Consider the following 72,089-nt stretch of genomic DNA (forward strand, 5'->3'; position numbering starts at 1 on the left):
ATGGCTGGGGCTGAGCCAGGCTGAAGCCCTGAGCCTGGAACTCTGAGTTTCCCACATGGGTAGCAAGGGCCCACTCTGGCCATCTTCAGCTGCTTTCTGAGGCACATTAGCAGGGTGGGTGCTGGATCAGAAGTAGAGCAGCTGGGACAAGAATTAGTGGCCTTATGGGATGCTGGCATGACAGATGGTGGCTTTACCTGATACACCAGAATGCTGCCCCCCCCCCCAAATTTACACTTTTACAAGAAGTCTGCCTGAGGTAAAGGCAAATAATTGAGTTGACTATAATTCAGAATAGTCTTAATTTTAAGAAAACTTATGGTGAAAACAATAATTGGTTGAATCATCAAATTAAGGTGATGCTTCAGAGGCTATAAACATCAGTACTTACTGACTTCAAATATCCCCGGGGATTGGATTCCATCAGTTTAATCCCAGCCTGGGTATTCTTGAGTTTATTTTTCCATGGGCTGATGTTGTAGAGATCAGGTTTTTTATTCATTCATCAAACATGAATTGATCAAATATTTAGAGACTACATTCCATGCACCAAATTCTGGGGCCCAGAGAGGCACGAAAGACATGAAGAGGGAAAATGGCAAGGAAAGGTGTTAGAAGTGTGCAGGCAGGAATCAGCTTCCATAGGATCAGGGAAGTTCACTAAAGGCTTCTTATGTGAGATGACATCTAGCTGTGTGGAGAAAGCAAGGTTTAAAAGCACACAAAATATGGACAAGCTTTTGATACGATGGTTAAGACACTTAGATTTGGGTCTCGGCTCTGCTTCCAATTTCAGCTTCCTGCTAATGTGCACCCTGGGAGGCAGTAAGTGATAACTTGAGTACTTGGGGCCCTGCCACCCATGTAGGAGACCCAGATTGAGTCCCAGGCTTCTGGCTTCAGTCTGATCTGACCAGGGGTGTTGCAGGCATCAGGAGAGTGAACCAGCAGATGGGAGATGTCCGTTGGGTTGTCTATCCCTCCCTGTCTCTGCTTTTCAAAATAAATGAATAACACACAAAGCATCATAGTGTACTGTTTATGGATATATGAGTGCATGAAGGTACTCAGAGTTTGTAGAAGGGACCATAGGTGTCTCAGGGTTATGAGTGCCTTTGTAAGAACTGTCCAAAGCAAGTCTGATAGAATGTTTACATCTGCTAAATCTGGGTGGTGGTGTTTTGCTTTTTATACTTTTTAATATGTCTGAAATATTTTAAAAGAAAGTATAAAAACAAAAGAAAAAGGCTGTTGTATGAGTGAGTTTATTCTTGGCTGCATAAAAAAACGGGAGTCCAAGGGTAGGATTTTTAAATTATCTCATCAGGAGTTAATGAGCTATGGCTTGTTGTGAGCCAGATCTGGCCTGCTGCCTGCTTTGATATGATCCAGGAGCTAGAAAGTTTTTTACATTTTTTAAACAGTTGGGGAAAAAACCCCAAAAGAATATTCTGTGGTATGTAAACATTGTATGAAATTCCAACTTCTGTGTCCACAAATAAAGTTTATTTTTTTCATGTATTTTCATTTTGTTTAAAAGGCAAAGAGACAGAGCTATCCCATTCACTGGTTCACTTCTGAAGGCAGAAGCCCAGATCATAGTCCTGGTATTCCACATGAGTGTCAGTCAGGGGCGCAAGTACTTGGGCCACTAACTGCTGCTTCCCAGGGTGCACATTACCAGGAAGCTGGAATTGGGAACAGAGTCAGGATTCGAGTCCACGCATTCTGATACAGGATGCCAGTGTCCCAACTAGCAACTCAACCAAATAAAGTTTTATTGGCACACAACCATGCCCATTCATGTAAGTATTGTTTGTGGGTGCTTTTGTACTACAAGAGTAGGGATGAACTGAGACAGGAGTGGATTATAAAGTATCTATAATCTGACCCTTTTTTTGAAAAGATTTTTTATTTATTTATTTGACAGGTAGAATTACAGACAGACAGACAGACAGACAGAGGTCTCCCATCCGATGGTTCACCCCCCAAGTGGCTGCAACGGCTGGAGCTATGCCAATCTGAAGCCAGGAGCCAGGTACCTCTTCCTGGTCTCCCATGCGGGTGCAGGAGCCCAAGCACTTGGGCCATCCTCCACTGCCTTCCCGGGCCACAGCAGAGAGCTGGACTGGAAGAGGGGCAACCAGGACTAGAACCCGGTGCCCATATGGGATGCTGGTGCCGCAGGTGGAGGATTAACCAAGTGAGCCACGGCGCCGGCCCAATCTGACCCTTTAAGAAGGAATGTATTGATCCCTGATGTTACCAGAAGAGTCTAGAGGTTCCAGGGTCCCAGTAGCATGATACTGTTGGGGCTCCATGTGAGTTCTCTCTATGCAAGACTGCTGTATCTATGATATAACGCTGGCTGCCATAACTCGAAGCATCATGTGCCACATGACAATGTCCAAAAATTGAAGGCAAGGCTTCAATCAGCTGTCTCTCACTTAACAAGGAGGACACTCTTTCACCGGAACTTTCTTTTTTTTTTTAAACTTTTATTTAATGAATATAAATTTCCAAAGTACAGCTTATGGACTCAATGGCTTCCCCCCCATAACGTCCCTCCCACCCGCAACCCTCCCCTTTCCCACTCCCTCTCCCCTTCCATTCACATCAAGATTCATTTTCTATTCTCTTTATATACAGAAGATCAGTTTAACATACATTAAGTAAAGATTTCAACAGTTTGCTCCCACACAGAAACATAAAGTGAAAAATACTGTTTGAGTACTAGTTATAGCATTAAATCTCAATGTACAGCACACTAAGGACAAAGATCCTACATGAGGAGTAAGTGCACAGTGACTCCTGTTGTTGACTTAACAAATTGACACTCTTGTTTATGGCATCAGTAATCACCCTAGGCTCTTGTCATGAGCTGCCAAGGCTATGGAAGCCCCCTGAGTTCACCAACTCTGATCATATTTAGACAAGGCCATGGTCAAAGTGGAAGTTCTCTCCTCCCTTCAGAGAAAGGTACCTTCTTCTTTGATGACCCGTTCTTTCCACTGGGATCTCACTCGCAGAGATCTTTCATTTAGGGCCCCCCCCCCCCCAGAGTGTCTTGGCTTTCCATGCCTGAAATACTCTCATGGGCTTTTCACAGGAACTTTCTAGCAGATTCCTCCTTAAATCACATGGTTCAGAAGAGGGTCACAGGGCCATCCTGGGGCTGGTGCAAGGACTGTTCTGATTTTCTGACTCTGGGTGAGGCTTCCCTTGGAGGGAAGAAGAAATAGAGGACCAAAAAGATAGGTAACAGGATCTGCCCTTGGTAGAAAATTAACAACTGAAAGATTAGATTGGAAGGGGCAATTGGGGATGTGAGGAACCCACTTCAGAAACCAGTGGCAATGCTGTCAACTGGGAGAGAACTGATGAGGACTGCAACCAAGGGTGTTGTCGGCAGTGGAAGCTGTTGCATTCTGGATTGGATTCTATATTTGGAAGCACCAGCCAATGGACTGAGTATTGGAGGAGAGAATCACACCAAGCAGGGCCCCAAGGCTTCTGGCTCGGACCGCTGGTGTCATGTAACAAGAGCAAACACAAGTTTGCTGCAGCAGTGAGGAACAAGTGCTCACTGTGCTGGAATGTTTTCAATTAACAGAGAAGCAAGGGAATAAATGAGAGGCAATGCTTTCGGTTAAAGGAGGTGTAACTCGCCATGTTATTGTTCTACTCTGGAGCAGTAGAGTTACTCCTGACTAAGTGAAACAATGTCATGCACAGGCCAGTATTTTGCAGTTTACAAAGTGCTTTCATTCACTGTTCCATTTGACTTGCAACTGTGGGTAAGAGACATGACGAGTTCATCTGCATTTTATGCTTGTGGAAACTGGGGTACAGAGTGGAAGTTCAAAGGTCAGACAGGAACACGTGTCTTCTGGGTCAGAATGGGGCTACCCACCCAAGGGAGCATTGTCTCTCAAGGATGACAGGTGTGATTTTGTTATCTTTGCCATCAACCCAGTTCAGACTGCACTTTTCCTCTTTAATATCACATACATGCCAACTTTGCCTTGGTTTACATTTAAAACTTTTTATCTTTTTTACTATTTGCATACCCCACAACCACACAGTAATTTGTGTTGTTCACTTATTTTTAGACAATTGCACGCAACTGTTTTGATTCATCTTTAAAAAGCTTATTTCCATAGCACATAACAACATTAATGAAATTGCTTTTGGAAGTGCGACTGCTTTGTTTCCCACTGCAAGGATGACTCATGAAGTCCGGCGGAGTCTCATTTATATTCCTCCCCAGCAGATAATTGAAATGTGATTTATACAGAAAAGATAAGAAAGAAATAAAAAGAGGATAAATGAAGAATACCTCTTGTTACCTCTTAGATAAGTTAGCCAGAGTGTAGGGTTAGATTAGAGAATACTGATGTGTTTCTTTTTTTTTTTTTTAAGATTTATTTATTTGGAAGACAGAGTTAGAGAGAGAGAGAGAGACAGAGACAAAGACAGAGAGAGAATCTTCCATTTGCTGGTTTACTCCTCAAATGGCCACAATGGCCAGAGCTGGTCCGGTCAAAAGCTGGGCCATTCTCTGTTGCCTTCCCAGGCCACTAGCAGGGAGCTGGATCAGAAGTGGAGCAGCCAGTACTTGAACTGGCACCCATATGAGATGCTGGTGTTGCGGGTGGCAGCTTTACACACTATGCCCCAATGCCAGCCCCCCTGATGTGTTTCTTTTGGCACCAAATGCTCTTGTTTTTTTCTTTAAAGATTTATTTATTTATCTGATAGTCAGAGTTACACAGAGAGAGGAGAGGCAGAGAGAGAGAGAGAGAGAGGGAGAGAAAGAGGTCTTCCATCCCTTGGCTCTCTCCCCAATTGGCCACAATGGCCGGAGTTGTGCTGATCTGAAGCCAGGAGCCAGGAGCTTGCTCCCATGCAGGTGCAGGGGCCCAAGGACTTGGGCCATCTTCTACTGCTTTCCCAGGCCATAGTAGAGAGCTGGATCAGAAGTGGAGCAGCCGGGTCTCGAACCAGTGCCCATATGGGATGCCGGCACCTCAAGCCAGGGCATTAACCCGCTGCGCCACAGTGCCAGCCCCCACATGTTCTTGTTGACAGGAGTGTATATAACTGGCCGCTCTGAGACCCCAGGTATGTAGATGGTGCAGGAAATACAGGTTTTGGCCCAACATGAATAAATTGTTTCTGATGTGCCAAGTTGCCAAACAGAGGTACCAGCAGGCTTGGATGGCATTGAGCTCCTTGATTCATGTCTGTCATCATCTGACAGAGCAGGCAGCTTGGTGGTGCTAGTGGGGGGGGAGGGGTGGCATGTCCCTAAAGGACTTTTTATTTTACACTGCACGGGGCCTGGCATTTTGAAGGAGTAGGGAACATGCTGAACACTGGGAACCAAGGGAGGGGAAGTTGGGAAGCAAGGTGCGGAGCATGAGTAGAAAGAATGTCCTGGATTAAATTGTCCTTTTGACAATCAGATATTATAGTTGAAAACTTTTCAGTGGTTGGGAACATAGTACCCAGCACATAACAGATATGAAATGAGTGTTTGTTGAATACATGCCTGCCAGGTTTGGGGAAAGGAAGAGTGAATGAATGGACGTGTACATGACTCAGTAGGGTGGGAGAGCAATGAACTTGAGTAGATTGGGGACCTTCGAGCCTGTGATCGCAATGTGGCTTTTCTTCAATCCTGTGTTCTTAGGGTTGGGCATGGGGTCAGCAAGTATTTCACTGGGTGCTTCTGGTGGTGGTGGGTGGTGTTTTGCTTTCTCAGAAATCCATCAAAGCAGGTGTATCCAAATGTATTGGCATTCATCTCCTAACTGCCATCCCTCCCCCACGCCACCCATACCCACATCGGGCTTTAGTGCCAACAAGTGAAGGGCAGCCAGTTCGTTGTCTTGCATTCTGGTTGTAACATACGATTTGACTGGTGGAGAGAGGACCCAGAGAGAGGATAGACTGGTGATTTATAAGGATGGGCCCAGATTCCTCAGCTTGTTTCAGAACACACAGGAGGCATCCACAACTTTCTTCCTTAGAGGTGTATTTGCCCTTTTGGACTTTCAGAAATACAAGGGTGGATCACATGCAGGGACTGAGTGAGGTAGGGGATTTGGGTGCACATTGATTTGTTTCCATTTTCAAGGGGCACGTCTGATGGAAAAGCACTAACTTTTGGGGAAATCAGAGTATTACAGCTTTTGAGGGGTGCTTGTGGCTAATTCCCATAATCACCCTTTGCCTTATTGTACTCATGGGAAAGTGGGGACAGCATCCACCTTTCCCACATGAATTTCTACAAAGCTCAGCTTGATGACACCTTATTTAAATTAGTATTCCTAGGGGACAGCACTGTGGCATAATGGGTACACCTGCCACCTGCAGTGCCAGCATCCCATTTGGGTGCTGGTTTGAGTCCCAGCTGCTTCACTTCCAAATCAGCTCTCTGCAATGGCCCGGGAAAGCAGGAGAGAGTGGTCCAAGTGCTTGGGCCGCTGCACTCACAGTGGGAGACCCAAAAGAAGCTCCTGGCTCCTGGCTTTGTGTTGGCCCAACTCCGGCCTTTTGATGCCATTTGGAGAGCGAACCAGCAGATGAAAGACTCTCGCTCTCTTTCTCTCTCCTTCTCTGCCTCTTCCTCTCTGTAACTCTGCATTTCAAATAAATAAATAAATCCTTTTAAAAAATTAGTATTCCTACATGGTGATTATTGTGCTCTTTTAAATAAATTGATTCTGAGAAAGTACCCGAACAAAACGAAAATCCCCTCCCATTGCTAGCAAGTTCCACTTTGTGAAATCACAGATTTCATCGGAGGCTACCTCCTGTGAGCCTCTAGGAGAAACCCCTTCAAGTCGGCACCCGTTTCATTGCCCTTGCAGCCCAGTGAGCGAGCTTCACGTGGCCGGCACTGAGAGCGAGAGCAGCAACCTCGCCCCTGTCAGCGCCGCTGCCCACCACTTAAGCACACCGAAAGAAAACCTGTGTCCTCAGAAAACAGTTCTTCCCAAGAGAGTTTGAGCTTTCTTCCCGTCTATGTCTCTAGCTGACAGCCCCGTGCATTCCTTCCACATGTTTTTTTTCTTCCCTGCGTGGTAACTGAGTTCCAACAGGGCCGACAGCTGGTCTTCACAGTGAACACAAGAAGTGAACTTGACTGCCACCCCAGGCTGGGCTGGAGTCCCTACCTGCTCCTGAATGCTAGGGACTAGCCCCATACCGCCCTGGAAGATGTTCTCATGTTTCCCGCTTCCTCATTCTTTCTTACCAAGCACCTACAGACAGTAAATAAAAGAAATGTGCATAATGTAATTCCCCTCATTAATCCTTAATCTTTTATTCATCTCCTTTATAGACTAGGGGCTAAAAAAGAAAATGCTACTGTTCTTCTGCCTCCATAATAAACAACAGTAATTACCCAGTGCAATGCCTCCCCCTTCTTGACAGGGAATGACTATTTGCTTCAGGACTGAACAAAATGAGAAATTATGACATCACCGAATCCAGTTTGAAAATGAATATGTAGCACTTGTCACTAAAATGTGGATTTTTCCAATGGGGAAAATGTGACAAACATCAAGTGAATCAGAAATATGAAAGTGTCATGCTGTCATTTACCTGAGCAGTTTGTTTTGGTTCTGTACAAAGGGAGCCTTAGAAACAATTGGCAATTGGGAAAAACAAATCAGAAAAAATCAAAATCAAAAACAAACACAAAAGAATTGCCTCCCACGTTCTTACTAGATGGCTTTATTTGCATTGAGTATGGAACTAAAAAGTTGCAGGAGAGATGATATAATCTTAGAGCCTGAGGATTCTAGACATTTCTTAACTTAAAAAAAAAAAAAGTAAAACAGAACTTCTTTTCCTAACCAAACTTAACATGGAAGGTTGTTTTGGGAAAGTGTGTGTGTGTGTGTGTTTGTGTGTGTTTGCATGCACATTCACAAACATTGGCAACTGAGGGTTACTCTCTCACACCCACCAAACCCACCTGCAACCCCTGAGCACATTTACGGAAAGCTCATGGCTGTGTGGAGCTTGCGAAAAGACCAGTCCATTCCAGATTCCCTGGTGAGGGAGGCTTTGGAGTGACAGAGCGGGCCCAGGACAGGCCTGAGGTTACTCAGCCAAACCAGAGCTGCAGCTGAACTGGGCCCTCCAGGCCAGGCCCATGCACCCCGAGCAGGCCTTCTGAGCTAAGCTGTGGATGTCTCCTGACACTCGCTTTTTGTTTTGGCCTCTGCCTGAGGAATGTTTGTCTGGCCACTGAACAGTCTTGCTGTCATCAACCAACTTCACCTCTCAAATCTTAAAACCTTCCCTAGGTCGATGTAACTGAAGATCCAGTCAGCATCGACTCTAAGGCATGGCTAATTTGTGGTCCTTTTGTTCTTGATTAATTTGGTGATATTTATTTCAGAAAAGCAGCTTAAGCGTTTGAAACATGCCTCCTTATTAATAATAAATTTTTCATTTTTGTAATAAAAACATAAGTCAAGACCTGATTAAAATGTCTCCAATTTTGTCACTAAGGAAAAAGCATTTATAACTCAACTTTGCCATATGTTCTTGTCCCAAATGCTTGTCACCTTGGTCAAATTGCTCACAGCTGTTTGGAATCTAGAAATGGTTTCAGAGCTGGGCAGTCATATTTCAGAGTCTGTATGTGCGGCATCATCTGGACTTGGCCACTGGATCACATGCTATTTTTAGCACATTCCTGAGATATTATTAGTTGAATCTGGTTGATCTCTGCCTAGACGCAAGTGCCTGCCCTGACATAATTTAATTGATAAAATCTGGGACAGAATGAGGGGCTATCAAAATAAAACTCGGGTTAAATTCATGGGTCAGTCTACTGTCTTGAAACCAAAGCAGAGAATTAATACCATACCAGTTTGGTTTTCTTTCTAAAAAATCACTAAGCAAGTATTGTGCAATATTCGCTCCTTGATTTTGGACCCTCTCCCAAGGAAGGTGTCAGGGTCTGGGCCAGGAGCACAGCTGACCCTGACATTCACTTTCTTTCTTGGCCCCTACATCATCTGACCCACCCTACATAGTCCACATGCCCTGCTCCTCCCGGGACAGCCTTGCAGAGGGAACCCAATCCATACATATCAGCTGACCTGGCTCTGGACACACAGTGCCGTTCCCTTTGATTCAACAAATCACACTGTTTAGTTTTACCAGGATATATACCTGGCAGCAGGGACCTGGAGATGATGACATGGCACCGTGTGAATCTAGTGAGGGATGGAAGGACAGAGGCAGAGATGAGAAGCCGATATCCCTTGTAAGGCATCAAAGGTGGGATGGACATGGTGTATTAGGAAAAGCAGCTAAACCAGACCAGGGGGCGAGAGTGACCAAATCGAGGGTAGGGGAAGCTTGTGGGAGGCAGCGATACCTGGACAGCTACTCCTCATCCAGCCTTGAGGATAGAGGACTAATAAGACTCATTACTCAGGCATTGTCACTCTCCCTGAACACACTGCCTTTCTGATTAGATTCACCCATGACTTTAAAAACCATATGTGCACTGATCCCAAATTTACCTGTCCAGCCTAAACCTCTGACCTGAACCCAGACTGCATGCCCAACAATCAGCTTCGCATAGGCACTGGGATGTGCAGTAGACTTCTCAAATCCAATCCTTGATGGTCTTCCCTGTACCTGTCCTAACTGCAGACTTCCGCATCTCAGTAAGTAGCAGTTGTTCAGGCCAAAACCTTTACATTGTACTTGATATCTCTCTCCAGTCCATCAATAAATTCTTTTCTTTTTTCCTTTTTCTTTTTATTTATTTGAAAGGCAGTTATAGAGAGGCAGAGAGAGAGAGAGAGAGAAAATCTTCCATCCGCGGGTTCACTCCCCAAATGTCCACAATGTCCAGAACTGGGCCAATCTGAACCCAGTATCCAGGAGTCCGGAGTTTCTTCTGGGTCTCCCACATGAGTGCAGGGGCCCAAGGACTTGGGTCGTAGCAGAGAGTTGGATTGGAAGTGGAGCACCGGGGACTCGAACTGGTGCCCATATGTGATGCCTGCACTGCAGGCAGCAGCTTTACCCTCTACGCCACAGGGCTGGCCCCAATAAATTCTTTTTTTTTTTTAAGATTTATTTATTTATTTGAAAGGCAGAATTACAAAGAGGCAGAGAGAGAGAGAGAGAGAGAGAAAGATAGGTTCCATATGTGGGTTCACTCCCCAGATGGCCACAATGACCAGAGCTGGGCCAATCCGAAGCCAGGAACCAGGAGTTTCTTCTGGGTCTTTCACATGAGTGAAGGAGCACAAGCACTTGGGCCATCCTCTACTGCCTTCCCAGGCTGTAGCAGAGAGCTGGATTGGAAGTGGAGCAGCTGGGACCTGAACTGGTACCCATATGGGAAACCAGCACTGCAAATGGTGGCTTTACCCACTGTGCTACAGCACCAGCCCCCATCAATAATTCTGTTCATATTTCCTTCTAAATATGTCCAGTTCTCACCACCACTACTGTAGCCCAGTCCTGTTCATCAGCGTCATCTCTCACTTTAATTGTTAAAGTGCCCTCCTAGCCTCTATTACTGCTTCTGCCCTTGTGCCATTCCCATCTGTTCTCTGCTCGGTTGCTGGAGTGATGTTTTAAAAGTAAAACTTAGGTCAATATACCTTGCTGCTAAAAACTTCCACTTACAGTAAAACAGAAAGGCCTATATAATCTACCTCTCATTCACATCAGCCTATCTCCTGTTACTTCTCTGATTTTCCCCCTGCCCTCTGTCCCTCACACGTGAATGAACAAAGTTGGCAAAAGGGTTGGAATTTACTTCAAAGAAAAGGGCCAAAGGGCAATCAACTGCCTAAAGTGATGAGTAGGAGTTCTTTTACAGAGAGCGGTTTTATTATACTGAAGTTTGGTGAATTATGATTTCTGCATGCTTGTTTGGTATTGTTTTGAGTTTCCTAAGGTAGAGCACAAAAATGTAATAATCAAAATTAGGCTACGAACACAAAAATCTGAAGGTCACGAGTCTTGATTACACTATTTTGAACCTAATTTTACAGTCTGGTAGTATTTGAGATTCACTAATCGACGGTGCCCTCATTTTACAGATTGAGAAGTGGGCTTAGAGAAGTGACCGTATGCAGTGTCACCCAGGGGATCCTGGCTCATGGTCGCTCCCTGCCTCCTCTGGAGCAGTGTTGGCAAGGCTGGTATGATGAAGACTTCCAGCACTAGCTTGTTTGGGAGTCAGTGGTACTCTGAAATATTTGAGTTAAGATGTTCTGAATATCAATGAGCTTGGAAATGGGTTCAGTGTTTTTCCTGTTTCACGCCGAATTGATGTGTTTCTTTTGAGGGTAAGTGCTCTCATAATCTACCGTATGATTCAGGAGAGATTTAGATTTAAAGCTTGTCAATCAGTATCTGCCAAGGTGGTAATTGGAAATCAATATGTTATTTCCAGTGCCAGCAGAACATAGAGCCCTACTTGTCTGCTCTACTGTCACGGAAAGTTTAAAAGCTCTTAATGGATCAACAGATTTTGACTGAAACAGAAATCATTAAAAACTTTATGCAAAAATGGATCAGAAAATAAAGTCATTATAGTATCTCAGAAGTGATTATAAATCCCTAAGACTAAACGGGCTAAAATTGCTTGTACATCTCTAATTGTGGTGTGCTAACTTTCAAGTTTTCAAATAAAACTTTCAGTTGTTAGTTTTTGAAACTCTTTGCTTGCGTTTTGGGAGACATCAAAACCAATGAGAAAACTACAGACTTGACTGAACTAGATCACATCTAGTCATTGCATGTTAGTGAGAAGCTTGCACTCTGTCCCGTCTTAATAGTTGTCATGCCATAAAGCAATAGTACCACGTCAGAACTCTGTTAAACTATGGACGGGCTCAGGCGGCATCCAGGATGTCCTTACTGTGTGCCCTAGTGCTGTGTTAGCTAATGTGAGCGAGTTGCTGAAGTGGAGGTGATCCTTAGTTTGCCCTCAAGTATGAGATGAAGAAGTGTGAGTTTTGCAGCATGATAGTTGTGAGTTCAGATCCTGCTTCTGCATTGTCATAGCTCTAAACTCAGTAAGGTATACTTTAAAAAAAAAAGATAAATTCATTTATTTGAAAGTCAGAGTTTCAGAGAGGGTCGGGGAGGGACATCTATCTGCTGGTTTACTCCGCAAATGGCTACAACAACCAGGGCGGGGGCCAGGCTGAAGGCAGGAGCCAGGAGCTTCCTTTTGGTCTCCCACATGGTGGCAGGGGACCAGGGACTTAGGCCATCTTCCACTGCCCTCCAAGGCACATTAGCAGGGAGCTGGATCAGAAAAGGAGTAGCTGGGACTTGAACCGGCGCCCGTATGAGATGCTGGTGCTGCAGGAGGCAGCTTAACCCGCTGCACCACAGCGCTGACCCCTCAGTAAGGTATTCTAACTTCTCTGAGCCTCGGTTCTTTCATCTGTCTATTAGGGTTAATAATGGTGGCCACTGCGGTAAGGATGGTGGGAGATTATTCTTAAAAAGACTCCACATTTATTATGTCCTTAGTGACTGTTGGCTACTTTGTCCTGTACAGCTCTTGTATAAGGCATAGTAATTGACATTCAGAATGAGGCAAAGTGAGTATCTTGAACGCTTGAAGAGAGAGAAATCAATATATGCTGAGTGCTGGGTTGGACTTGACAGAGGAAACTGCATGGAGGAGGTAGGGACTCATAAAATCCATATGGTCAGAGGAAGCAAGGACAACACATAGTCCATGGATTCCTAATCACTTTTCCATGGAAACACCTACTTATAAAATGATGGTGTTGGCCAGCGCCGCGGCTCACTAGGCTAATCCTCCGCCTTGTGGCGCTGGCACACCGGGTTCTAGTCCCAATCGGGGCGCCGGATTCTGTCCCGGTTGCTCCTCTTCCCGGCCAGCTCTCTGCTGTGGCCCGGGAAGGTAGTGGAGGATGGCCCAAGTACTTGGGCCCTGCACCCCATGGGAGACCAGGATAAGTACCTGGCTCCTGCCTTGGGATCAGCGCGGTGCGCCGGCCGCAGCACGCCAGCCGTGGCGGCCATTGGAGGGTGAACTAACGGCAAAAGGAAGACCTTTCTCTCTGTCTCTCTCTCTCACTGTCCACTCTGCCTGTCAAAAAAAAAAAAAAAATGATGATGTTGTACCACACCCTGGGGGTAGACAAGTGAGACTTTTTATAGCTCAGAATGTCCTTCTCACAGACTGGCCGTTACTCAAGACGCTGCCTACTCAATAGAAGGGCTGAGAGGATCAATAGCTACACAAGCCTGTGAGTAATTTGTAACCTGATTGGGTACAGAGAACCAACAGGTTCAATGACCTGCGTTAAATCTTTTTTGGAATGAGGCAGGGGATGAATGAACAAAATCTGGATCAATCAATTTTCTATGCCTGGTTTTGTAGTGGCCAAAGTGTGGTGCTGGAAACTGGGGAGAGAAGGCCACATGAATACAAGGAATAAAGGCCAAATGGAGAAATGTGTTTGGTGCCCTACATCCATTTTCTGATGCTGCAACAGATGATCACAGACAGAGTAAATGATAAATAATATAAGCTTATTTGTCTGACAGATCTGGGTGTTGTGAAGGCCAAGAGCATGCATGAGACAGAGAAGAAATCAGGTAGAACTCATGCTTTTTTGTCAAGAACCTAGTCCTATAATACTAACCCACCCTCATGCTAATGGCATTAATCTACTTATTGAGGGCAGAACCCTCATGATCTAATGACTTCTTTTTTTTTTTTTAATTCATTTGACAGGTAGAGTTATAGACAGTGAGAGAGAGAGACAAAGAGAGAAAGGTCTTCCTTCTGTTGGTTCACTCCCCAAATGGCCGCTACGGCTGGCGCTATGCCGATCCGAAGCCAGGAGCCAGGTGCCTCCTCCTGGTCTCCCATGCGGGTGCAGGGGCCCAAGTACTTGGGCCATCCTCCACTGCCTTCCTGGGCCACAGCAGAGAGCTGGACTGGAAGAGGAGCAGCCGGGATTAAAACCTGCACCCATATGGGATGCTGACACCGATAACCAAGTAAGCCACGGCGCCGGCCCCCCTAATGACTTCTTAAAAATCTCACCTCTTCATACTGTTACAATGACAATTGTATTTCAACATGAATTTTGGAGGGGACATTCAAATGATAGCACCTTACCCTCTTAATCCTCTCTTACCTGCCTTTTGCGGGTGACCTCATGACACTGGCCTGCCCTAAGCCACTAATTTTCTCTGTGCATGGCCCATGATGCTTTGTGTATAGGCACTCAACCGTGTGTGCTGACTTAGATTGCATAAGGCAACTGACACGTGGCCCTGCCTGGGGTTTGAGCTTGTGCTCAGCACAGATGTAAGTATGCAGGGAAGGGAGGCTCCCTGAGTGCATAGCTTCTCTGTTCTCCTTTGTGCCTTTCTCCAAGCCTTGGTCACTGGGCCCAGGATTGGCTTCCAGCATAATGACTTCCCAAGCACAGATGCACTTGGCCTTAGCGACTTTTTCCAACTAAAACCAACCCAATACCCAAGTTTTGGAAGCCAGACCTTTCCTAATGGCATTAAGAACAAGGGCATTTTGACACAGCCTATGCCAGGGGTGACCTCTGAGGACATTATACTCAGTGAAATTAGCCAAGCACAAAAGACTAAACACGGTATGATTCCACTTGTGTGAGGTCCCTAAAGCAGTCAGGTTGGTAGAGAAAGACAGTAGAATGGTCGCTGTCAGGGGTAGGGTGGTGGGGCAGTTAGTTTTAACGAGCACAGAATGTTATTTTGAGAAGATGGAAAGGTTCTAGCGATAGATGGTAGTGAATGATGCATAAGAATGTGAACATACTTGGTGCCAGTGAAGTGTCCGCTTAAATTTTTATGTTATGGGTATTTTACCACTTCAAAAAAAGAAAAAGAAAAAAAGAAGTACCAGACTGTTCTGCAGTCTCGAGAGAGAGAGAAAATTATATGTAGGTTGAGTAATAAATTTGAGCCTTCATTTTATTATTAAAAGAGAAAACTCAGCATATGTCCATGTTAATGCAGTTTTCAATCACATTTTGTAATGAGGTGAGTCACCGCACTTTGTTTCCTTCTTCTGTCTTCTTTCCTTTAGTTTTTTTTTTTAAACTTTATCTAAATTATGCAAGTTTCATGTATTTCATATAGACAGAATCAGGAATGTAGTGACACTTCCCTCCCTCCCACCCATGCTCCAACACTTCCCCCTCCCTCTCCCATTTCCACTCTTAATTTTTACAGAGATCTAGTTTCAGTTTACATAATGATAGTAAAGTTAACCCTACACTAAGTAAATGAGTTCAATAAATAGTATGAAGAAAAAAAAACACTGTTCTTCAAAAGAAGACAAAAGGGCTGAAAACAATCATCGAATCTCAAATGCCCATTTCACTCCAATACATTGCATTTTAGGTACTCTAAATGAAATGGATTTGGAATGTGCTTGGATAGGTGAAAGAATCCATTTCAACTGGACTTACTTTCCGGCCTAATGGACACATAGAGATGCGATGAGAATACGGAAGGGTATGGTTTCTAGGGTCCCCTACAGCTCTGAAGGTGCCTGGGCCCGAGCCTCAAATTCTCTCACCAGCAATAAGCCCTGCAATGTGGGGACACTGCTTTTCTCAGGACCCAGATTATGTTCTTGACAGTGGTTATGGTTGAATTGTGCCCCCTTCCCAAAGATATGTTGAAGTCCAAACCCTCAGTACTTCCGAATGTGAGTGTATTTGGAGACAAGGTCTTTCTAGAAGTAATTAAGATGGGCTCAGTAGAGTGGACACTAATACAATCAGACTGGTATCCTTAAAAAAGGGGGGGATTTGTACACAGACCGACACACAGTGACAATACCTTGCAAACATACCCAAGATGGCCAAGGCCAACAATGGACTCTTCCTTCACAGCCCTAAGAAAGAGCCAGTTCTATGGACTCCCAGCTTCCAGACCTGTGGCACAACAGATAGGTGTTGTTTACACCACCCTTTGTTATAGTGGCAATCAGAAATGAATACAGTAGGTAGAGTGGGCCTCCATTTTCAATTTTCATTCTTGTCTTTTCTTAATAGGTGGCTTCTAGAAATGGAAGAAGGGAGAGAAGGCGAGTGAGAATGGGCTTTATGAAGGGACTGTACAGAGCACACAGCAAGTCTCCTCAGCTTGATGATTCATGGCTGTGGCACCAGCCACCCTAGGAGACGGTAACTTTTCTGATGCAAACAAACCTCAGTTCATTAATTCTTGTCACTTACAAAGGGAAGTCAAATTCAATGCTGAGATGCAGGGGTTATTCTGAGGAACTTCTAATGCTCCCTGATCATTAGCACGTGGCTATGGCTAAGCTCGTAGTCAGGCCATCAACAGCCTCTCACCTTCTCTCAGTCCACGAGTGTCTGCAGCTTAGGCGCAAAATTATTCTCTGTCAAAGAGAATAATTCTTTGGTCAAAGCACCTCTACTCAGCTCATCATGGGTCTTTAACTAGGACCAAGGAAATTGCTGTCTGATTATTCTCTTTAGCTCCATCATTAGGGAACAGTATCTAAAGACTTAGCTCAAATAAATTTTTCTCTAAGAAGATTGGCCCTGATAAGTGAGGAGATGAGCTGTTCAAAGTGGTTTAGGGACCCAACTTCATTTCAGCTCATCAAAGTATAGTGTTATCCTCACAACTCCTTTTTTGGTTTAATTTCTCTCCAATAAGCTCTTCTGCCTGAATTTTATGTAAAATGTACAGCACTTGCAGTTGCAAAGATGTTGCATTGGAAATTAATTCAAAAGTGCTACTTTTTTACTGGAATACTGTCATTTTTAAACGTGTTTTTTGTGTTGTTCAAAGAACTGTATATAGAGAAGTAGCAAGGTATGCATTAAGCACTGAACAAGAAATTACCTAATTTTGTGTTTACTAAGTCATTCTATCTTCAGTGGGCCAGTTCTTTTCTCTCTCCAGTCTATTGTATGCCATCTTGTCTACTCTCCAGTCACCGTCTTTCTCCTTAGCAATGTCCAAATACATTTCTCCAGCCCTGACTTCTCCTCTTAATGTCGGTCTTGCACAGCCGTCTGCCCCTGGGACACCTCCACTCAGTTGTTCCTTGACTCTTCAGACCTAGCCTATTCAAATCACCAGCATCTTCTCCCCTCCTCCAACCTGCCTCCCTACCACTTCCTAGCATCTCCAGAGATGACAGGAAATTAACTTGCCAAACTCTTGGCAAGTCCTTCTTCAATGACCATCCTCTTGAACCTTTCCCTCATTCCCTTATTGGTTCCTGACCTTGTAAACTCAACCTGCTAAATCTCTTTGCAATCCTCCCACTCCTCTCTATTCTCACCATCTCTGAAGTTATCCAGTGTTGTGCCTTGAGCAAAGACACGTTGAGCTAGGATCACATTTGCTGCAGAGGATTCACATAATGCCTCCATTCATGAGTGAGTCTTCCCAGGTTTCCATAGGTAGGCATCCCTGTGGAGCCTTTCCCAGGAGCCATTGTGAGGAATGGGTTTTTCCTTCTCAAGGAGAGATCTGAGGCAATAGAAAAAGGAGAAACTTTACCACGTAGTGCACTTTACCCTTCCAAGCCCAAGACCCTGGCACTGGCCCAGAGGCAGATAGAGTAGGAGCCACCACCTTCCTACATGGGAAGCATTTCCCATTTGCTCCTTAGAGAAAGTGTGAGAGACAGAAGTGAGTCTGAGCCTAAACTAGGAAATAGATAGGGTTTGTTTTTGGCTGTTTTCAACCTTCTTTTATTCTCTTCTGAAGTACCCTAGGCTCTCAGTACCCTCATGCTGGCCTTGGGTTTCCACAACCCTTGGTTGCCTACCTCACCCACCTCCTCAACGAGAACCTAGATCCTAATCTTTCCTTCCTCTGTCATCCATTCTCAGTCCTTCCCCCAAAGAATACCAACGTAGAGGAATTTGTCTCTACAGTGGGATCAGAAGAGCAGGGCAGTCATCCGAGCTCGCTCCTGCTCAAATAACTGATGAAATGCTAGCCCAAGAGCTTGGTATCCATGTGACACAGCCCTCTTCTGGGTGTGTTGGGTAGAGAGCAGGAATGATGTGCTACTCCCGCTTATATGATCTCAAGCTCAGCATTTGCACACCCCCTCTCTTTTCTATCCCACATGATTTACCAGTCCTTTGGCTTAAATTTAATGAAAACATTTAAGTCTTTTTTTAGAGCAGTTTCAGGGTCACAGCAAAATTGAAAGGAAGGTGAGAGATCCCACGTGTCTCTTGCTCCTCACATGCACAGCCTGCTCCATTATCAGTGTCCCCCACTTGTTACAATTAGATTAATTTTTATTATGAAATATATCATACATAAAAATGAAGAAAAATAGTCATGCAACCAATGCTTACATGATCACCTTAAGTAATTAAACAATGCAAATGCAAATGAAGTTTCTCCTCCACCCTACCCTGATTTCACTCTCCTGCCTCTGCCCCAAGGTAATCACTATTCTGAATTTAGTGATTTTCTATTTATTTCTAATTTTTAAACTTTATGTAAGGGAACAAATTGCATGTATTTCATATATACAGTTTTAAGAACATAATACTAGGGGCTGGCACTGTGGCGCAGTGGGTTAAAGCCTCCATCTGCAGTGCTGGCATCCCATATGGGCGCTGGTTCGAGTCCTGACTGCTCCACTTCCAATCCAGCTCTCTGCTGTGGCCTAGGAAGACAGTGGCATATGGCCAAGTTCTTGGGCCTCTGCACCCACGTGGGAGACCTAGAGGAAGCTCTTGGCTCCTGGCTTCGGATCGGGATAGCTGCAGCCGTTGCGGCCATCGGGGGAGTAAACCAGTGGATGGAAGACTCTCTCTGTCTCTCTCGCTCTCTCTTTCTGCCTCTGCCTCTGCCTCCCTGTAACTCTGCCTTTCAAATAAATAAATAAATCTTTTAAAAAAACCGTAATGATATTTGCCACCCTACCTTCCTTCCCTTTCCTATCTTTATTTTAATTTTTGCAATAAAATACTTTCCTTTTTATTTTAAAAAAGCAAAAATATCCTAGTTTGGTGAGAATATAGACAGTGTCTATAAATAATAATTGAATGGAAAAATGACCATTTCACCCATATACAGTACGTTTTAAAGTGATCACAGATTATTAAAACTAGTAGCTGGGAACCGATAGAATAAATAAAGGGGAGAGTGATCCAACATGGGAAGTGAGATACTCAGCAGACTCATAGAATGGCAGATGTCCTAAATAGCACTCTGGCCTCAGAATCAGCCCTAAAGGCATTCGGATCTGGCTGAAAAGCCCATGAGAGTATTTCAGGCATGGAAAGCCAAGACACTCTGGCAAAAGATCTCTGTGAGTGAGATCCCAGTGGAAAGAACAGGTCTTCAAAGAAGGAGGTACCTTTCTCTGAAGGGAGGAGAGAACCTCCACTTTGACTATGACCTTGTCTAAACAAGATAAGAATCGGAGAACTCAGAGGGCTTCCATAGCCTTGGAAACTCATGACTGGAGCATAGGGAGATTACTGATGCCATAGACAGGAGTGTCAATTGGTAAAGTCAACAACAGGAGTCACTGTGCACTTACTCCTCATGTAGGATCTCTGTCCTTAATGTGCTGTGCATTGAGATTTAATGCTATAACGAGTACTCAAACAATATATTTCACTTTGTGTTTCTTTGGGGGTGCAAACTGTTGAAATCTTTACTTAATGTATACTAAACTGATCCTCTGTAAAAAAAAAAAAAAAGAAATTATCAACTCCCAACTTGACTCTCACTGGGATTAAACATGACAATAGATCTGATCTGATTTCATCATCATTTAAAAAAAATCATCTATTATTTTTCACTTTATGTTTCTGTGTGGGAGCAAACTGTTGAAATCCTTACTTAATGTATACTAAGCTGATCTTCTGTATAATAAGATAATCGAAAATGAATCTTGATGTGAATGGAAGGGGAGAGGGAGTGGGAAAGGGGAGGGTTGTGGGTGGGAGGGACGGTATGGGGGGGAAGCCATTGTAATCCATAAATCGTACTTTGGAAATTTATATTCATTAAATAAAAGTTAAAAAAAAAAACTAGTAGCTGGGGCCGGCGCTGTGGCACAGCAGGTTAAAGCCCTGGCCTGAAGCAGTGGCATCCCATATGGGCACTGGTTCTAGTCCTGGCTGCTCCACTTCCAATCCAGCTCTCTGATATGGCCTGGGAAAGCAGTAGAAGATGGCCCAGGTCCTTGGGCCCTTGCACCTGTGTGGGAGATCTGGAAAAAGCTCCTGGCTCCTGGCTTTGGATCAACACAGCTCTGGCCATTGCAGCCAATTGGAGAGTGAACCAGCAGATGAAAGCCCTCTCTCTCTCTCTCTACCTCTCTCTGTAACTCTGTCTTTCAAATAAATAAAATAAATCTTAAAAAAAAACTGTAGTAGCAAAGCATTCTTAACCATTGGTCTGACAAAGCTATAAAACAAAGTTTTACAAAGCTATATTTGCAGCAATATTGACACACACAGGCATTTTTTTTCTTTTTTTTTCTTCTTTCTTTCTCATTTTCTCTTAATTCTAGCTCCCACATGTAAGGGAGAGCATGTGGTATTTGTCTTTCTGTGTGTGGCTTATTTCACACAATATGATGTCCTCCAGTTGTGTTCATTTTGCTGCAAATGGTAGATTTTCATTCTTTGTAATAGCTGAATAATATTCCATTGTGTGTATATAGCACATTTACTTTTCTTTTTTTTAAAGATTTATTTATTTGAAAATCAGAGTTACACAGAGAGAGAAGGGGAGAGAGAGAGAGAGAGAAAGAGAGAGAGAGAGAGGTCTTCATCCAATGGTTCACTCCCCAGATGACCGCAATGGCCAGAGCTGAGCCAATCCACAGCCAGGAGCCAAGAGCCAGGAGCCAGGAGCTTCTTCAGGGTCTCCTATGCGAGTACAGGGGCCCAAGGTCCTACCCATGTTCTACTGCTTTTCCAGGCCGTAGTAGAGCGATAGATTGGAAGTGGAGAAGCCGGGTCTTGAACCAGCGCCCAAATGGGATGCTAGCACTTCAGGCAGTGGCTTTACCTGTTACACCATAGCGCCAGCCCCTATGCACACCTTGGTTGATTCCAAATTTTTGGCTATTGTGAACAGTGCTGCTATAAACATGGTGGTGTGGGTGTCTCTATGAAGCATTGTTTTCATGTCTTTTGGGTATATACCCAGTAGTGAGATTGCTGGATCATTTGGGAAGTCTATTTCTAGTTTTCAAAGAATCTCCAAACTGTTTCCCACAGTGGCTGCAGTAATTTACATTCCCACCAGCAGTGTATTGAATTTGGTAAGTTTTCATTCCCATGCAATCCTCTAATGTTTTACTCAATATTTATGTATCCATAAAACATGCAGTATTATTTTGCATGTTTTTAAGCCCTACAAAATGATATCATGCTATAACTTACCTTTCTGAAACTCATTTATTCACTCATGTTTCTGAGATCTCTCCACACTGATATATGTACTTTGAATCATGCATTTTAACTGCTGTATAGTATTCCATTATAGGAATATACCACTATGTATTTCCCCATTCTCCTCTTGATGGACATTTTAGTGTTTTTATTTTTTTGCTCTTACAAACTAGTGTTGCCTTTTTTTTTTTTTTTTTAAGAGACACACAGAGAGAGTGGTCTTCTGTCTACTAATTGACTTTCCAAATGGCTGCAATGACCAGAGCTGGGCCGATCTGAAGCCAGGAGCCAAGAACTTCTTCCGAGTCTTCCACATGGGTGCAGGGGCCCAAGGAAATGGGACACCCTCTGCAGGTACATTAGCAGGAAGGTGGACTGGAAGTGATGCAACTGGGACTCTAACTGGAGCCCATAAAGGATCCAGCACCATAGGCCTGGGCTTTAACCCACTGTGCCACAGTGCTGGCCCCTCTGAATGCTCTTTTACACATCTCCTGGGGCAATGGTTTCTCTATGGAGGTTCTTTTTACTTTTTGTAAAAGTAATTTTATTTTCTAAAAGGATTTATTTATTTATTCATTTGAAAGGCAGAGTTACAGAGAGATATCTTCCATCCACTGTTCATTTCCCAAATGGGCACAATGGCCAGGGCTGGGCCAGGCCAAAGCCAGAAGCTGGAACTCCATTCAGGTCTTCCACATGCGTGCCAGGGGCCATTTTCAGATGCCTTCCCAGGTGTATAAACAAGATTGAAAGTAGAGAAGCTGGGACTTGAACTGAAGTTCATATGGGTTGCCAGTATTGCAGGCTGCAACTTAACCCACAGAATCACAATGATGGCCTCAAAGCATTTTTATTTTGAAATGCTTTTGGACTTATGGAAAAATTGCAAAAATAGTACAGAGTTTTCACACTGTGTTCACCCAGATTCCTCTAATTATTGATATCACATAACCATAGTACAATAATGAAAACCAGGACTGGCTCCGTGATGTAGCAAGTAAAACTGACGCCTGTGACGCCAGCATCCCATATGGGCACCAGTTTGTGTTCCTGCTGCTCCACTTCTGATCCAGCTCCCTGCTAATGGCCTGAGAAATGTAGTGGAAGATAGTCCAAGTGCTTGGTGCCCTGGCACTCATGTGGGAAACTGGATGAAACTCCTGGCTTTGGTCCAACCCAGCGTTGGCCATTGCTACCATCTTGGGAGTGAACCAGCCAATGGAAGATCGATCTCTCTCTCTCTCTCTCCCCCCCCTCCCCTCCCCTCTCTTCCCCTCCCCTCTTCTCTCTGTGACTCTGACTTTCAAAGTAAATAAATAAATCTTTTTAAAAAAATGCTTTGTCTGTTCTACTTAATATGACTGATTTAATTCTGTAATTAATACACAGTTATTCTTAAGTGTTGAAATTTAACTGAAATGTGATCCCTGTTAAACATAAGAGTAGGAAGAAGAGAGGGAAGAGATATATAATTTGGGACATGCTCAGGCTGACTTGCCCCAAATGGTGGAGTTAGAAACATACCAGGGGACTCCAATTTAATCCCATCAAGGTGGCATGTACCAATGCCATCTCACTAGTCCAAGTGATCAATTTCAGTTCGCAATTGATCATAATGAAAGGACTAAGAGTCAAAGGGAGCACATAAGCAAGTCTAGTACCTGCTAACACTAACCGATAGAATAAATAAAGGGGAGAGTGATCCAACATGGGAGGTGAGATGCTCAGCGGACTCATAGAATGGCAGATGCCCTAAATAGCACTCTGGCCTCAGAATCAGCCCTAAAGGCACTCGGATCTGGCTGAAAAGCCCATGAGAGTATTTCAGGCATGGAAAGCCAAGACACTCTGGCAGAAGATCTCTGTGAGTGAGATCTCAGTGGAAAGAACAGGTCTTCAAAGAAGGAGGTACCTTTCTCTGAAGGGAGGAGAGAACCTCCACTTTGACTATGACCTTGTCTAAACAAGATAAGAGTCGGAGAACTCAAGGGGCTTCCATAGCCTTGGAAACTCATGACTGGAGCATAGGGAGATTACTGATGCCATAGACAGGAGTGTCAATTGGTAAAGTCAACAACAGGAGTCACTGTGCACTTACTCCTCATGTAGGATCTCTGTCCTTAATGTGCTGTGCATTGAGATTTAATGCTATAACGAGTACTCAAATAATATATTGCACTTTGTGTTTCTATGGGGGTGCAAACTGTTGAAATCTTTACTTAATGCATACTAAACTGATCCTCTGTAAAAAAAAAAAAAAAAAAAAAAAAAACAAACTATCAACTCCCAACTTGACTCTCACTGGGATTAAACATGACAATAGGTCTGATCTGATTTCATCATCATTAAAAAAAATCATCTATTATTTTTCACTTTATGTTTCTGTGTGGGAGCAAACTGTTGAAATCCTTGCTTAATGTATACTAAGCTGATCTTCTGTATATTAAGATAATCGAAAATGAATCTTGATGTGAATGGAAGGGGAGAGGGAGTGGGAAAGGGGAGGGTTGTGGGTGGGAGGGACGGTATGGGGGGGAAGCCATAGTAATCCATTATTCGTACTTTGGAAACGTATATTCATTAAATAAAAGTTAAAAAAAAAAAAAAAAAAAATGAAAACCAAAAAATTAGCATTGGCGCAATACTTTATTAGCTTACAGATTTTATTAGAATTTCAGTGGTTACAACAGTGCTTTTGAAATTTTGTATTATGATCTGTTAGTGCAGTTATTCATAACTTTAGCTATACATTGGAATTACCTTGGGAACTCTAAAAACTAGTGTACTTGGACCACACCTCCACATTTTTCTAATTTAATTTGTTTGAGTCATGGCCCATAATGTTAAGAGTTCTCCAAATAATTGTAATATGTAATATAAATGGTCATGAAATCAATTTAATTAGTTATAAGTACAAAAAAATGGGATGGAATTCAAAATATTAGATGACTTTGTATGTAGAATAAGAATTGTTACAGAAAATTTGCTCCATTTATAAATATATATTGGGTTACAATGTAAAATTAATTTCATGTTATGACTCATGGGCAAAAAGGATTTTTTCAAATTACTTATTTGAGGGGCTGGCTTTGTGGCATAGCAGGTAAAACCACGCCAGCAGTGTGTTCGAGTCCCGGCTGCTCCACTTCTGATCTAGCTCTCTGCCAGTGGCCTGGGAAAAACAGCAGAAGATGGATCAAGTGCTTGGGCCCCTGCATCCATGTAGAAGGCCCAGATGGAGTTCCTGACTCCTAGCTTCAACCTGGCTCAGGCTTGGCTGTTGTGGCCACTTGGGGAATGAACCAGCAGATGGAAGATCTCTCTTTCAATCTGTCTCTCCCTCTCTTTAGCTCTGACTTACAAATGAATGAATATATTTTTTTAAAAAAAACTATTTGAGAGACATAGATATAGATAAATGGATAGATGATAGAGAAATAGATAGATAGGTGATAGCTTTCTGATATACTGACTCACTCCCCAAATGCTTGCAATGGCTGGGGCTGGGCTGGGCCAAAGCCAGAAATTCAACTCAGATTTCCCATGTGAGTGGCAGGATCCCAACTACTTGGGGTCAATGTTGCCTTCTAAGGTCTGAATTAATAAGAAACAAGAACCAGGAGCTGGAGCTGGGAGTTAAACCCAGGTAGTCTGATGTGGGATGTGGGCATCCTAACCAGTATTTTAACTGCTAGGCCAAATATCCGCCCCCAAAAGAGATTTTAAGCCTGCATCTCAGTTATAGATCTGGAAGTGGAGTTCCCAAGTCACAAAACACATGCATCTTTCATTTTACTGGATGGTTCCCAATTGCTTGCTAAAGTGTTGATACTAGGGGCCGGTGCTCTGGCATAGTAAGCTAAGCTTCCACCTGTGACACTGGCATCCCATATGGGCACTGGCTCATGTCCCAGCTGTTCCTCTTCCAATCCAGCTCTCCGCTATGGCCTGGGAAAGCTGTGGAAGATGGCCCAATTGCCCCCAGCATTTGTCTTTTATCTTTTTGATAATGAGCAATCTAAATGGAATAAAGTCATATCTCTTTGTGGCTTTTATTTGCATTTTCCTGATAATTACTGATGGTGGACATTTTTTTCTTGTGCCTGTTTGCTATTTGTGTGCCTTCTGTTGAGGAATTTCCATTTAAAACCCCTGCCCATTTTTAAATTGAATTATTTTTTTTTTGCTGTTGTTTCAGTTGCTTAACCACTTGTCAGAAATATAGTTATTATCTCCCACTATGTAACTTGCCTTTCCACTTTGTTGATCATTTCCTTTGCTGTGAAGAAGGTCTTTAATTTATTAAAATCCCATTTGTCTGTTTTTGCTTTAGTTTGCTGTGCTTTGGGGGTCTGATCCAAAAAATCGTTACTCAATGCAATGTCCTGAAGTGTTTCCCCTAGGTTTTCTTCTGGTAGTTTCAAAGCTTCAAGACTTAGAGATGGGTGTTCAGTGTAGCAGTTAAGTAGTTTCCACTTGAGACATCAGTATCCCATTTCAGAGTGTCTGGTTTGAATCCTGATTCCTGGACTTTTGATCCAGCTTTCTTTGATTCAGCTTTGTCCAACCTGGCTTCCTGCTGATGCACACCCTGGGAAGCAGCAGGTGATGGCTCAAGTACTTGGTCTCTATCAACCATGTGGGAGACCCCGATCAAGTTCTAGTCTCTTGGCTTTGGCTTGGCCTGGCCATAGCTGTTACAGGCATTCGGGGAGTGAACCAGCAGATGGAAGATATTTGTCTGTCTGTTTGCCTCTATATCCCTGGTTTCTCTGCTTTTAAAATAAACTGAAACTGAACAAGCAATAATTTAGAAAAATAAAGTTACAGGTCTTACACTTAGGTCTTTAGTCCATTTTGAGTTGATTTTGTGTATGGTGGGGGATGGAAGTCAGAATGTCTATTTAAGTGCAGTCATATGTATCAATCATTATGGTTTTTGCTCCTTATGACTTTTTTTTTTGACAGGCAGAGTGGACAGTGAGAGAGACAGAGAGAAAGGTCTTCCTTTTCTATTGGTTCACCCTCCAATGACCACCATGGCTGGTGCGCTGCGGCCACGCACCGCGCTGATCCGAAGCCAGGAGCCAGGTGCTTCTCCTGGTCTCCCATGCAGGTGCAGGGCCCAAGCTCTTGGGCCATCCTCCACTGCACTCCCGGGCCACAGCAGAGAGCTGGCCTGGAAGAGGGGCAACCGGGACAGACTCCGGCGCCCTGACCGGGACTAGGACCCGGGGTGCCAGCGCTGCAGGTGGAGGATTAGCCTAGTGAGCCATGGCGCCGGCCGCTCCTTATGACTTTTTAAAAGAAATCTTCTCTTACCCTGAGACCATAAGGATATTGTCCTCTGTCTTCTAGAAACTTTGATACTGTGTTTCTCACAGTTGTCTGCTGTGTCTTTAACGTCTCCTTACATTTTACCTTTTTGATGGGATCAATGTAGATTTACATGCAGTTGTATGAAATAATACAGGAATCCCTTGTCCACCTTGCCCAGTTTCCTATTATAGATACCATCCACCGATCTTATTCAAATTGTTCCAGTCTTCCTTGTGCTTGTGTGTGTGTATTAAATTCTATAAAATTTCATTTCCTGCATAAATACCCACTAGCACCATCAAGACACTGATCAGCTCTTCCCTAAGTCTTCCTTGTGTGATTTTTTTCTCCAGTGTTCTCACTCTGGTGCCATCCCTAATCTCAGGCAACCACTCATCTGCTCTTCATCTCTGTAATGTTGTCATTTTGAGAATGTTACATAAAAGGAATCAGACAGCATGTAACTTGTCAGGACGAGCTTTTTGCCCTGTCATTCTCTGCAGATTCATCCAGACTGTTGCACATATTGTTGGTTCATTCCTTGCTATTGGTGAGCAAAATCCCTTGGCAAGGCTATACCTCAGTTTGTTTATCCAGTCACCCATTGAAGGACATCTGGGTTGTTTCCAGTCTAGGGCTATTACAAATAAAGCTTTTATAAACATTCTTGTACAGGGTTTTGTATGAACATAAACTTTCATGTCTCTGGGATAAATGCCCAGGGGTGTAATTGCTGGGTCACATGGTAGTTGCATGTTTAGTTTTATAGGAACACCCCCCAAACTGTCTTCCAAAGTAGCCCTCTATATTCCCACCAACAATGGAAGAATGGTCCAGTTTCTCTGCATTCTCACCAGTATTTGATGTTGTCATTGTTTTTTATTTTAGTCAATTCTGATTAAATGGGCAGCGATATCTCATCATTGTCAGAATCTGCACTCCATGATGTTGAGCACTTTTTCCTGTGCTTTTTGAGCTACCTGTATCCTCTTTTGTGAAATGTCACTTAATGTCATCTATTGCTCTTTTTCTGGCCAGATTTCTGAACTTTATTAAGTTTTGAGAGGTCTTTATATATGCTAGGTAGAAGTCCTTTGTCAGATATGTAGTTTGAAAATATTTTCTTCCAATTTTCAGCTTGTGTTTTACTCCTCTTCATATGGGCTTTTTTGTCTTTTTGTTTGGAGATTTACTTATTTACTTACTTATTTGTCAGGAGAGTAGCAGAGACAGAACGAGATCTTCCATCCACTGGTTCATCCCGAAATGGCTGCAATAACCTGGACTGGGCCAGGACAAAACCAGAAACCCAGAGCTCCACTGAGGTCTTCCATGTGGGTGGCAGGGGTCCAAGTTCTTGAACCACCTGCTGCTGCTTTCCCCAGTGTATTGGGAGAGAGCTGGATTAGAAACGGAGCAGCTGGGACTTGAACCTGTGCTCCACTACGGGATGCGGGCATCACAAGAGGCAGCTTAACCCTCTGTGGCACAATGCCATTCCTCACGTTGGCTTTGGACAAGGAAAAGTTTTTAACTTTGATCAAGTCCAATTTATTATTTTTTTTCTATAGATTCTGTTTCTGCTGTCTAGGTTAAGAACTCTTTGACTAATCCAAAATCTCACTTTCTCCTATTTTTCTGAAAGTTTTAGAGTTTTATCTTTTAGATTTCAAATCATGATCGAATTTTTGTATAAGGTACGGTTTTGGGTCTACTTTTTTTCACCTGTGGATATCCAATTGTTCCCTGCACCATTTGTTGAAGGGATCGTCCTCACTTCATTGAGTTCATTTTGCCAAAAAATCAATTGGGAATATTTCTGTGGTCCTCTTTGTGTTCTCAATCTATTTAGGGCTTTAACCGGCTCCCATGACCAGTATACATTGCCTTAATTTCCTGTGAGATAAATAAATAGTGAATCCCCATCTCGTAATGATATCAACATAGTAATTAACAGGAATTTTGCAACAATACCTAATTAAATACTAATCATGTAGTGTAGATTTCACTTGAACATTGTTGGTCTCTCTCAACTCCTCAGGGGGCTAATTCTGACAATTAAGTTAGCCTGAAGCCAGAGAGAATCATGAGATGAATCCGAACTTAAATGTATAAAAATACAATATTTTACTTTGAAAGACTAAGAGGGAAAACATCTTGACTAGTAGATTATAGAATTTCAGAAGGGAAAACCCCCAGGTGAGCGTGAGCATAGTCCGCTTCTGAGGTTCTGCTTGCAAATGAAACTGAAGATCTCTTCCTAGTCTACCTGCGAGACCGACCTTTCCTAGTACGAGAGGACTTCGCAAAGTTTATTCTGGTACAGGAAGTTGAAATCCAGGCAGGTGAGGGGTCATCAAGGAGTTCATAAAATGTGCATTATGAAAAAAATGTGCACAAGGTTGTGCAGCCTTCACCATTCTCTAACTCTGGAATATTTCCTTCCCTCAGCCACTGGCAGCTACTGATCCACTTTCTGTTCCTATAGATTTGCCTACTCTACAATAAATGCAACCATTCGATGTGTGGATTTTTTGTGCCAGACATCTTTCACTCAATGTAATGTCTTCAAGGCTCAGGCACGCTACAGCATGCAATAACCCTTCATTCCTTTCTACAGCTGAATGAACTCCCCATATAAATATAACAGATTTTGTTTATTCATTATAGCTTTGTGAATAATGCTGCTATGAACGTCTGTGTACATGATTTGGTGTGGATATAAATGTGCAATTCCCTTCAATTAGTAGCTTCAGTTACTGTAGCTAGGAGGGGAATTGCTAGGTCAAATGGCAGTCCTGGGGGCCGGCACTGGGGCATAGCAGGTAAAGCCACCGCCTGCAGTGCCAGCATCCCATATGGGTGCCAGTCCTAGACCCAATTGCTCCACTTCCTATCCAGCTCTCTGCTATGGCCTGGGAAAGCAGCGGAAGATGGCCCAAGTCCTTGGGCCCCTGCACCCATGTGGGAGACCCAGAAGGAGCTCCTGGCTCCTGGCTTTGTATTTGTGCAGCTTCAACTGTTGTGGCCAGCAGATGGAAGACCTCTCTCTCTGCCTCTGCCTCTGCCTCCCCGTAACTCTTTCAAATAAATAAATAGATCTTTTAAAAATGATAATTGATGGGGCCGGCGCTGTGGTTCATTTGGTTGATCCTCCACCTGAGGCACCGGCATCCCATATGGGCTCTGGGTTCTAGTCCGGGTTGCTGCTCTTCAAGTCCAGCTCTCTGCTGTGGCCCAGGAAGGCAATGGAGGATGGCCCAAGTGCTTGGGCCCTGCACCCACATCGGAGACCAGGAGGAAGCACCTGGCTCCTGGCTTCGGATCAGTTGTAGCTCTGGCCGCGGCGGCCATTTGGGGGGTGAACCAACTGAAGACCTTTCTCTCTCTCTCTCTCTCTCACTGTCTAACTCTATTTGTCAAATAAATTTAAAAATTATAAAAAATGATAATTTATTAGAGGAAACCCTGGTTTTGACTCTATGATATTGAATGCACAGAAATAAAACTCAAATTAATAGCCTCTATTTCAGAGCCAACTCATCCACCTACAATGTCTTAGCCTCACTTTTCGTAATTCCCCTTATTGAGTATTACACTTCAGAAGCATTCAGTGCTGTATGAGTATTTACCAGGATACATTTCCTCTCGTCACTCTGTTGCTGCTTCCTGGATGGGGGGTAATAGGAGTTTTAGCAGAGAATATACTTACTTACAGCATTGCATCAGTGTGTCTTTTAGCACGAAACATAAACACCAAAAAGTCTTTTTAAACTCATTGCATTTCCAGGGAGAAGTACTTAATAGAAAAGATAGATGTTTCTACTCTCAGGTTCACAATGGTTCCTTCTCAATCGGACAAGGCAAATGGAAGTCCAGTTGGCTGAAGAGGAGGCAGATGCAGAGTCATCCCTGGACATCCTACCTCCCCCGCCCGCGGCCCTGTCCTGGGATGACTCCAAGTAGCAGTATTAGAGGGGATTTTTCAACAAGTCTTGGCTTTTTTTTTTTCCCATGCTATTAGTTTGCATTTCAGAACCAAAAATATTTTGTTTTCTTCACTTCTGGACCATAACTGTGTGCAATAGTGAGGCAAATATTCATAAAATAGGGAATGAGATTTTCCTAATGGAAGTGCCATTGGAGTCTCCCGTGACGATTTAAGAAACATGCTGATGAGCAATAATGTAAAATTCTTGTTAGGGATTGAATTGTGTCTCCCCTCAATTCATATGTTGAAATCCAAACCCCCAGTACCTCATTATGTGACCTTATTTAAGTTAAGGTCTTTACTGAGGTCATTGAGTGGGCTTTAAACCAATATGACTGTTGTCCTTAGGAAAAGGGGAAATTTGGATAGAAACGTAGACAGAGGGAAGGTGCCTGATGGGAGACAGATGCCTCTTTTCAAGGGAAAGAGGCCTGAGACCGATTCCTCTCAGAGCCTTCTGCAGGAACCTACCATGTTGGTGCCTTGCTTTGGCTCTCCCAGCCCCCAGAACTGTGAGGCCACTTGTTTGCATTCTTTCAACAACTCTGTCTGTGGCCCACACCATCCACACCTGCAGTACTGTCACAGCAGCCCTTGTATACAAACACAGGTCATGTCCAACTCTTCTGTAGGATCTTCCTGAAAGCTACTTGGCTTCCAGCAGCAGCCAGGTAAGCCAGAACTGTTGACTTTTTTGAGCAACTGCTGTGTGTCTGCAGCCATCAGGGTGTGTTGTGAGTTTATACATGTGGGTGAAGAGAGGAAGACAGAAGCCTTGGATAGATGCCTCATAGCAGTGAGGATGCAGAAGCTTCAGGGAGACCAACTCTGACAGCTCTCCTTCCCACAGTTCTTTTTAATAAATATTTATTTATTTGAAAGGCAGAGTGACAGAGAAAGATGGAGAGGCAGAGATGTTCATCCACTGTTTTATGGTTCAGAAGTGGAGCAGTCAGGACTTGAACTGGCACTCATATAGGATGCTGGTGTCACAGGTGGCAGCTTAACCTACTGCACTGCAAAGCCACACCTGCAACTCACTTTCCAAGCATGTAATGTCACATTTTTAAAGATTTGCTTATTTATTTGAAAGTCAGAGTTACACACAGAGAGAAGGAGAGACAGACAGAGAGAGAGAGAGAAGTCTTCCATCCAATGGTTCACTCCTCAGATGGTCACAATGATCAGAGCTGTGCCGATCCAAAGCCAGGAGCCAGGAGCTTCTTCTGGATCTCCCACGTGGGTGCAGGGGCCCAGGACTTGGGCCATCTTCTACTGCTTTCCCAGGCCATAGCAGAGAGCTGGATCAGAAGAGGAGCAACTGGGTCTTGAACCAGTGCCCATATGGGATGCCGGCACTGCAGGTGATGGCTTTACTGGCTATGCCACAGTGCCAGCCCCATGTCACACTATTTTCTTATGTTCTTAGATCATTAATTTTCTTACCTGAATAAATCTCAGAAAACACTGTGAAGCTTAATCTGTGCTCATTCTGTGGTGACTGAAATGAAACAACACTTCCTTTTTCTGCTCATTCAGGAGGCCTAGCTTTCAGGAAAGCAAATGAATCTTGGAGTCAATCACTTCAAGGCAAAATTGCACTTGGCGCTCTTTGCTAGCTAGCTCTGGAGCAGCTAAACAGCTTGCTTACTTCGCTGGGCTCTACCCAGGTGACAGATAACATGCCAGGGTTTGGAAAGGAGCAGTTATCAAGATAAACGTGTTTAAGGCCTTCCAGAAGCTTCCAGTCTGATTCTGAAGGGTAGAGGAACAGGGAGAAGGAATAGTTCTTAAAGAACTAAACATATCAATAAAAACCAAACTTTGCTGCAGTCAATAGAACGAACTTTGGACCTTTTCAAAGACTCATTCATTCATTGAACAATTCCTTCATCCAGTGCTCACTTTATGGCAAACATCGGTGAATAAAGTGGAACAGGCCTGAGCCCTTGTGGGGACACAGGAAGAGCAGGAGGGACACGCAGAGGATGGGCACTTCATCCAGTAGGGGGCAGCAAGAGAAGGCGGTGGGGGAGGCATTGACGGATTCTTCCTGTGGTGATTTACTTTCCAGGCTCAGTGTGAAAAGGATGAGTCACACAGCACAGTCTTATCAACCTCGCTAATTCTACTCCACATAGTTCCTTAAGCTTTGGAGAGAACAGGTGACATTGTAAGAATCACTCAGCTACTTGAGCGCAGTACGGAAAGCCTGTTCCCCTGGGGCCTCTGCAAAAGCCACTTTAGGTGAGAAACGAGGGAACACGGCCCTGAAAGAGGATGACCAGGCTGGACGATGCCATCTTACTTTTTTTTGATGCAGTGTTTTTGTTTTCCACCCATCAAGCAAATTTCCACTGTTTGCCACTGAGCAATCAACAGTGCACAGACTTGGGTCTTCCTGGAGCCCTGGAGGTTGGCTGGATTGACAAGCACCTGCCTCTGATGTGGGTATGCAAGGTAAGTGTGTCATTTGTGATTGTTACCAAACTGAATCCTACTCTCAAATCAAGCACTGGCATCATTTACTGACCCCTATCTTTGGATTCTTCTAGGAAGATTCCATTGCCGTGCTTGTAGGAAAATACTTCAGGGGAAATTTGAAGTGTGGCCCATACTTCCTCTGGCTAACTGGTCACACTGAATTATGAGTACTAATCCTTCTAAGGTAAAATTCACATTGAGCACATTGCAAACAAAGAAGATGAAGCACAAAGAAAGTGAGGCAACTGGTCCAAAGTGAAACGCCTCAGAAGTGGCTGAACTGAGACCTGAGCTTAGACTATTTCTCAGGTCAGTGTTTCTTTCACTCCCTCACTGTAGCATGCACTTTGCCTGTGAAGCCAGCATACAAATGGCACTCATAGGAATCACATTGGGGAAGGGGAGTGGCCAAATTGTGCTTGGTCTTTTGCTTTGTATTGCACATTTGCTCAAGTGGGATGGGGACAGGCTGCTTTGGTTTTAAGCTCTTTAAGAGAGATTATCTTCCCTAAATTTATCTGTACCTTCTGTGGATCAACTAAGCATGCTCTCTAGTCTTGGGAATTTGAATCAGAGTACTTTGATCTTCACTAAGAAGACCTGACTTAGTGAAATTTTTATCTAAAATTGTAGAACTTCAGAGCTCAAAGAGAATAGAAATCACTAATCCAGTTTCCTCAGTCAGCAGGTAAGGGGACTGAGGCTTAGAAGGGAATAACTCAATCAAGGACACAGCTAGTTAATGGCATAAAAGATCTGCTGGGGCCATGACCTTGCTTCAGGTTTCAGAAGAGCAGCTTTGGGGCCGAGGGAGCAGATTTTCCCTGTAAGTACTCAAGGTTTGGGAACAGGACCCACACCAGACTTGCTTGGCTCTGATCAAGCTGCCCACTTTTTTTTCTGAGTTTCCTTGGATTTAGAGGTATGCAAGCAGGAGAAGTCTCTCAGTAAAGCTCACGACTGGGCAGGGAATCATGACCCACCACTTAGGTGCCTTGTGACACTGGACAAATGTCTTAACCACGGTTTGTGTCTATGATTCCCCTCTTACTTACAAGATGGGTGTAATACTTGCCTTGGGACTATGAAGTTCAGGAACAACATACACTAGGGATTTTCAAAATGTCCATGAAAAATGTGTATTATGAACAAACTGTGCATGGATTTCCCCCCAAAATTGCATCAAAATAAATTTATATTTTAATTCCATGATCATGAACTTCTAAAAATACCCATGAATGTGTATGTAAATATATATATATGTTTTATATATATATATATGTTTGTGTGTGTATGTTGTCTATCAAAATATGTACCTACTAATATAGAGAGAGGAGAGAAAGACTATGTGGAGACAACCTTCATAAATGGGCATCCCATGAAGTCCACAGGACAGCTCCCTCTTGTCATTGTTACCATTATCCTTCATTTTGCAAATGTCACTGGAAACCAAGAGGTGTTGACATCAGCACTGAAATCTAGCAGGGTGCTGGACCTGTATAAAGAAAATGCCATCCACTGTCAGGGATGTTACAAGGATTGAGTGAAGAAAATACGAAAACACACCTGTCTTGGAGTCTGGCACAGAGGAGACTTTCAGAAAAGTGTGATGAATCAAACATTTGTGGAATGAACAGAAGAAATCTCTGAGTGCATCAGTGGCCAATATGGCCCACGTACTCAATGAGATGAACAAGGGTGTCTATGAAGATTTCCATCATCTACATAACTTTGGATCTCTGGGCTCATATTTAAGATCCTTCAGTGAGTTGGAGAGCCTAGCAAAGAGAAGACAGCATTCCATTCAAGGGTTCTATTGGCGTACCAACTGAACTTGGCTGACAATTAAATATGGGCACAGATTGGTCTTTTCCTATTTTTCTCCTGAGACTTGGCAGTTTGTCTGACTGAAACTAGAAGCCCAGATGGCACTGGAACTAATTGGAGTCTTCCCGGGGTGCTGTGTCCTCAGGTTAGTAGATGACCACAGTGGTTACATAATGGCGGACCAACTTGGGAGTTCCAGCTACTCAGGTCTCCAGCCAAAGGCCTGGCACCAAGATGGTAGTTAACAAACATTTGGTGAATGAATCCAATTAGAGCCTCATGGATTATTGAGGATCCTGAATTTTTGTCTGCGTGAATTATACCTACTGCTATTTAACATAATAGAAATGAGGAAAATTTTAATGTATTTCTTTATTAATTTATGAATACCATTTTTATGACCATAATGGTACTTTCTAAGACAAAGAAGTGCATGAGAAGAGTGGCAACATTTTTAAAAATTTTACATTTTTATATAAAATATGTGTGTTATAGATTGGCTGTGCCATCTCTTCTTCCACTCCTTTTCATATCCACGGAGAGCTGTTTCTGTAGTTTGCTCCATTAGCTTGAGTTTCTTTTTTTATTTAGTGGAATTTATTAATACATTAAATTCTCAGGGTCAGAGCAAATGCATGATAATTACTATAACACAATTCCCATCAAGTCTCATATTAATGTGATATTAATATAAAGAACAGATTCAATATAGTTCTTACATACAATTCTGACAATATAATGATACTTCTAATCCTCTCTCGCTTCCTTCCTCCATCCCTCTGTATCTATCTCCCTCCCTCCTTCCTTCCTTCCTTTCTTAATTTTTGAGAGAATATAGTTTTAATTTACATTATAATCAGAGGCTTCATGCTCCACTAAAAGCCTAAGTGTTCAGTTTTGTTTTTCTTTTTCAAAATATTTGGTTATTCTTAGCAGTTTACTATTACATTTTTTAGATATATAGTATGTAAAAAAGAATGTATAAATTGTCCCTGTACAGTTCGAATTATAACATGAATACTTAACTAGTACCATGGAAGGAAGCCCCTAAAACCTCTACTGAGTCACATCTCTCTTCATCCCCAAAGACTACTCTTGATGTTAGATTACTAACTTTCCTGTTTTTTTTTTTTTTTTTTTTTTTTTTTTTTTTTTTTGACAGGCAGAGTGGACAGTGAGAGAGAGAGACAGAGAGAGAAAGGTCTTCCTTTTTGCCGTTGGTTCACCCTCCAATGGCCGCCGCTGCAGCCGGCGCACCGCGCTGATCCTGGCAGGAGCCAGGAGCCAGGTGCTTTTCCTGGTCTCCCATGGGGTGCAGGGCCCAAGCACCTGGGCCATCCTCCACTGCACTCCCTGGACATAGCAGAGAGCTGGCCTGGAAGAGGGGCAACCGGGACAGAATCCGGCGCCCCAACCGGGACTCGAACCCGGTGTGCCGGCGCCGCAAGGTGGAGGATTAGCCTATTGAGCCACGGCGCCGGCTCTTTCCTGTTTTTCCTTACAGTTTTACCAACTGTTTGCATGCCCTCCACAATATATTGTTTAGCATTTCCTGGTCTTCAACCTTACATAAGTGGAACTGTAATGTTTTCTCTCGTGAGTTGCATCTTTTGCTCATTACGTTCCTGAGAGTCGGCTTTGTGAGATGCATGTGACCCTAGTTCATTCATTTTCAGGGATGGATAGCACTGAAATATATTCCACTACTATTAGACATTTGCATAACAGTTTATGCACCTTGCAAATGGTACTACCATGACTGTGGTTCATGCCTCTAGACGAACCTACGAAACGTTTTCTTCAAAGTAAGGAAACTGAAAGCGACTACATTAATTGATTTTCTAAACTTAAATGTTAGGCTAAACCTTCCTGGCCATATTTTGTTTAGGATGTTTGCATCTATGTTCATGAGGGACATTCATCTATAGTTTTCCTTATCATAGTGAATTTCTCTGGTTTTGATATCAGAGTAGAATTGGCTTCATAGAATACACTGGCACATAGCTCCTCTTCTTCAATTTTCTGGAGTAGCCTGTGCAAAATTGATATAATGTTTTGTCTTGATGTATAGGTAGAATTCATCCAAGATGGTATCTAAGTCTGCAGTTTTCTTTGTGGGAAGCATTTAAATGTGAATTAAAATTATATATACATATATATATATATATATAGGTTCTTTCTGTTTCTCTCCCTTACTCTCTCCCTCCTTCTTCAGATATAAATTTGAATATTTTATTGCCGTCTCACGAATTTTGCTAAAATTAATTTTAATTTTTACTTAAATAATTATCTTTTGAAAGTATTTAAATATTAAGAAAAGGGTATGTATTGACCCACAAAGTTGCCATTCCAGTGCCATTCATTTGTCTGTATAGATCCATATTTGCATTCAGTATTATTTTTCTTCAGTCTAAAGGACATCTTTTAGTATTTCCTATAATGTCGTTATGTTCATGATTAATTCTACTGGCTTTTCTATGTCTGAAAAGCTATTTATTTTATTCTTATTTTAAAAGACACCCTCTGGATGCATTTAAGGTTTTAATTTTTATCATTTTTTGGTTCTGATGTGCCTGAGTGTCATTTTCTTCTTGTTTCTTTTTTAATTTGAAAGGCAGAGTTACAGAGAGAGAGAAGGAGACATAGAGACATATTTCATCTGCTACTTCACTTCCCAAATGTCCACAATGGCTGGAGTTGGGCCAATCCAAAGCCAGGAGCCAGTAGCTTCTTCCAGATCTGCCACGTGGGTGCAGGGGCGCAAAGACTTGGGCCATTTTCTGCCGCTTTTCAGGGTGCATTAGCAGGGAGCTGCATTGGAAGTGGAGCAGCTGGGACGCGAACCAGCATCCACATGGGTTGCTGGCACTGCAGGAGACAGCTTTGCCTGCTACGCCACAGTGTTGGCCCCTCTTCACGTTTCTTGAACTTGGATTCTATCAAGCTTCTTCTTTCCATGTATTTATATTTCATCAAACTTTGAAAATTTTTGATCATTATTCCCTCAAATATTTTTTCTGCTCCCCTCATCTTTTGAGATCTGATATTTATTGGGCTGCTTGAAGTTGTCCCACAGCTGACTGATTCTGTTTCCTTTTTTTTTTTTTTTAATTTTCTTTCTTTAGTCTTTTTTCCTCTGTGTTTCATTTATGGACAGTATCTATTGTTTTTTTTTTTAAGATTTTATTTATTTATTTGAAAGTCAGAGTTACACAGAGAGGAGAGGCAGAGAGAAAGGTCTTCCTTCCGTTGGTTTACCCCCCAAAAGGCCACTACAGCCGGAACTACGCCGATCCAAAACCAGGAGCCAGGTGCTTCCTCCTGGTCTCCCATGCAGGTGCAGGCGCCCAAGCACTTGGGCCATCCTCCACTGCCCTCCCGGTCCACAGCAGAGAGCTGGCCTGGAAGAGGAGCAGCCGGGACTAGAACCTGGTGCCCATATGGGATGCCAGCACCTCAGGTGGAGGATTAGCCAAGTGAGCCATGGCGCCGACCGCAGATAGAATCTATTGTTATGTCTTTCAATCTGTAATTCCTTCTCTGCCATTAATCCTATTGAGTGTATATTTGATCTCTGACCTTGTAGTTTTCATCCCTATAAATTTCAATTTAGGTCTTCTTGTATATATGCCATGTCATTACATACTGGGTTCATTTGTGTCTGGACCTTTTTGGATCTATGGAATACAGTTATAGGAACTCCTTTTCATTTCAGTGCTGATCATTTTAACATTGTGGCTGTCCTAGATTGGATTTGATTAGTCCACTTTTCTCCTCATTCTAGGTTATTTTCTTCTTCTTTTTTATATGCTTAGATGTCCTACATTGTGCATTTTACCATACTGTGTGCTGGATTTTTTTTTTTTTGAAGATTTATTTGTTTATTTGAAAGGCAGAGTTCCAGAGAGGCTGATAGAGAGAGAGAGAAAGGTCTCCCATTCGCTGGTTCACTCTCCAAATGGCTACAACGGCCGGAGCTGGACTGATCTGAAGCCAGGCACCAAAAGCTTCTTTTAGGTCTCCCACACGAGTGCAGGGGTCCAAGGCCTTGGGCCATCTTCCACTGCTTTCCCAGGCCATAGCAGAGAGCTGGCTCAGAAGTGGAACAGTTGGGACTCGAACTGGTGCCCATATCAGATGCCGGCACTGCAGGCAGTGGCTTTACTCACTATACCACAGCACCAGACCCTGGATATTTTTTAAAAATAGTTTACTGAGATACAATTCACATACCATGCAGAATTCATCCATTTGAAGTATCCAAGTTGTAGCATGTATCAGTACTTTTCTCCCTTTTGTGGTTAAATTGTATTTTTTTTTGTCTATGTATTACACAGTTTAGTTATCTTTCCATCCAGTGAATTGTTCACACATTTTTGTTATCATTAATAATGCCACTATAAACATTCATGCACAAGGTTTTGTGTGGGTATGTTCTGTCATTTCTCTTGAGTATATACCTAGGAATACAATAACTGGGTCATATAGTAACACTTTTTTAAAAAGATTTATTTATTCAAAAGGTAGAGCTACAGAGGGGACAGAGGGGGCAGAGAGAGAGAGAGAATATGAGAATCTTCCATCCACTGGTTCACTCCCCAAATGGCCACAATGGCCAGTGCTGGGCCAGGCTAAAGCATGGGTGGTAGGGGCCAAGCACTTGGGCCATCCTTTGCTGGTTTCTCAGGCATATTATTGGGAGCTGGATAGGAAGTGGAGCAGCCATGACATAAACCAGTGCTCATTTGAGATGCTGGCATTGCAGGCAGTAGCTTAACGTGCTACACCACAATGAAAGCCAACTTTGGGTTTAATTGAAGAACTGCCAGGCTCATATCCAAACTGACTGTGCCATTTTCCATTTGTATCAGCAGTATATGAGGGATCTGATTTCTCTGCATTCTTGCCAACAACATTCTTATTATTTTCAGACATTTCTATTCCAATCAGCCTAGTGGATCTGAAGAGGTTTCTCTTTGTGGCTATGATGTACATTTCCCTGATGACTAATGATACTGAATAGTTTTTCATGTGATTACTAGCTATTTATATATCTTCCTTGGGGAACTGTCTAGTGATTCTTGGTACATTTTTTGGAAGAATTGTTTATATGTTCTAGATACAAATCCCTTATGAAATGATATGCAAATATTTTCTCACATTTTGTAGGTTGTCTTGTCACTTTCTGATAGTGTTCCTTGAAGCAAAATCGTTCTTAATTTTGATTAATTGAATTTCTTTTTTGTTTTGTTCCTCAGCTTTAGTGTAATATTTAAAATTCCTTTGCCAACTCCAAGATCATGAAGATTTACCCGTATGTTTTCTTTTAAGGGTTACACAGTTTTAGCTCTTACATTTAGGATTTGTCCAATCCATTGTGAGTTAAAAATTTTGTGCATGGTGTGAGATAACTTCATTATCCTACATGTGGATATCCAATTGTCTCAGTATCATTTGTTGAAAAGATAATTCTTTCTCCATTGAATGTTCATGGTATCAGTGTTGAAAATCAGTTGACCATGGATGTACAGGTTAATTTCATGACCCTCAATTCTATTTATTGACCTATATCTCTGTGCTTGTACTTGTACCACTATGTATTGATTACCATTACTTTGTAGTAATTTTGGAGATTTTGAAATGTATATTTATGCTTCCTTTTCAGTACCGTTTTGACCATTCAGGGCCCCTTAGAATTCCATATGGTTTTTAAATAAGTTTGTCAATTTCCTGAGAAATCAACTGGGATTCTAATAGAGATTATTTTGAATCTGTAGACCAAAGGATATATCCATCTCAGCGATGTTGTCTTCTGATCCATGAATATGGGATATTTTCCAACTTATTTGGATCTTTAATTTCTTTCAAATTTTTTTTAAGTTTTAGAGTAAAAATTTTAGAGTAAAAGTTTTATACTTCTTTTGTTATACTCTTAAGTACTATTTTGCTGCTGTGAATGAAAATTTCCCCTTAATTTCATTTTTAGATTGCTTTTTGAAAATATATAGACATACACTTAATTTTTGAATATTGTCATTGTATCTATAATCTTGTTGAATGCTTTTTTATTAACTCTAGTGGTTTTAATGCATCTCTTGGGATTTTCTCTATATATATTATGTAATCTGTGAACGGAGATCATTTTTATTCTTTTATAATTTGACTGCTCTAAAAGGTGCACATTTGAGATCAATGGTTTCAGCCAATGTCTGGTGAAGAACATTTACCAGGATCCTCATGGTTTCTTCTTAACAGTGTTTCTAGTCTGAGCCTGAGGCTGGCCTCTGACAATTGCTAAGCCAAAAAACAAAGGCATAAGCACTTGCATCTCAAAAGCTGGTCCCTTCCGAGAACAGAGGAAAAAATAAAACTCTAAACTGACCAAGCAGTTTTCCCAAAATACAAAAAGACTGCAAATAAGGTTCATTCATCCATTGTTGTTTTTTTGAGTTACACACTCCTGGCTGGCTGGCCATTATGATGTGGGTAACGCACTTAATAATTTTTCATCCAGGCTTTTGTCTCCCACAAAGAAATACTAAGCAGACACTACTATTGTGTGCAGACAGAAACAGTTTATTCATCAGTGATGGAAAAAACACATTCATAGGTGAGTGTGGGCCACCCTACACAGAGACCTATACAACATAAGTGGGCCAAAGAGTTGCCCACAAACTAAGGAAGACAGGGAAATCACAAACAGTACCTGCAATAGGGAAGGTCTATCTGTAAATAGAAAGGTGGGAGAGTAGAAAATGCTCTGTTCACACACTGAAAAGTTGACCTCTAAAAAATGAACACAAGTAAGTTCCAAGGCATAAAGAGGTCACTCTCCCATCTTCCACTTCTTTTATGTCTTTCAAACACAGTCCCCAGATGTAGCAGGTGCAATATAGGAAGAACATTATGACTGACAGGTAGGGGGTGGGGACCACCAACATCTTGTGACATCCAACTTTGCAGACCTAACTAGCTGCTTGCCTATCTGGTTCTGCAGACCTAAATAGCTGCCTGCCTATTTATCCCACATCCATTAAATCCCTTTATTTTGAATTTAAGCACTGATTACCTGAAAGTGGTGACCACTCCTGGCCACTACTGTTAAATGAACCATGTGAAATCATCGTAGACTGATGGTCTTAGGAAGGAAAGAGTATATGGGTTGAAGCATGGAGCCTTGATGAATGTTTCTTGCATTTATTCCTTCCTTTTGTAGGGTTTGTAGCTCTGTTGCATGTGTAACAGAGGGCAGCTTTGAGCTGTGCTCCAATGGAAAATGTAAATTTCTGAAAACGCTGTAAAAATGTGTCTATTATACAAATTTTGTATTTGGTTTTTCTAAGTATGTTGCTCCAGTTTGCCTCTGTGGACTTTTGTTTGGAGAATAGCTTTAGAGAGTTCCAATTTCCAGCCTCACACCTCTGGATTCTACCTTAACACATTCTCAAATCAGTCATTATTATTTTAGAGGCTTGCGGCTTGAGGATACCCTCTGAGCTCTTATGAGTCCCATCAAAAGGAATCACCCTGCCTTGGCCTCTGCTCTCACGCTCTGTCTTGATTTTGCAAAGCTCCAAGCAAAACGCAAGAATTATGATACCTTGTCAGACACAGAAGGCGGCTCTACATCTGTCCTAGCTTCTTGGAGCCCCCGTTTCTCAGTATTTATTTGATAGAAACTTCCAAAACTTTAGTTTTGGACTCTGGAGCTGTCTGTGCCTTCTCTTAATGCCACCAGAGCTTTGAAAGGAGTGTTTCTAATTAGCCAGCCATATGGCTTTGCTGCGTACATGAGCCCTACCAAATACAGTCAATCAAAGCTTATGGGCTTAGTTCCACTCAGTCCTTGGTCTCACTTGCCCTTTGTCAACCCTGTAACATCACTATTGCTGTTTTTTTCTGCCTAGAATACTCCCTCCCTCACAACCCTCTTAGTTATGCTTGTCGACATTCTCCTGATCTTTAAGGCCAAGTTCTATCCCTTCTCTGAGAGACTTTCCAAAGACATTTCCCTGAAACATGCCTTCCCTTCATAGACCCTCCTGAGTAATACAAAGTCACCTATAGTAATATTCTTCCTAGTGGCCAGGATTGTGATGCCAGCATCCCACATTGGAGTACTGTCTTGACTTCTTGCTGTCTTACTTCCAATCCAGCTCCCTGCTAATAAGCCTGGGAAAGCAGTGAAAGATGGCCTAAGTGTCTAGGCCCCTGCCACACACGTGGGAGACCTGGATGAAGTTCCAGGTTCCTGGCTTCAGCTTGGCCCAGTCTCAGGCATTTGTGGCCATTTGAGGAGTGAACCAGTAGATGAAAGATCTGTGTGTGTGTGTGTGTGTGTGTGTGTCCTTCTCTGTCACTCTGCCTTTCAAATAAATAATTCTTTAAAAATATTATTTTTAGAACATAAGTAATGTGAGGAAAAAGTAGATCTTAGTCACCCCTCTTCTATATACCCTTCTCCTTCCTCCACCGCCAATTTTACATCTTGTTACTGGTCTACCACAGTGCTCCGCTGAAAATAGTTATCAGAAGATGTTTCCTAATGTAGAACGCCAGAAATCAGGATGAACAACTGATTGAAATGCTGCTCTCTGCACTGGCCCATGGGAAATGGGGCAGGTTTTGAATGTATGCAATGTGGCATCCAAATATCTAATATCGCATTTAAGTGTTTAGAGTTTCAATATATAAAGCTCAGTTATAATGAAGACTTCAAAACTCTGTAGATTCAGTGCACTTCCAAATGGAAATTAAAAAATAACACTTCAGCAGACAAAAATGAATGTCTGCTTGAATTTGAGAAACCTGTGGATTCTGATTGTTTAAAGCAAATGTCAATGTAGAAGGAAACTGATCAGCTTTTAATTCAAAGAGTTCATTTGATTACAGGTGAGGCACACAATTCCCTGTATAAATGGCAGGAAAAGGCTGTATTGGCAATTAGAGAAAGGAACACAAGTCTAGAAGTCAAATTCACACCTTATCTGGTTTGAAGCCTGAATTATTTACTGTTGAGATTTATATGAGATTAGATCTCTCTGCTTAAACACTAAATCAAGCTTAACAGGAAGAGATATTGCAAATAAACAATGTTCTCTCGAACGGTGTTTTTAATATTTTCATTAAAAAGCAAATGTAGCTGAGCTTTTCACTGCAGACATTGATGGCTCTATAAATTTTTATGAGACATGCATTAGAATTCATGTGCCCTTCATAAGAGAAGTTGTTCCTTGCTGACTTTTGGATGCAGCCTGGCTCACAAAGCTTGAGTTAGCACCCTGGAAGAGCTGGGTGCCAGTTCTGGCTCTGGTACTGGCTTGGGCAAGTCTCCTCTCCTTCCTAGGCCTTGTTTTCCACGTCTAGAAATAAGTGACTTACATTTTTATTTTCTTTTGATGAACTTTGGGCAATGAAGTAAAGACAGTCAAGTTGTTTGTTTTCCCACTATGTTATGTTATTGTTCAGTTTTTAGTTTATTTATAAACACGCCTATAGTTCTTAAGAATACTAACAATTTGGGCCTGGTGTTGTGGCACAGTGGGTTAAGCCACAGCCTGCAGCACCGGCATCCCATATGGGCACCAGTTCAAGTCCCAGCTGCTCCACTTCCCATCCAACTTCCTACTAATGTGCCTAGGAAAGCAGCACAGGTTGACTCAAATGTTTGGGCTCCTGCACCCATGTGGGAGAGCCAGAAGAAACTCCTGGCTCCTGGCTTCAGATTGGTCCAGCTCTGGTCATTGCAGCCATTTGGGGAGTGAGCCAGTAGATGAAAGATATTCTCTTTCTCTCTGTCTCTCCCTCTCTCTGTGTGTAACTCTGCTTTTCAAATAAATAAAGAAAGAAACCTTTAAAAAAGAACACTAACAACTTAAAAGACTGATGCGGCATCAATATTTTAAAAATGTCCCTGACATTTCCTCTCTCTGGATGCACTAACCTTCCCATCGCTGTGATGAGTCAATATTAAAGTCAAACAAGAAAATGTCAGACTTCCCTCAATCCCACAGCTGCATTTGTTACTATGGAGAAACATCCTTGAAAGTTTTATATAAAAGTATGTCCCTTAACTTCCTCGTTCTTCATCTGTATCTCAAATCCACTGTTCAATGCATGCCTCTGCTTGGAGGCTTTGGCCTAAAGATGAAGCTACCAATTGGAACAATGCCCACACATCCCATATCAGAGTGCCTGGGTTCAAATCCCAGTCTGATCTTGAGTTCCACTTCCTGGGGATGCTCACCCTGAGAGGCAGCAGGTGATAGCTCAAGTTGTTGAGCCAAAGCCACCCATGTAAGAGACTTGGATTGAGTTTCTGGCTCCTGGTTTCAGCCCTGGCCCAGACCAGGACATTGCAGGCATTTGGGGAGATGCACCAGCAAATGGGAGAGCTCTCCCTCTCTCCCTGACTCTCAAATAATTAAAAGAAATAAAATTTTGAAATTGATTTGATGCTCTTATGTCTTTTCAATTGCAGGACTATAGTTATGAAAGTGAGTATAGTCATAGAAAACTGACATGATAAAACAATGGTAAAACATCATAAACTCTCCTGAGATTTTACACATGAATTAGTAGAAGAATGCTGATCCTCTTCTTTATTTCTTTCTTTATTTATTTTTTTACAAAAAAAGTGGGATAAGAGAATGAGTTAAATTTGAGACAGGTGAATTTGGTCAGGTTGTTGGAGGTTTTCAAAATTTTTTTATTTATTTATTTGACAGAGTTACAGACAGTGAAAGAGAGAGAGACAGAGAGAAAGGTCTTCCTTCCATTGGTTCACTCCCCAAATGGCCGCAACGGCCGGAGCTACGCTGATCTGAAGCCAGGAGCCACGTGCCTCCTCCTGGTCTCCCATGCGGGTGCAGGGGCCCAAGCACTTGGGCCATCCTTCACTGCCCTCCCAGGCCACAGCAGAGAGCCGGACTGGAAGAGGAGCAACCAGGACTAGAACCCGGTGGCCATATGGGATGCTGGCACTGCAGGCCAAGAATTAACCTAGTGCGCCACTGCACCGGCCCCAAGGTTGGAGGTTTTAGTTTTAACAGCTTAACAACCAGAAAAGAACTGGAGAAAGAGATTCTAAAGTCCTTTACTTAGAGTTCAAAGTTGAAACCCAGAGAATATACAGGATATCAGGAGCAGAAAAGCAAGCATCAAACTAGGCCCAGGTAGAGAGCTATATTTAGAGAGTGGGAAAGAAAGGGGGGCAGAGATTGCAATTTCCAGTCTTTACCAATGTCTGTAACCTTGGGGCTTGATTTGCAGTGGGGTGACTTTAGTCCACAATAATGGATTATATGCCGCATGAAGAATTACACGAGAGTGATATTGGAATGTGGCCCCTTAAAGTTCCCCAGAAGTCCCATCTGGGGTGCCACATGTGCTATCGAAATTCAGGGTGCCATACAATATCACCATTTGCTTATTAGTAAGTCCCCAATATTAATAAACCTGAGTGGGTTCTTGCCTAATATTTAGAGAAGAATTCTAAATACTGGCATAAATGAATAAGGCAGCATGGTACATTTTAAGCTTTTATTTAGTGCGAAAGATCCACAAGAGAGTGAGAGCTTTATCTAAGAGAGAGGGGTAAATCTGGGTTCATACCAAGCACCAGGAGCCAGCCACGTGGAAGAGCATCTAGGCCAGGAAGCCTAGGGTGGGTAGCCCCAAGGCTATGCACCCTGAGGCACCAGGCTACAGCCAGCACCCTCTTGGCAAGAGGCCAGGGCGAGGGAGGGAGGAAAAAGGGCCGGGCACACCCAGTTCCAGGCTTCTAATCCACTCTCAAAGGGGAGCGGCTAATTAACCCGATTGGCTGGTGGGCACTCAGGTGTGGCCAGGTAGAGGCATGAGGTCACACAGGGGCATGGTGAAGGCGTGGTCTTCCAGCTCACAAACCTGATCAGTTTTAACCTGTATGCCTGCCTACTTCAAGAGGAGTTGGTATGCTTCAAATACAAAGAAGAGAAAATGGAAAGGCTAGTTGCCTGGTTGGATCAGTTAATACTGTGCATATGTGTTAAAATATCATACTGTACTCCATAAAAATGTACCAATGTTACATGCTAATTAAAAATCTCAAAGAATAAAGGGGGGAAATAACAGTGGTATCTCATGGGAGGAGGAGTGGAGTCGTCTACCTTGGCTTCCTATTGCAGTGCTGAGCACCACAAGTTGGACTGCAGGGCAGATCGGAAAGAGACCGGGCGGAGAGGAAGAATAAACTGAAGATCTCACTGAATATTTTGGGGTTCAGATTTTGTCACAAAGCTCGAGGCAGGAAATGTGGACGGGAAACTCAAGCTTTCCTGACCTTAATTTCCTCATCTGCTACATGAGGATTCTTTTTCTTAAAACTCAGTTATAGTTTAAACATCTTAAAATCCACTATTTTGAACGATATGATTCAGTGCCAATAGTGATGGAACACAGCCATTTTCCGTCATTGCCCAAAGGAGATAAACTTTGGAAGGCATTTCTTGCCCTAGAATCTCAGTTGGGTCTCACACTCTTTTGTCTCCATACCCCACACCCCCCAGCCACCTGAAAGACCAGTTCCAGGAATTCTCCTCTGCCTGCTGGCCCCTACGCCACCCCCATCCCTAGCCCTCCTAAAATATAAGAAGGCCCAGCCCCTGGGGGTGGAGGCCTTCTGCCACGTGTTCCATAATGGGCACAAGGGCAGTTGGTCACCCACCTGTACGGATTTATTTTCTCTGAATAAACTCGATCTGGCTGTAAATTCGTGCACGGCCTCCTTTCTATTCTGCGCCTCTTTTCCTAACATTTTGGTGCCCTGTGTGAGGAGGCACCAATCTGCAACTCTTTCCCTAACAAATAGTATCTTCACCATTGCAGAACCATCACCAAAATAAATTTTAGAACATTCTAATCAACCCCAAAAGAAACCTGTACCCATCAACAGTCATTCCTCAGTACCCTACCCATCTCTCCCGCTACTGGCAATAGCAAACCTGCTTTCTGGCTCCATGAATTTGCTTATTCTGCCCTTTTCCTGCAAATGGAACCATACAGTATTGTGACTCTACATGTCTGCCTTTTCACTTAGCATGTTTTCAAGGTTGTAGCATGTATCAGGTAATCACTCCTTTTTATGGCTAAATAGTATCCCATTTGGTGGATACACTGCATTTTTATCTGTTTATCGATTGTTGGTTATCTATTTCCACTTTTGACTATTATGAATAGTGCTGCTGATATCAGACATGGACTCCCTAAAATTCTATAAGAATGTGGCCCCTTAAAGTTCCGCAGAAGTACTATCTGGGATGCCATGCACAGGAGAGTAAGAACTTTATTTAAGAGAGAGAGATAAATCTGGGTTCATACCAAGCACCAGCAACCAGCCACATGGAAGAGCATCTAGGCCAGGAAGCCTAGGGTGGGTGGCCTGAAGGCCACGTGCCCTGGAGGTGCAGGGCTACAGCAAGCCCCTTCCTGGCAAGAGGCCAGGGCTGAAGAGCAGGCCGGGCCACACCATGTCCCAGGCATTTAACCCACTTCCAAAGAGGAGTGGTTAATTAACCTGATTGGCTGATGGGCACCCAGGTGTGTCCAGGTAGGGGCATGAGGTCACACAGGGGCGTGGTGAAGGCATGGTCTTCCAGTTCACAAATCTAATCAGTTTTAACCTATATACCTGCCCACTTCACTGTTATAAACATTCACATGCAACTTTCAGTGTGGACATTCGTTTTTCAGTTCTCTTGGATGTATAACTAGTAGTAGACTCCCTGTGCCATCTGATAACTTTATGTTTACCTTTTTGAGGAACTATTTTCCAAAGTGGCTGCAGTATTTTACATTCCTACTCTCAATATATTAGTTTCACTTCTCCACATACTTACCAATAGTTTTTCCTAAAAGAAAATTTTATTTATTTAAAAGAGTTGCAGAAGGAGAGAGAGAGAGAGAGAGAGAGAGAGAGAGAGAGAGAGAGAGAAATTACTATGCAGTAATTGCTCATGGGATATGGAGGCTAAGAGGTTGCAGACTCAGCTGTATGCACATGGAGCCTAAAAACCAGCGGTGCAGTTCCAGTCCAAACCTGAAGGTATGAAAATGAGAGGAATCAATGGTGTCTTTTTTTAAAAAAAAATATTTATTTGAAAGGCAGATAGACAGGAGAGAGAGATTGTTTATCTCCTGGTTCACTCCCCAAATAGCTGCAACAGCCAGGGCTGGGCCAAGCAGAAAGCCAGGAGCCAGGAGCCAGGAGCCTCATCTGGGTCTCCCACATGAGTGCAGCAGCCCAAGCACTTGGGCCATCTTCCACTGCTTTCCCAGGCCACAGCAGAGAGCTGGTTCAGAAGTGGAGCAGCCGGGACTTGAACTAGTGCCCATATGGGATGCAGGCACTGCAGGCGGAGGCTTTACCCTTCTATGCCACAGCACCAGCCCCAGTGGTGCATGTCAATCTGAGTCCAAAGGCCTGAGAAACAGAGCTGGTGGGGTGGCAATGGTGTAAGTCCCAGTCCAAGTGTGGAGGCCCCCAAAACTGGATGTACTGATGTCCAAAGGAAGAAGATGAATGGTCCAGCTGAAACAGAGAGCAGAAATGTATTCTTCCTCTATCTTTTTTTTTTTTTTTGAGTCTTCAATAGATTGAATGATGCTTGCCCACATTGGTGAGGATGGCTCTTCTTCTTTTTAATATTTATTTATTTATTTGAAAGAGTTACACAGAGAGAGAAGGGGAGGCAGAGAGAGTCTTCCATCCACTGGTTCACTCTCCAATTGGCCTCAATGGCTGGATCTGCGCTGATCCGAAGCCAGCAGCCAGGAGTTTCCTCCGGGTCTCCCACGTGGGTGCAGGGGCCCAAGGACTTGGGCCATCTTCTACTGCTTTCCCAGGCCACAGCAGAGAGCCAGATCAGAAGAGGAGCAGCCAGGACTTGAACCAGTGCCCATATGGGATGCCGGCACTGCAGGCAGCAGCTTTACCTGCTTCACCACAGCGCCAGCCCAAGGATGGCTCTTCTTTACTCATTCTATTGATTAAAATGCTAATCTCCCCTGGAATCACCCTCACACATCCAGAAATAACATTTTACCAGCTATTTCGGCCTCCCTTAGCACAGACAAGAGGACATGCAAAACTGATCATCACAATATACTCGTGTGTTTCTGGACTCTCCAATTTGTTCCATGGATCTACTTATCTACCTTTATCTTTATGCTGATACCACTTTGCTTTATTAGAGCTTTGAAATAAAACAAAATAAAGCACTATTAATCCTGTAAATTTGTTCTTTTCCCATGTTGTTTTGTGTTTTCATTTGAATTTTGGAATCACATGGCCAATGACTGGGATTGTGCTGAATTAGGATTGAACTGAATCTGTCAACCGCTTTGGGAAGAGTTTGCATTTTAGCAATAGGAAGTCTTCTCACCCACAACCAGGGGCTGTGTTTCCATTTATTTAAGCCTTCTTAAATCGATCACAGCAACATTTTCTAGTTTCCAATGCGCAAGTCCTTCATATGTTCTGTTAAAATTTTCTCTATGTATGTAATATTTTAGATGTTATTATAATCTTTAAATTTCAATATCTGATTGGTCACTAGTACCATATAGAAACAGAGTTGATTTTCATATCTTAATCTTGTATTTTCAAACACAGCTAAACTCAATTAGTTTTAGTAGTGTGTCAACTGCCATCAAAGCAATTTTACTTCTTCCTTCCAAATCTGAATGGCATTTATTTATTTGTCTAACTTGCAAGTTGATTGAAAGTGGTCGAAGCAGACATTCCTATGCTGTTCCGGATACTAGGAAAAGGATTGACTCTTTCCCCATTGAGCGTGTTAAGAGCTATTGTGTGGCACAGCATGTTGAACCACCACCTGCAATGCCTGCATCCTATATTGGAGCGCTGGCTACTCCACTTGCAGATCCAGGTATCTGCTAATATGCCAGGGAAGGCAGCTGAGGATGGCCCCTGCCACCCACAGGAAAGGCCCAGATGGAGTTCCTGGATCCTGGCTTCTGCTTGGTATAGCCCTTGCTGTTGCAGCCATTTGGGGAAGGAGCCAGAGCATGGAAGTTCTAACTGCCTTTCAAGTAAAAATAAATATTATTTTTAAAGTGTGATTTTAGCTGTGGTGATTTTATACATTGCCTTTATAAGGTTAAGTAACTTTTCTACTCCTAGTTTGGTGAGTATATCATGAATAATTTGGATTTTGTCATCTATGTCTATTGAGTTGATTACTTGCTATTCTCTTTAATCAATTAATATCAGGTATTAGCACAGCACTAGACTTTTGGATATTAAACAAACCTTGTATTCTTGAGATAAATTGCAGTTGGTCATGGGGTATAACCCTTTTACATGTTACTGATTCATTATGCTAGTATATTGTTGAATATTTCTGTGCCTTTATTCATAACAGCTATCATTATTCAGTTTTATTTTTCTGTGATGTGCTTGGTTTTGGTTCCAGGGTAATATTAATTTCAAAGAATAAGATTGGAAGGGCTCCCGCCTCTTCTGTGTTTTGAGTTATTTCTTAAGCATTGGTATAACACTAGTGAAGCCAGCTGGACTTAAAATTTTCTTTTGGGGGCCCAGCACTAAGGCGTAGCGGGTAAAGCTGCACCTGCAGTGCCGACATACCATATGGGTGCCGGTTCTTGTCCTGGCTGCTCCACTTCCGATCCAGCTCTCTGCTATGGCCTGGGAAAGCAGTAGAAGATGGCCCAAGTCCTTGGGTCCCTGCACCCGCGTAGCAGACCTGGAAGAAGCTCCTGGCTCCTGGCTTCAGATCAGCGCAGTTCCAGCCGTTGCAGCCATCTGTGGAGTGAACCAGCGGATGGAAGACCTCTCTCTCTGCCTCCCCTTCTCTCTCTGTGTAACTCTGACTTTCAAATAAATGAATAAATCATTTTAAAAAATTTCTTTTGGGGGAAATTTTTATAAACAAGTTCAATTTCATTAATTGTTGTAGGGTTATTTGGATTATGTATTTCTTAAATGAGTTTTACTAGTTTATGTATTTCAGGGATTTGTCCATTTTATGTAAGTTGCTCAGTTTATTGGCATACACTGTGCATACTATTTTCTTATCATTTTGTTGTCTGTAGCATCTGCAGTGATGTCACCTTCATCATTTCATTTTTTAAAAAATGTTTAAAGATATATTTTAATTATTTGAAAGACAGAGTTACAGAGAGAGGCAGAGGCAGAGAAAGAGAGGTTTTCCATCCACTGGTTCACTCCCCAAATGACTGCAATGGCCAGAGCTGTGCTGATCTGAAGCCAGGGGCCAGGAGCTTCTTATAGCTCTCCCACGCAGGTGCAGGGGCCCAAGGAGTTGGGCCATCTTCTACTGCTTTCCCAGGCTATAGCAGAGAGCTGGATCAGAAATGGAGCAGGCGGGACTTGAACTGGCACCCACAGAGGATTCTGGTGCTGAAGGCTCGGGCTTTACCAGCTACACCATAGCACCAGCCTCATTCTTCATTTCTGATATTAGTTATTGGTGTATTTCTCCATTTTTCTCATCAATCCGTCTAGAGGTTCTCCAATTTAACTGTTGCTCCTAAAACAGCCCCTTTCTGTTTTCCTCTACTTTTTTCTACTTCATTGATACTGTTTGAGATTCGTTTCCCTTATTCTACTTTCTTTCCATTTAATATGCTCTTATTTTCCCAGGTTTTGAGGGAGAAGCTAAGGTTTTTGGTTTCAGACATTTCTTCTTTTCGAATATAGGCATTTAATGGAAAGCCAAGACACCGTGGAAAGCCAAGACACCATGGCAAAAAAAAAAAAATGACCTAAATGAAAGATCTCTGTGAGTGAGATCTCGGTGAGGTAGCTTTCTGTGAAGGGAGGAGAGAACTTCCACTTTGATCATGGCCTTGTCTAAATAAGGTCGGAGTTTGTGAACTTAGGAGGCTTCCATAGCCTTGGCAGCTCATGACAAGAGCCTCGGGTGATTACTGAAGTCATAAATAAGAGTGTCAAGTGTTAAATCAACAACAGGAGTCACTGTGCATTTACTCCCCATGTAGGATCTCTGTCCTTAATGTGTTGTACTATGAGAATTAACGGTAAAACTACTATACTTTGTGTGTCTGTGTGGGTACAAACTGTTGAAATCTTTACTTAGTATATACTAAGTTGATCTTCTGTATATAAAGATAATTGAAAATGAATCTTGATTTGAATGAGATGGGAGAGGGAGTGGGAGAGGGGAGAGCTTGGGGGTGGGAGGGTGGTTATGGGGGGATAAAGCTGCTATAATCCAAAAGTTGTACTTTTGAAATTTATATTTATTAAATAAAAGTTTTCTGTTAAAAAACAAATATAGGCATTTAATAATATAAATATCCATATAAGGACTGCTTTGGTGGTATCACATTAATTTCATTTTGTTGTGTTTTCATTTTCATCACTTTTTTTTTGACAGGCAGAGTGGTCAGTGGGAGAAAGAGACAGAGAAAAAGGTCTTCCTTTGCCATTGGTTCACCCTCCAATGGCCGCTGTGGCCAGCGCACCACGCTGATCCGAAGCCAGGAGCCAGGTGCTTCTCCTGGTCTCCCATGGGGTGCAGGGCCCAAGCACTTGGGCCATCCTCCACTGCACTCCCGGGCCACAGCAGAGAGCTGGCCTGGAAGAGGGGCAACCGGGACAGAATCCGGTGCCCTGACCGGGACTAGAACCCGGTGTGTTGGTGCTGCAGGTGGAGGATTAGCCTATTGAGCCGCGGCACCGGCCCATTTTCATCACATTTAAAATATAATTTTATTGTGATTTTCCTTTACTCCATAAGTTATTTAGGAGTATATTACTTAGTTTTTAAGAATTCAAGAATTTTCCAGGCATATTTCATTGCTGGTTTTAAATGTAATTACATCGTTGTCAGAGAACAACCTGTACATGACTTGATTCTTCCGAAACATTGGAAGACTTTATTTATGACTCAGGATATTAACTACCTCGATAATATCCCATGTGCTCTTGAAAATATACGAATTCTGAGGTTATTATAAATGTCAATTAGGTCCAATTAGGTTCACACTTTCTTTTTTTTAAAGAGATAAATTGGCTCATAATGTCTTTTTTTAAAATTTATTTATTTGAAAGTCAGAGTTACACAGAGAATGAAAGAGCGAGAGAGAGAGGTCTTACATCTGTTGGTTTGCTCTCCAATTGGCTGCAACGGCTGGAGCTGTGCCAATCCGAAGCCAGGAGCCAGGAGCTTCCTCCAGGTCTCCCATGTGGGTGCAGGGACCCAAGGACATGGGCCATCTTCAACTGCTTTCCCAAGCCACAGTAGAGAGCTGGATTGGAAGTGGAGCAGGCAGGACTCAAACCTCATCCATAGAAGATGCTGGCACTGCAGGCAGGGGCTTTAGCTGCTACACCACAGCGCCACCCTACTCGTACTTTCTATATCTCTGCTGACTCCTTGATTTTTCACTTGTTGAGAGAAGGGTATTGAAATTTCTGACCATGATGACTTGGCTTTCAGTTTTTGTTTCATGTGGTTTTTAGTTCTGCTATTTGGGACACAAAAGTATAGGATTTCTGGATTATTGATGGACAACTTTATTATTAAGTTGTCTTTGGTACTAGTCTTTCCTCTGAAATCTGTTTTCTAAGATGTTAATGGAGCCACACTGTCTTGTGCTTTGCTACAATCCCTTTCCTCTAGGACAAAGACTCAAATGATACCTCTCTACTTGAGAGGTAAGTGGAATGAAATTGGCCATCATGTGTCTCCTCCAAGAAACTTGAGGCTTATTACACTTGTTCATAAAGAAAATCTTTGTCAGAGTTTCTCCTGTAAGGTAGGGTCTATTTCTCTAGAAGGCCTGTGGTGAAGGGAGAGAGGGAGGATCCTAAGAGTGTCCACAGAAAATAAGGTAAGAGGAGCGTCTGGTGGATGAGGGTACGTGTTCAGAAGAGCTTCCCCACAAGGCCCACATGTCTCTTTCTAAGCCAATCTCTTTGTTGGGTGCGTTCATCAGTGTAAGATTATGGTCTTCTGCATGCAGACACCTGACACAGCTCGCGGCATGTATATGTCTGCCTCATCCTCCCTACACTGTTAAACCCAAGCCTGTGTACCACACCTACAGAGATGCTCAGGCCGCCCATGTCTGAAACAAGAGTAGAATACTAAGAAGAGCAAGTGTGTTCCCTGAAGACCTGACAGCTGAAGGCAATGATTTCAGACTGGGAAACAGAGAAGTGACGGGAGCTATGTGGGCAATAGGAAAAGGAGGTGGGATGGAAAATAGCTTTGGTGGGAGCTAAGCCGTGAATGATCTTCAGGTATATAGAAGAATTCGTAGGAGGGAAGTGGATGATTCCCAATTCCACATCGACTTAACTATGCCTGATTAGTCTGAAAGTGTTTCACACAAGGCATGCCAGAGCTGGCGTGTAGTAGAAGGTGAGCGAGAACAGAATGAACCACTGAATGGGGTGACAACCATGAAGATGGAGGAAACACCCTCTCCCTTGCCACGTGTTCCACCACCAGAACTGAGCATGGAGTCGTGAGGAGGGGCCATGTCAGCACGGGAAAGCTCTTGAGCGGTGCCAACCACATTCCCCCTTCCGCACCCAGAATTTGTTGGCTCCCTCAGCCTCATCTCATCCCCCCACGGGCATGTGCAGGTGCTGCATTGTGATGTCGAAGCCGCTCCCGGTCAGGTTTGGATGACTGGAGAATGACCGGATGACCCAACAAAGGCCAAGGGTGTGGCCCAGCGCCACGCTGGCAAGAGTATAAATAGGGGGGCACTGGGGGCCTGGAGTAGACCACTGGGCAGAGCTGCGATGGAGAAGACAAGCCGGCAGCGAGCTGCAAGATCCAATGGGAGCAGAACGAGGAAAGTCTCCTCGACCCAGGCCCGGCGGCCCTCGACCCAGGCCCGGCGGCCCTCGACCCAGGCCCGGCGGCAACGCCAAGGTGAGCCGACCCACACGAGCTCCTCCTCGTCTTCCGCTTGGCTCCTCCCTCCCGAGACTCGTACCCTGCCCTGGTCTCTCTCCAACCTCCACTCATCCCGAACCCTTCCCGGAAGTCCCTGTCCCCATGCCTCCTCCTCCTGTGTTCCCAAACCAAAGCCCTTCTCTGACCTCCCCGCTCTCCTTGCAGAACGCAGAGGCCGAGCAGGTGTGCGTGTTCGAGGGAGAAAGACCGTCAGCCCCAAGCGCAGCCCCAGGCGCAGCTCTCCGAAGAAACCCAGGAAAGCCAAAGGGCTCAAACCCATCATGGTTTATTACTGTCTGAACAAGAAAGCCCATCAGAACGTGCCAGTCCGCTGCCAAAGTAGCCCGGATGGTCCCAGCACCTCCAGTGTGGCCCAGACCGCCTTAAGCGCCACACCGAGCCAGGGGGCTCTGGGATCATCCGAAAAGATACCAGTGGTCCCGGCAGAGGGAAATGGCCAGTGAACAGATGTTGGGTTTAGCCCGAACATCGTGAACTCATTGTGATGATTAAAATAAATGAGCCTCTGGTGAAATGTGTGTGCGTGTGTGTGTACATGTGCGTACCGGAGGGTGGGAGGCAGGAGGGGAGAGGGGTGTGTGGGAAGGCAGAGGTGTGTCGTGCAGGGCTGAAGGCCGGCCGCACAGGTGCACAGCCAGCCAGTCACGGGTGGGGGGAAGGCCTGGTTTGCACTGAGCCCTGAACCCAACTTTCCTCCTCAACACTATCTCCCCACTAGTGTTGAAAAATGTCTGATGCTTCTCACGTGTTTGCAGGTGGTGGGGACAAGGTAGCACCATCAGAGTGTAGCTGGCCAGAACTGGGATGTGGTAAGGTTTGTGGGATGACAGCGCCATCCCTCTGTGAACTCAGAGAAAAACATCACCTCTGGACCACTTACCTCACAATGGTGAGTGTTACATCCTGCCCTGTGCTGTAAGCAACTTAAGACACCAAAACACTCACCCACTGCAAGTTGAGGAACATCAAGGACTAACACAATGCTATTGGGAGGCTACAGACCCAAAACTGATTAGGTCTTCCTCCCTCCCTCCATCCCTCCATCCCTCCCTCCTTCCCTCCTTCCTCCCTCCCTCCCTTTTCTTTTCCATTTATTTATTTACTTGAGTGGCAGAGTTACAGAGAGAGAGACAGAGAGCGAGGTCTTCCATCCACTAGCTCACTACCCAAATGATCGCAATGGCTGGGGCTGTGCCAGGCCAAAACTAGGAGCCCGGAGCTTCTTCCAGCTCTGTCACATGGGTGCAGGGGCCCAAACACTTGGACCATCTTCCACTGCTTTCCCAGGCGCATTAGCAGGGAGCTGGATTGGAAGTGGAGTATCCAGGACTCTAACTGACACCCATATGGGATGCCAGTGCCACAGGCAGAGACTTAAGCTACTAAGCCACAGTGGAGGCCCCTAGGCCACTTTCTTGGTAAAATTTGGGATTGGGTCTGCGCTGTGGCATAGCAGGTTAAGCCACAGCCTATGGTACCAGCATCCATATAGATATCAGTTCATGTCCAAGCTGCTCCGCTTCTGATCCAGCTCCCTACTAATGCCCTAGGGAAAGCAGCAGAAGATGGCCCACGTGCCATCCACACGAGAGACCCAGATGAAGCTCTTGCCTCCTGGCTTCAGCCTGGCCCAGCCATGGCCACTGTGGCCATCTGGTGAGTGAACCAGCAGATGGAAGATCTCTTTGTCTCTCCCTTTCTCTGTAACTCTGTCTTTCAAATAATAAATAAATATATCTCAAAAAAGAAAAAGAAAATTGGTTATGGACAGATTGCATATGAAGGCCAGGGCCGTGGGAGTGGTTTGCCCCTGGTGCATCGGGAAGAAATGTATAATGTGAATCAACAAAAAGGAAGGGCCTGGCAACTGAGCTGGCCCATAAGAAGCCCTGCATTTAAAAAGATATGTTTGTTTATTTGAGAGGTGGAGTTACAGAGAGGAAGAGACAGAGAGAAAGCTCTCCCATCCACTGGTTCAAGCCCCCCAAAATGTCTGCAACAGCTGAAACTGAGCTGAGCCTATCCTAAGCCAGGAGCCAAGAGTTTCTTCCGGGTCTCCCAGGGGGGTGCAGGGGCCATCCACCACTGCTTTCCCAGGCACATTAGTAGGGAGCTGGATTGAAAGAGGAGTAGCCGGGACAGGAACTGGCATCCATATGGGATGCCAGTGCCAGAGGTAGAACCTTAACCTACTGCACCACAGGGCCAGGCCCAGCCCCATGTCTTGTATTGGAATGTGAGGGTTCAATACCCAGCTCTGGCTCCTGATCCCAGCTTCCTGCCAATTGCAGACCACGGAAGTCAGGGGTGATGACTCAAGTAATTGGGGCTCCTGCCACCAATATGGGAGACCTGGATTGAGTCTCCGACCGCAGGCTTTGTATTCAGCTGGGGACATTGTCAGCATTTGTATAGTGAATCAGCCAGTGGAAGTGTGTACTCTTTCTTGCTTTCTCCCTCTCCTCTTCTCTTATCCCCTCCCCCTTTAAAGAACTAAATAAAAGTCAAAAGAAATAATACTTTGGTATAAATCTAAACAAACTTTGTACAGATCCATGCACTGAAAACCACAAAATGCTGAGGAAAGAAATAAAAACAGGGGCAGAGTTGTGGTGTAGCAGGTAAAGCCGCTGTCTATGATGCCGGCATCCCATATGGGCGCCAGTTTATGTTCCAGCTGCTCCACTTTTGATCCAGCTCCCTATTAAGGCCTTGGAAAAGCAGTGGAATATGGCCCAAGTGTTTGGGCCCCTGCCACCCATGTGGGAGACCTGAATGAAGCTCCTGGCTCCTGGCTACAGCCTGGCCCAACACTGGCTGTTGTAGCCATCTAGGGAGTGAATCAGTGGATGGAAGATCTCTCTCTGTGTCTGTAACTCTGACTTTAAAAATAAACAAACAAATCTTTAAGATAAGATGAAATTGAATAAAATTTCAATTCTCTACATATTGACCTATGGGTGCAGCTGCATCAAAATCACAGCAGGTTTTTGGTAGATATCAACACATTAATTTTAAAGTTTATAAATAAAGGCATATGATATAAAGTAAAAATTCTGGATAAGTACAACAAAGTTGGAGGGCTGACACCACCTGCTTTTAAGACTTAAAACTGGGCCGGCGCCGCGGCTCACTAGGCTAATCCTCCGCCTTGCGGCGCCGGCACACCGGGTTCTAGTCCCGGTCGGGGCGCCGGATTCTGTCCCGGTTGTCCCTCTTCCAGGCCAGCTCTCTGCTGTGGCCAGGGAGTGCAGTGGAGGATGGCCCAGGTGCTTGGGCCTTGCACCCCATGGGAGACCAGGATAAGCACCTGGCTCCTGCCATCGGATCAGCGCAGTGCACCGGCTGCAGCGGCCATTGGAGGGTGAACCAACGGCAAAAGGAAGACCTTTCTCTCTGTCTCTCTCTCTCACTGTCCACTGTGCCTGTCAAAAAAAAAAAAAAAAGACTTAAAACTACAGTAAACAGGGGTAGTGTTGTGTTGTAGTGGGTGAAGCTGCTGTCTGTGACACCAGCATCCCAAATGGGTGCTGGCTCAAGTCCTGGCTGCTCCACTTTTGATCCAATTCACTGCTGACACAGCTGGGAAAGTAGTGAAAGTTGACCCACATGGGAGACCTAGAAGAGGCTCCTGGCTCCTGGCTTCAGCTTGGCTGAGCTCTAGCTGTTGCAGTCATTTGTGCAGTGAACCAATAGGAGGAAGATGTCTCCATCTTTCTCTGTAACTCTGCCTTTCAAATAAAATAAAAAAAAATAGCATTGTGATGCTGGTGGGGGTACAGATAGTTACATGAAGAGAAAAATAATCTAGAAACAGATTCGCACAAATATGACCAACTGGTTTTTGACAAAACTTCCATGGCAATTCAATGGAGAAAGAACAGCTTTTCCAACAAATGGTACTTAAATAATTGGATATACATATGCAAAAAAATGGACTTCAGTGTATGCCTTAAATCTTATACATAAATGAGCTCAAAATACAAAATTCAATTACATAAAGCTATAAATTTCTAGATAAAATCTAGAAAAAAATACCTGTGACATTAGGTTAGGCTGAAAGTTTTAGATATGATAGCAAAGCATGATCCATAAAAGAAAAGGTAATAAGTTGGACTTCACATAAAATCCTCTCCTGGGGTTGGCATTGAGGTGCAGCAGGTTAAGCCACTGCTTAAGAAGTTGCTATCCTATCAGAGTGTTGGTTTGAGTCCCAGCTGCTCTGCTCAGCTCCCTGCTCTTGGGCCTGAGAAAGTAGTAGAAAATACTCCAAGTACTTGGTCCCTGCTAGCCATGTGGGAGACCAGGATGAAGATCCTGGCTCTCGCCTTCTGCCTGGTCCAGATCCAGCTGTTTCAGTCATTTGGGGAGTGAATCAGTGGATAGAAGCTCTTCCTTTTAAAATAAAAAAAAAAACTTAAAAATATTTTCTATGCAAAAGACACCATTAGAAGAATGAAAATACAACCCATAGACAGGGAGAAATTATTTGCTAATAACATATCTGACAAAAAAATTGTGTCCAGAATATGTCAAGAATTATCAAACTCAATAAAATCCAATTACTCAAATGTGGGCATTGTGGCAGTCGGTTAAGCCACCATTTGCAACGCCCACATCTCGTGTCAGAGTGCTGGTTGAAGTCCCAGTTCCTCTGCTTCCAATCTAGCTTCCTGCTAGTATACACCCTAGAATGCAACAAGTGATGGCCCAAGTACTTGGGCCCCCGACATCCATGTGGCGGACCCAAGATGGAGTTCCGTGCTCCTGGCTCAGCCTGGCCCAATCCTGGTTATGTGGTCATTTGGGGGAGTGAACTAGTAGGTGGAAGATCTCTCTCTCTCTGCCTTTCAAATAGATGAAAATAAAAAAAATTAAAATCAAGTGGCTTAATTAAGCATGGATAAATTTTTTAATCATTTATTTACTTACTTGAAAGGCAGAGTTACAGAGAGGCAGAGGTGGAGAGTGAGAAAGAGAGGTCTTCCATCCGATGATTCACCCCCCACATGGCCTCAACGGCCGGAGCTGTGCTGATCCGAAGCCAGGAGCCAGGAGCTTCCTCCGGGTCTCCCATGTGGGTGCAGGGGCACAAAGCCCTGAGCCATCTTCTAGTGCTTTCCCAGGCCATAGCAGAGAGCTTGATCAGAAGTAGAGCAGCCAGGACTCGAATCGAATGGAATGCCGGCACCACAGGCTGCGGCTTTACCAGTACACCACAGCACTGGCCCCAGACAAAATATTTTAACAGATGTATTCCCAAAGAAGATGTATGATGAGCCAAAGAAGATACATATATATCTTCATGACAAATAAGCACATAAAGACAGACACTCAACATCATTCATTGTTTTGTAAATACACTTTAAATCCATAGTGAGATATCACTATACATCTGTTAGACTAACATTCAAAAAGAAATAACTGACAAAGTAAGGCTGGTGAGGTTATGGAGCCACTGAAATCCTCATACAATGGCAATGGGAATGAAAAAATTGTGCTGTGACTTTGCAAGACATTTTTTGTAATGTTTTTAATAAAGTTAAATATACACGTCTCGTATGACCAAGCAATTCTACTCCTTGGTATTTACATAAGTGAAGTGAAAACATATGTTAACATAAAAATCTATATGTATACTGTTATAACATCTTTATTAATGATTGTTAATAATAAAAAAAAAAAAACTTGGAAACAGCCTAAACATCCTTCATCTAAGGAAAGGATAGGTAAACTGTGATTCTTCCATCTGATGTAATACTGTTTGGTAATAAAAAGATATTGATAACACAGTACAAATGAATCTCAAAAGCAGTCCATCAAAATGCTATAGACTCTATCTATAGACCCTATAATTTCATTCTTGTTACAGATCAGTGGTTGCCAGGGGTTACGTGTGTGGGCAAATTTGACTACAAGGGGGCAAACACAAGAGAACATTTTTGGGGCTAGTGATGGACCAGCACTGTATCTCTTTAAAACTTATTATTCAGAAGGACAGAGAGTTAGAGCCAGAGAGCTGAGAGAGAGAGAGAGAGAGAGAGAGAATGTTCCATCTGTTGGTCTGATCCCCAAATGTGCATTAACAACCAGGGCTGGGCCAGGCTGAAGCCTGGAGCCAGCAACCATACTCAACTCTCCTACATGGCTGGCAGGAACCCATGTATTTGAGGCATCACCTGCTGCTTCCAAGGGTGCCCTTAGCAGGGAGCTGGAATTGGGAGCAGTCAGAACTCAAACCCAGGCACTCTGACATGAGATGTTAGCATCTTCAGTAGTGTCTTAATCACTGTGCCAAATGCCTGCCCCTGTTTCCTATCTTGATTGCAGTAGTGGTTGCATGACTTTGTGCACTGTAATCTGAATGTAAATAAAAATCTTTTAAATCAAAAAATTATGCATAAAATGCATCTGGCTGAGTTTTTGATAAAGAATTTGCCCAAAAGTAAAAATGTAATTAGTTAATAGGTTATTTCAATTCTCCATATCAGAGATGATGGTGAACTTGACCAGGGAAGTGATGAGGAATTGGATCAGAGTGGTCAAATTTGAGAGCTATAAGGAAGTAGATGAAACAGTGCATGGTGACTGATTGAGAAGGAGGGATAAGTCTAGAATCATTCTTGGGTTCCTCATTTATTAACTAGACTCAGTGTTGCCATTTCTTAAAATAGAGAGCAGAAGAGCAGGGCCAAAATTTGGAAGAAAGGAGACATGGGACATTGTGGGCAAGTTCTATGTATGGCGTGACAAGGCAGAGATGGCCATCAATGACTTGTATATCCAAATTTGTTTAGGGGGAAAATGCACTAGGAATCAGGATTTGGGAACCCATCTTGTTGGAAGTGTTTCATCAACATGTGTAACATGTTTCTTACCTTATTTGGCTCTTCTCTGGCATTTGACAGTTGTCATATCTTTCTTTTCCGAATCTCTCTGCTCTCTTGACTTTTGTGACCCTGCACCATCCTGGTCCAACCATATTTCCATGCCTTTTCTCCCAGACTTCTTTGCAGACTCTTCTTTATTCAATATACATTTCTCAAGAAGTTACTGGGTGCAAAGTGACACACTAAGTGTTTGTTGAGGATGCAATACTAGGTAAGAGCCAGTGCCTGCCTTCAAGGAATAGACAGCCTAGTGAACTCTTCTACATCTTTCCCTTTAATGTTGAATTCACCAGGCTTATGCCTATTTCTCTTCCTGGTGTTTATACACTGTCTATCCTGTCTTATCTCAATATAATACTCTATGTTCACCCCCCTTGGACTTCCATTTAGTCTTTGATTGAGTGAGATATATTTATCCTCAAGTGGTGGCCCAAGAAGCAGAATGAATGGATTTTGGCCCTAGCTCTGTCATTCTGTTTTTGGTATAAGTGCTGCTGAAGTGAGCACAAGTTCTGTCATTCCATGTTTGTGTGACCGCGTTATTTCCCTTGCCCCCTTCTTGCCTTAGAGGTTACATCTGTAAAAAAAGATAGTGATATTGGCTGGTATCTTTTTATGCTGGGCTGTAATTATGTTTCCTCAGGCTCTTATCCAGATCTTTTAAAAAAGATTTTAGTTACTAGAGTTACAAACAGAGAGAGTTAGAGTTACAGACAGAGAGAGGGAAAGGCAGAGTGAGAGAGGTCTTTCATCTGCTGGTTCACACCCTAAATGGTCACAACAACCAGAGCTGGGCTGATCTGAAGCCAGGAACCAGGAGCTTCTTCTGGGTTTCTCATGTGGGTGCAGGTGTGAAGCATTTGGGCCATCTTCCACTGCTTTCCTAGGCCATAAGAAGAGAGCTAGATCAGAAGAGGAGCAGCCGGGACTCAAATCAGTGCTCATATGGGATGCCAGCACCGCAGGCAGAGGTTTAGCCCACTAAGCCACAGCACTGGCCCCAAGATCTTTCTTTAGCTTACGCTTACCCACAAATTATTTAAGTTTCACACCAGTGATTATTCTCAGAGCCTAAGGGGTACTTAAAACTACGAAACTTTCCCCAAGATCCACGGGTTCAGTGTCCAGTCAGTTCTCTATGAAAGCTAGCTCCTTTCTAAAGGAAGATGTTGGAGCTCCTTCCTTACTAGTGCATCACCTTGAAACCCTTACGTCAACACACCTGTAACATGCCTGCCCCTTCCTGTCCACCTCCTAACTCTTGCCTAATCCCATCCTGATCCAGGGATACATGTGTACCACGGGGAAGGCAGCCCTAGTCATCACCAGAGCTGACATGTTTGCTTCTCACAGACACCAACCTGTGCCAGAAATAGCCAAACTGTCACGGTGAAATTTTCAGTCGCCTAGAAACAGATATCTTTGACCACTAGCTGCTCTGTCCATGAGACATTTGGCTTTTGTAACCTCAGCTTTCATTCTTTGTCAGCGATGTCTATCCTTTTCATTCAGGCTCCCCAGGATTCCAGAACATTTTCTAACAAAGACTTAATATTTCCATATTTATGGACATCTAGCAGACTTGGTTCAGGATTTGAAGCAGCCATTTCTAAGAAGTTTCTCTGCTGATTCTTGGAGGGCAAAAAGAAGGTGATTATTTTCTTATATGGGGATGAAGAAGTTGGGATTTATTTGTTCACCAAGTGGTTTGGGTTCCCAAGTGTATTCCACATTATCAGCACTTCTCAGCAGCTTCACTTTGAAAATACTTTCAAGTGAGGTCCTGTTACAAATGTATTCAGATCATCTATCGGAGAAAGGCAATTCCAAGCTAATAGCCCCCTTAATTCCTTCTTTATTAAGATATACTTATTTATTCTCCTGCACTAAGGTCAGACATCAGAATCTTGTTATCTCCCCCAGCTGGCAGAAATGCCTCTCTTCTCTTCCACCTGCAAGGTGAAGTTAATGCTGCTAGTTTTGATGGCATCAGACAGGAGCAGAGCTGCCATCCATTTGGGGCAGGACTTGCTGAAGTCATAGTCTACTTTTACTCAGTCTCCAAGTGAAGATGCATTGACCTTGGTAACTGCTCAGGTGATTTTCACTTTAATTTTTGGTTACCAGAGAACAAACATCACAAAATCATGTTAATTTCTCCTTGTGCCTTGGCTTCTAGGAAGCAGCCAGCCAAGGTCAACACCCTATGCATCTTACTCTTAGTTGCCCCACTGGGAATTGTGTTTTGGCCTCTAGGTGGCCCCAGAGCTTCTAAGAGGAATGTGGGAAAAGCCTAAATAATGCATCCATTAGCCTTCACGGTGTTGTCAGTCTAGACACCAAATACATTTAAAGCAGGCTTAGAAGGGGGTTGACCCTAAGCCTTCATGATCTGGTTTCTGTGCCCCCTCCAGGCTTATCATTCTCCAACTTTGCTGTCACTCGTTCCGTTCTACTACCTGACTGTTGTCTTTCTTCCTTTGTGTGTCAAGTTCTTTCCTGTCTTAGGGTTTCACTTATGTTGGTCCATTTGCTTAGTACATCTCTTACCCCTGCTATGCCATCATCCTCTACCAACTGTCTTCTACAGTATCTTTCAGTTTTCAACTTGTTACATATGATTCTATGAGCAAGATGTTCTCTCACCTTCCCAAACTTGATGGATTCCCCCTTTTCTTCAGGTTCGTAGCACTCTATAGCCTTCCTTGACATAACTTATCAGAATATTTTTTTACTCTTCTGCTCAGTAGATCTCTCCCACACTAGGCTATAATCTCTAGGAAATCATCAATTGTGTTTGTTTTTTTTTTTTCTCTGCTGGGTTCCAAGTGCCTGGAACAGCATATTAATTGGGAAAATGGATAAATGAATGACTATCCTTAAGGTCAGGTAGAAATGTCAGTTGTGGATACAATAACCCAAGAGAGGTCATTTCCACTCCCTTTACAAATCCAGACACACTAGATATCTGGGGCTATCTTTCAGTCAGAAGACTTCAGGAAACCTTCCTCATCTGAGCTCTGGGAATTCTACCTGTTGGTTCACTCCCTAAATGGTTGCAATAGCTGGGGCTGGACCAGGCCAAATCCAGGAGCCAGGAGCTTCTTTTGGGTCTCCCATGTGTGTGGAGGGGCCCAAGGACTGGGGACATTATCAGCTGCTTTCCTAGGTGCATTAGTAGGGAGCAGGATCAGAAGTAGAATAGCCAGAACTCAATGCAATGCCCATATGGGATGCCGGAGCTGCAGGCAGCAGCCTAACCTGCTACTCCAAAATGCCAGCCCTGCACTGGGCATTTATAAAGAGTGGGTACAATGTCTTATCTCAATTGTCACTAGTACTGTCACCAAAGGTCTCTTCAAGACTCCCCCAAATTAAGGCATTGTGTAATGCTCTGGGACTCTGGAGTTAGTTCATAGCTTCATGGGAAGCCAATGAAGTGCTTATTGAGAAAGTACATATATCAGCCTAGCCTACCCAGTCTTTTGTAGAAGATTACAGTATTTTTCTTTCCTGAAAAGCTATATCATAACAGTTTGATAGACAGTGGGACATTTTGAGGTCAAACTGTTTCAATGGTAGTATGCTTATAAAAGAGTCAGGGACAGTACAGATGGACTGACGCCTCACCCATCATATGCGGGGGTTGGCGCCGTGGTGTAGTAGGTTAAGCTCTGTCTGTGGAGCTGCCACCCCATATGGCTGCCACTTCATGTCCTGGTTACTCCTCTTCTGATCCAGCTCTCTGCTATGGCCTGGTAGAGCAGTTGAAGATGGCCCCAGTGCTTGGGCCCCTGCACTCGTGTGGGAAACCCAGAAGAAGCTCCTGGCTCCTCCCTTCAGATTGGCTCAGTTCTGGCACTTGTGGCCATTTGGGGAATGAACCAGCAAAAGGAAGACCTTTCTCTCTCTCCCTCCCTCTGTCTGTAACTCTGCCTCTCAAATAAATTAATAAATCTTTAAAAAATGTTTTTAAAAAATCTCTGGAGAGTCTGAAACACAAGAGGTTCTTTGTTTTAAAGAGAAAGAAAGCTTGCTATGGGAGCTGGTGCTGTGGTGCAGCAGGTTAAGCTGCCCTGTGCAGTGCCTGCATGTGACATGGGCACTGATTTGAGTCCCGGCTGCTTCACTTTTGATCCAGCTCCCTAATGTGCCTAAGAAAGCAGCGGAAGATGGCTCAAGTGCTTTGGGCCCCTGCATCCAGAATAAGCTCCTGGCTTCAGCCTGGCCCAGCCCCAGCCATTGCAGCCATTTGGAGAGTGAACCAGTGCATAGGAGATCTCTTTCTCTCCTCTCTCGCCTTTCCTCTCTCTCTCTCCGCCTTTCAAGTAAATAAGTAAATCTTAAAAAAAATATAATGCACACAGATTACATTGGCAAATGTTGCATTAAAAAAAAAAGCTTGATTCAGAAGAGAAATGAGTATTCATTTGTAAAACAGAGCAGAGCCTCAAGGAGACAGCCTATCCAAGAAGGGCTATATTCAACCAACTCACACAGTAAAAGGGGGTTTGCAGCCCAGGTCATAGGAAGCACAGGAAAGAGAGCTTAAAATTTTAAGTTTTATTTTTTATTTATTTGAAAGGCAGAGTGATAGAGAGAAGGAGAGAGAGAGAGAGAGAGAGAGAGAGAGATCCTCCATCTGTTCACTCCCCAAATGTCAGTAACAGTAGGTAGGGCCTGGGTCAGGATGAAGTCAGGAATGAGGAACTCCATCCAAGTCTCCCACATAGGTGGCAGGGACCCAAATACTTGAACCATCTTCCACTACCTTCCCAGGTGCTTTAGCAGGGAACTGGATTGGAAGTAGACACACTATTTACGGGGTCAGCATTGTGTCTCAGTAGGTTAAACCACCACTTGGAATGCCGGCATTCACCCTGGCTGGTCTGTTTCTGATCCAGCTTCCTGCTAATGCACCTAGGAAAGCAGCAGAAGATGGCCCAAGTGCCTGGGCCCCCGCACCCACCTGGGAGTACCAGGCTCCTGGCATTGGTCTTGCCTAGCCCCAGCCATGTGTGGCCACTTGAGGAGTGAACCAGTGAATGGAAAAGTCTGTCTCTCCCTCTCTCTGTCTTTCCATAACTCTAATTTTCAAATATTTAAAAAAAAATAGATATACTGTGTGTAACAGCAGCACGTGCTTGGTTCATGGTGGTAATTAAATATTGTCGAACAAAAAAATTTCTTTGCAGAATCATAAACAATGGGATTTGAAAGAGGCAATAGTTACCATGATTTTTGAAAAGCAGGAAGAGGAAAATGTCAGAAACCAAAGACTGGGTAATTTTGAAGGTACCTATGGAAGTTAATCCGAGTAGTTTACTGTACTACTGTACTACAGAACACAGGGGGCCCTAAACACTGTTTCTTGGCTAGGGCTAAGGTTTCACCCCAGGGGGGCAGGCTACTAGAATTTTCCATCCCTCCCCCAGCTGCATTTCATAGACATTTTGCTCCAGGAAGGAGTGAGAGATTTGGGACTGGAGGCAAGGAGAGCAGAGAGAAGGAGCGGGATCAAGGAGCCTAGTTTTCCAAAAGATCCATAAAATTGACTAACATTTAGCTACTTATGTTAGCTAAGATGGGTGGGATAAGTTTTGTCTTTGCACAAGAAAGAAAGGTAGCAAGTTTTAATGGGGCAGGGCATCCATCAGAAACAGAGAAAGAGTGTCCAGTCACTCAGACTGGGGACAACAAGCTTACATGATGTACGGAGAGGACGCACCTGGCAGGCCAGGTAGGCAGCTAAGGAGAGTTGAGAGCTGAGCACGCAGTCTGTATTCAGACTGGGGTTATGAGGGATAGGGATCCAGTTCTTTCCACTGTTTCTCCTTCCCCTCCACCTCCTCCAAGGCAAAAATTTGCTGAATGTGAATTAAGTGAAATTCCTCCCCAGGTTTCACTACTCAGTGCTGTAGACTGGGGAGCCCACCTGGCCCTGGGCAGAAGTGCTTCCCCTAGGCCACCTTCCTTGAGGGAAGGCTGAGAAGATTTATGGCTCAGAGTTAGCCGGCTGGGTAACCCATGTGGTGCTGAGCAGAGAGCATTCTCCTTGGGAGCTTTCCTTGGGGAAAGGCTGAGACCATCTGTAAGTTATGAGGGTATGGGCAGGACTTTGTAAACTACTGGGTTGCTTCCAAGGTGAGCCTCTGAGGCTGTTAGATTCCTCGCCTCAGCCTCCCCCAACCCTCCACACACATAGGCTGATTTCCAACTTCCTACTTAACATCCCCTACCCCCAGAGAACTTATGTATAATGTTATGAGGATAGAATGGATGAAGGTCTCAGTTTCTGTATCTTCTTCCAGCTGACAAATGGGTGTAGAGCTGTTTATGAGTATTCTTCTCTCTCTTTTTTTTTATTTTTTTTTTTTGACAGGCAGAGTGGACAGTGAGAGAGAGAGACAGAGAGAAAGGTCTTCCTTTGCCGTTGGTTCACCCTCCAATGGCCGCCGCGGCCAGTGCGCTGCGGCCGGCGCACCGCGCTGATCCGATGGCAGGAGCCAGGAGCCAGGTGCTTCTCCTGGTCTCCCATGGGGTGCAGGGCCCAAGCACCTGGGCCATCCTCCACTGCACTCCCGGGCCACAGCAGACAGCTGGCCTGGAAGAGGGACAACCGGGACAGAATCCGGTGCCCCGACCGGGACTAGAACCCGGTGTGCCGGCGCCGCTAGGCGGAGGATTAGCCTAGTGAGCCGCGGCGCCGGCCGAGTATTCTTCTCTTGATATCTGTCCTATGGTGTCTAGGGGTGGCCTTAGAAAACACTGTCCTGCTCCCTGCTCTGTCCAGAGGACTGGTCATCTCGTCTGATGGGTTAGGCTGGAAGCCCTGCCTCACAACCATCTGGAGCTGGATGGCTTGTATTCTGTTAGAGACAAAGCACATGGTCTAAAGAGAAGCAGAAGGAGTGTGGAAGCTATATGGCCGAGGAGTGGCAATGACTAGGATTTCCACGACCAGATGCTAGGCCAGATATTCTAGCCTCATTCATCTTGGACCTGGAATTGTCTGGCCTTGTCCAAGAAAGGATGAATGTGATTTTGTACCTGTCTAGTTGACCCAAAAACATTTTTGGAGCAGACACTTTCTTGGATAGCAGTTAGCAGGTCTAGGGCCTACATGTTTTGAAGGACTGGGTTTTAGCAATCATGTCATGGGGGCCCTAGTCATGGCAACCTTTCAATGGATGAAAGTTGTTTTCTGTTGTCCCCCCCTCAAAGGAGGGGGCTCTGTTTTGGTTAGCTCTTGAGAGCCTGATTTAAGAACTTTGCTATTTCCCTGTACCTAAGAATTCATAACCATGGAATTTGCTCCATGACCTGTATCCTCTTGGGGGCTGATCTCCTCTCCCCAGAGGTGAGGACAAGCCCTAAATAATTAACTTTTATCTAATTCACACTCAGCAAAAGCTATACCTTTTATCTGGATGCCTGGTAACTATATTCTGCTAGGAAGTTAAGGGTGTTAGTTAATGCACATGACCAGAGTCTGGGTTGGGTGGAGGAACAGACCAATAAACCATCTATCTTCTGGATTATTTTGCACCCCCCTCAAGAGATCACTCCTTTAAGTCCTCTGTGAGGGTCTGTCCAAATAAGTGGACTGCCCAAGTTAGCTGTTACTCTAAACCCTATTTTTGAAGCTCATTTAAAGGCAAATAGGAACTGACAGGAGCAGCTTTTAGGTTTAATAATAATTGAGTAGGCTTTAAGGCCTGCTAAGTACATGTAAGGCCCACACCTATCTATGGGAGTACTACTAGAGACATTATGAGGGAGGTGTGAACCTTTAAGGAAGGCACTGTTGCTGTGGATTTGTTCTGAGAGGAGGAGCGTGGTGGGGGCAAGAGGCACAGAGTCACCACACAGACCCCGGGAGTCTGGTGAAAGCGGGCCAGAGGTGAGCAGCCCACAGACTTGTTTATTTCAGTTGGTAGAGCAGCTTTTATAGCTGAGGCAGCCAATCCAGTCAAGGGGCGGTCTATGCCCTAACCAATCACAGCCTGTTGCCAGGCATTTTCCAAAGCCATCCAATCACAGCCTGTTGCCAGGCAGGCTCCATTGCCAGGTGGGTTTCAAAGCCATTCCTGAGTAACTGACGCTGGCTTGCCAGCAGCCATCTTGGCACGGCCTTCTCATTCCACCACAAGTCACCCCATTGACTTTCTTTTTTGTTATTTTTTTATTTTTATTTTTTGACAGGCAGAGTAGACAGTGAGAGAAAGAAAGAGAGAGAGAGAGAGAAAGGTCTTCCTTTACCGTTGGTTCACCCTCCAATGGCCGCTGCAGCCAGCGCGCTGCGGCCGGCACACCGCGCTGATCCGAAGCCAGGAGCCGGGTGCCTCTCCTGGTCTCCCATGGGGTGCAGGGCCCAAGCACTTGAGCCATCCCCCACTGCACTCCCAGGCCACAGAAGAGAGCTGGCCTGGAAGAGGGGCAACTGGGACAGAATCCGGTGCCCCGACCGGGACTAGAACCCAGTGTGCCGGCACCACAGGCAGAGGATTAGCCTAGTGAGCCGCGGCGCCGGCCCCCATTGGCTTTCATTGCCTGGCTGGACTAGGAGGAGAGCTCATCTGAATAGGAGGCTAGTACAGAATAGGCAGTGTCTCTAAATGGAAATTCACAGTTTTACCTGCGATGTCACTGACCCTAGACCATCTTCTCAACATTGATGGCTACTTGAAGCTGAGATGAGCAAAGGGCTTTTTTAGCTTGGGGCCAACAGAGTCTGCGGTTCTGACCCAGAGGTCCTTCGACCCCCAGGGAAGTTCCATTTCCAGTGGCCCTGCTCTTGGCAGAGCTGGTAGGGTTCTTCAGAAGCATCCTCTGTCATGACAGCTGTTTGCCCCATGCCCTGGCTTTCCTTATTGGAAACAAGTGCCATTGTGGAGGGGCAGTGAACTGGCATTTTCGGATCTCCTTGATGGCAGATAAACACTTAAGGCAGCTATTCATTGGCCTGCCACCTATCTTTACATTGCTCCTGCTACCCTGCTCACTTTTCTTTCTCCTGGTCTCTATTAAAGTAGACCACAGAGGCAGCCTTTAGGATATCAGCCAATGGGGTTCTAAGTCTCATCCTTAATTTCTGAGG

The 72,089-nt window shown here is 43.8% G+C and overlaps 1 protein-coding gene and 1 long non-coding RNA gene across 2 annotated transcripts; both read left to right on the top strand.

The window, feature by feature from the left end:
- The first annotated feature begins 21,209 nt into the window (after positions 1 to 21,209).
- Positions 21,210 to 35,591, top strand: LOC149119757 (uncharacterized). The gene is made up of 3 exons (XR_016227895.1): positions 21,210 to 21,343; positions 21,674 to 21,827; positions 33,134 to 35,591. It is a non-coding gene; the product is annotated as an uncharacterized LOC149119757 (long non-coding RNA).
- Positions 35,592 to 55,686: 20,095 nt separating this feature from the next.
- On the top strand, positions 55,687 to 56,613 carry LOC149119758 (uncharacterized). The gene is made up of 2 exons (XM_089324138.1): positions 55,687 to 56,054; positions 56,244 to 56,613. The coding sequence occupies exons 1-2, from the start codon at positions 55,922 to 55,924 to the stop codon at positions 56,540 to 56,542; spliced, it is 432 nt and encodes a 143-aa protein (XP_089180264.1). The 5' UTR covers positions 55,687 to 55,921; the 3' UTR covers positions 56,543 to 56,613.
- The last annotated feature ends 15,476 nt before the right edge of the window (positions 56,614 to 72,089 follow it).

The sequence above is a fragment of the Oryctolagus cuniculus genome, chromosome X, assembly GCF_051225735.1.
Source record: "Oryctolagus cuniculus isolate XC-2025 breed Fujian yellow rabbit chromosome X, ASM5122573v1, whole genome shotgun sequence".
Classification (NCBI taxonomy): Eukaryota; Metazoa; Chordata; class Mammalia; order Lagomorpha; family Leporidae; genus Oryctolagus; species Oryctolagus cuniculus.

Coding starts and splice junctions, on each gene's coding strand:
- LOC149119758 (XM_089324138.1), top strand. CDS start 55,922: ATGGAGAAGACAAGCCGGCAGCGAGCTGCAAGATCCAATGGGAGCAGA. Junction 56,055..56,243: donor GGCCCGGCGGCAACGCCAAG/GTGAGCCGACCC, acceptor CTCTCCTTGCAG/AACGCAGAGGCCGAGCAGGT.